Source organism: Taudactylus pleione, unplaced genomic scaffold (genome assembly GCF_031769625.1).
Source record: "Taudactylus pleione unplaced genomic scaffold, aTauple2 ptg002997l, whole genome shotgun sequence".
In the NCBI taxonomy this organism is placed as follows: Eukaryota; Metazoa; Chordata; class Amphibia; order Anura; family Myobatrachidae; genus Taudactylus; species Taudactylus pleione.
The window spans coordinates 25,714-94,020 of record NW_028287362.1 but is presented as its reverse complement, the minus strand read 5'-3'; the positions used below and the strand labels follow the sequence as shown (position 1 = coordinate 94,020).

Genomic DNA, 68,307 nt, shown 5'->3' with positions numbered 1-68,307 from the left:
GTAATTGTGTTACCAGGTAATAGGTGACATGGTGTATATACAGGTAATAGGTGACATGGTGTATATATATGTAATTGTGATACCAGGTAATAGGTGACATGGTGTATATATATGTAATTGTGTTACCAGGTAATAGGTGACATGGTGTATATACAGGTAATAGGTGACATGGTGTATATACATGTAATTGTGTTACCAGGTAATAGGTGACATGGTGTATATACATGTAATTGTGTTACCAGGTAATAGGTGACATGGTGTATATACATGTAATTGTGTTACCAGGTAATAGGTGACATGGTGTATATACATGTAATTGTGTTACCAGGTAATAGGTGACATGGTGTATATACATGTAATTGTGTTACCAGGTAATAGGTGACATGGTGTATATACAGGTAATAGGTGACATGGTGTATATACATGTAATTGTGATACCAGGTAATAGGTGACATGGTGTATATATATATGTAATTGTGTTACCAGGTAATAGGTGACATGGTGCATATACATGTAATTGTGATACCAGGTAATAGGTGACACGGTGTATATACAGGTAATAGGTGACATGGTGTATATACATGTAATTGTGATACCAGGTAATAGGTGACATGGTGTATATACAGGTAATAGGTGACACGGTGTATATACAGGTAACAGGTGACATGGTGTATATACAGGTAATAGGTGACATGGTGTATATACAAGTAATTGTGTTACCAGGTAATAGGTGACACAGTGTATATACAGGTAATAGGTGACATGGTGTATATACATGTAATTGTGTTACCAGGTAATAGGTGACACGGTGTATATACAGGTAACAGGTGACATGGTGTATATACAGGTAATAGGTGACATGGTGTATATACAGGTAATAGGTGACATGGTGTATATACATGTAATTGTGTTACCAGGTAATAGGTGACACGGTGTATATACAGGTAATAGGTGACATGGTGTATATACATGTAATTGTGTTACCAGGTAATAGGTGACATGGTGTATATACATGTAATTGTGTTACCAGGTAATAGGTGACATGGTGTATATACATGTAATTGTGTTACCAGGTAATAGGTGACATGGTGTATATACATGTAATTGTGATACCAGGTAATAGGTGACATGGTGTATATACAGGTAATAGGTGACATGGTGTATATACATGTAATTGTGTTACCAGGTAATAGGTGACATGGTGTATATACAGGTAATAGGTGACATGGTGTATATACATGTAATTGTGTTACCAGGTAATAGGTGACATGGTGTATATACAGGTAATAGGTGACATGGTGTATATACATGTAATTGTGTTACCAGGTAATAGGTGACATGGTGTATATACAGGTAATAGGTGACATGGTGTATATACAGGTAATAGGTGACATGGTGTATATACATGTAATTGTGTTACCAGGTAATAGGTGACATGGTGTATATACATGTAATTGTGATACCAGGTAATAGGTGACATGGTGTATATACAGGTAATAGGTGACACGGTGTATATACAGGTAACAGGTGACATGGTGTATATACAGGTAATAGGTGACATGGTGTATATACAAGTAATTGTGTTACCAGGTAATAGGTGACACAGTGTATATACAGGTAATTGTGTTACCAGGTAATAGGTGACATGGTGTATATACAAGTAATTGTGTTACCAGGTAATAGGTGACATGGTGTATATACATGTAATTGTGTTACCAGGTAATAGGTGACATGGTGTATATACATGTAATTGTGTTACCAGGTAATAGGTGACACGGTGTATATACAGGTAATAGGTGACATGGTGTATATACATGTAATTGTGTTACCAGGTAATAGGTGACACGGTGTATATACATGTAATTGTGTTACCAGGTAATAGGTGACATGGTGTATATACATGTAATTGTGTTACCAGGTAATAGGTGACATGGTGTATATACAGGTAATAGGTGACATGGTGTATATACATGTAATTGTGTTACCAGGTAATAGGTGACATGGTGTATATACAGGTAATAGGTGACATGGTGTATATACATGTAATTGTGTTACCAGGTAATAGGTGACATGGTGTATATACAGGTAATAGGTGACATGGTGTATATACATGTAATTGTGTTACCAGGTAATAGGTGACATGGTGTATATACAGGTAATAGGTGACATGGTGTATATACAGGTAATAGGTGACATGGTGTATATACATGTAATTGTGTTACCAGGTAATAGGTGACACGGTGTATATACAGGTAATAGGTGACATGGTGTATATACAGGTAATAGGTGACATGGTGTATATACATGTAATTGTGTTACCAGGTAATAGGTGACATGGTGTATATACAGGTAATAGGTGACACGGTGTATATACAGGTAATAGGTGACATGGTGTATATACATGTAATTGTGTTACCAGGTAATAGGTGACACGGTGTATATACAGGTAATAGGTGACATGGTGTATATACAGGTAATAGGTGACATGGTGTATATACATGTAATTGTGATACCAGGTAATAGGTGACATGGTGTATATACAGGTAATAGGTGACACGGTGTATATACAGGTAACAGGTGACATGGTGTATATACAGGTAATAGGTGACATGGTGTATATACATGTAATTGTGTTACCAGTTAATAGGTGACATGGTGTATATACAGGGAATTGTGTTACCAGGTAATAGGTGACACGGTGTATATACAGGTAATTGTGTTACCAGGTAATAGGTGACATGGTGTATATACAGGTAATAGGTGACATGGTGTATATACATGTAATTGTGTTACCAGGTAATAGGTGACACGGTGTATATACAGGTAACAGGTGACATGGTGTATATACAGGTAATAGGTGACATGGTGTATATACATGTAATTGTGTTACCAGGTAATAGGTGACATGGTGTATATACATGTAATTGTGTTACCAGGTAATAGGTGACATGGTGTATATACAGGTAATAGGTGACATGGTGTATATACATGTAATTGTGTTACCAGGTAATAGGTGACATGGTGTATATACATGTAATTGTGATACCAGGTAATAGGTGACATGGTGTATATACAGGTAATAGGTGACACGGTGTATATACAGGTAACAGGTGACATGGTGTATATACAGGTAATAGGTGACATGGTGTATATACAAGAAATTGTGTTACCAGGTAATAGGTGACACAGTGTATATACAGGTAATTGTGTTACCAGGTAATAGGTGACATGGTGTATATACAAGTAATTGTGTTACCAGGTAATAGGTGACATGGTGTATATACATGTAATTGTGTTACCAGGTAATAGGTGACATGGTGTATATACATGTAATTGTGTTACCAGGTAATAGGTGACATGGTGTATATACATGTAATTGTGTTACCAGGTAATAGGTGACATGGTGTATATACATGTAATTGTGTTACCAGGTAATAGGTGACATGGTGTATATACATGTAATTGTGTTACCAGGTAATAGGTGACATGGTGTATATACATGTAATTGTGTTACCAGGTAATAGGTGACATGGTGTATATACATGTAATTGTGATACCAGGTAATAGGTGACATGGTGTATATACAGGTAATAGGTGACACGGTGTATATACAGGTAACAGGTGACATGGTGTATATACAGGTAATAGGTGACATGGTGTATATACAAGTAATTGTGTTACCAGGTAATAGGTGACACAGTGTATATACAGGTAATTGTGTTACCAGGTAATAGGTGACATGGTGTATATACAAGTAATTGTGTTACCAGGTAATAGGTGACATGGTGTATATACATGTAATTGTGTTACCAGGTAATAGGTGACATGGTGTATATACATGTAATTGTGTTACCAGGTAATAGGTGACACGGTGTATATACAGGTAATAGGTGACATGGTGTATATACATGTAATTGTGTTACCAGGTAATAGGTGACATGGTGTATATACATGTAATTGTGTTACCAGGTAATAGGTGACATGGTGTATATACATGTAATTGTGTTACCAGGTAATAGGTGACATGGTGTATATACATGTAATTGTGTTACCAGGTAATAGGTGACATGGTGTATATACATGTAATTGTGTTACCAGGTAATAGGTGACATGGTGTATATACATGTAATTGTGATACCAGGTAATAGGTGACATGGTGTATATACAGGTAATAGGTGACACGGTGTATATACAGGTAACAGGTGACATGGTGTATATACAGGTAATAGGTGACATGGTGTATATACAAGTAATTGTGTTACCAGGTAATAGGTGACACAGTGTATATACAGGTAATTGTGTTACCAGGTAATAGGTGACATGGTGTATATACAAGTAATTGTGTTACCAGGTAATAGGTGACATGGTGTATATACATGTAATTGTGTTACCAGGTAATAGGTGACATGGTGTATATACATGTAATTGTGTTACCAGGTAATAGGTGACATGGTGTATATACATGTAATTGTGTTACCAGGTAATAGGTGACATGGTGTATATACATGTAATTGTGTTACCAGGTAATAGGTGACATGGTGTATATACATGTAATTGTGTTACCAGGTAATAGGTGACATGGTGTATATACATGTAATTGTGTTACCAGGTAATAGGTGACATGGTGTATATACATGTAATTGTGTTACCAGGTAATAGGTGACACGGTGTATATACAGGTAATAGGTGACATGGTGTATATACATGTAATTGTGTTACCAGGTAATAGGTGACATGGTGTATATACAGGTAATAGGTGACATGGTGTATATACATGTAATTGTGTTACCAGGTAATAGGTGACATGGTGTATATACAGGTAATAGGTGACATGGTGTATATACAAGTAATTGTGTTACCAGGTAATAGGTGACATGGTGTATATACAGGTAATAGGTGACATGGTGTATATACAGGTAATAGGTGACACGGTGTATATACATGTAATTGTGTTACCAGGTAATAGGTGACATGGTGTATATACATGTAATTGTGTTACCAGGTAATAGGTGACATGGTGTATATACATGTAATTGTGTTACCAGGTAATAGGTGACATGGTGTATATACAGGTAATAGGTGACATGGTGTATATACATGTAATTGTGATACCAGGTAATAGGTGACATGGTGTATATATATGTAATTGTGTTACCAGGTAATAGGTGACATGGTGTATATACATGTAATTGTGATACCAGGTAATAGGTGACACGGTGTATATACAGGTAATAGGTGACATGGTGTATATACATGTAATTGTGATACCAGGTAACAGGTGACGTGGTGTATATACAGGTAATAGGTGACATGGTGTATATACAAGTAATTGTGTTACCAGGTAATAGGTGACACAGTGTATATACAGGTAATAGGTGACATGGTGTATATACATGTAATTGTGTTACCAGGTAATAGGTGACACGGTGTATATACAGGTAACAGGTGACATGGTGTATATACAGGTAATAGGTGACATGGTGTATATACATGTAATTGTGTTACCAGGTAATAGGTGACATGGTGTATATACATGTAATTGTGTTACCAGGTAATAGGTGACATGGTGTATATACAGGTAATAGGTGACATGGTGTATATACATGTAATTGTGTTACCAGGTAATAGGTGACATGGTGTATATACATGTAATTGTGTTACCAGGTAATAGGTGACATGGTGTATATACATGTAATTGTGTTACCAGGTAATAGGTGACATGGTGTATATACATGTAATTGTGTTACCAGGTAATAGGTGACATGGTGTATAGACATGTAATTGTGTTAACAGGTAATAGGTGACACGGTGTATATACAGGTAATAGGTGACATGGTGTATATACATGTAATTGTGTTACCAGGTAATAGGTGACATGGTGTATATACAGGTAATAGGTGACATGGTGTATATACATGTAATTGTGTTACAAGGTAATAGGTGACATGGTGTATATACAGGTAATAGGTGACATGGTGTATATACATGTAATTGTGTTACCAGGTAATAGGTGACATGGTGTATATACATGTAATTGTGTTACCAGGTAATAGGTGACATGGTGTATATACATGTAATTGTGATACCAGGTAATAGGTGACACGGTGTATATACAGGTAATAGGTGACATGGTGTATATATATGTAATTGTGTTACCAGGTAATAGGTGACATGGTGTATATACATGTAATTGTGATACCAGGTAATAGGTGACACGGTGTATATACAGGTAATAGGTGACATGGTGTATATACATGTAATTGTGATACCAGGTAATAGGTGACATGGTGTATATACAGGTAATAGGTGACACGGTGTATATACAGGTAATAGGTGACATGGTGTATATACATGTAATTGTGTTACCAGGTAATAGGTGACATGGTGTATATACAGGTAATAGGTGACATGGTGTATATATATGTAATTGTGTTACCAGGTAATAGGTGACATGGTGTATATACATGTAATTGTGATACCAGGTAATAGGTGACACGGTGTATATACATGTAATTGTGATACCAGGTAATAGGTGACACGGTGTATATACAGGTAATAGGTGACATGGTGTATATACATGTAATTGTGATACCAGGTAATAGGTGACATGGTGTATATACAGGTAATAGGTGACACGGTGTATATACAGGTAATAGGTGACATGGTGTATATACAGGTAATTGTGTTACCAGGTAATAGGTGACATGGTGTATATACAGGTAATAGGTGACATGGTGTATATACAGGTAATAGGTGACATGGTGTATATACATGTAATTGTGTTACCAGGTAATAGGTGACATGGTGTATATACATGTAATTGTGTTACCAGGTAATAGGTGACATGGTGTATATACATGTAATTGTGATACCAGGTAATAGGTGACACGGTGTATATACAGGTAATAGGTGACATGGTGTATATATATGTAATTGTGTTACCAGGTAATAGGTGACATGGTGTATATACATGTAATTGTGATACCAGGTAATAGGTGACATGGTGTATATACAGGTAATAGGTGACATGGTGTATATACATGTAATTGTGATACCAGGTAATAGGTGACATGGTGTATATACAGGTAATAGGTGACACGGTGTATATACAGGTAATAGGTGACATGGTGTATATACATGTAATTGTGTTACCAGGTAATAGGTGACATGGTGTATATACAGGTAATAGGTGACATGGTGTATATATATGTAATTGTGTTACCAGGTAATAGGTGACATGGTGTATATACATGTAATTGTGATACCAGGTAATAGGTGACACGGTGTATATACAGGTAATAGGTGACATGGTGTATATACATGTAATTGTGATACCAGGTAATAGGTGACATGGTGTATATACAGGTAATTGTGATACCAGGTAATAGGTGACACGGTGTATATACAGGTAATAGGTGACATGGTGTATATACATGTAATTGTGATACCAGGTAATAGGTGACATGGTGTATATACAGGTAATAGGTGACACGGTGTATATACAGGTAATAGGTGACATGGTGTATATACATGTAATTGTGTTACCAGGTAATAGGTGACATGGTGTATATACAGGTAATAGGTGACATGGTGTATATACAGGTAATTGTGTTACCAGGTAATAGGTGACATGGTGTATATACAGGTAATAGGTGACATGGTGTATATATATGTAATTGTGTTACCAGGTAATAGGTGACATGGTGTATATACATGTAATTGTGATACCAGGTAATAGGTGACACGGTGTATATACAGGTAATAGGTGACATGGTGTATATACATGTAATTGTGATACCAGGTAATAGGTGACACGGTGTATATACAGGTAATAGGTGACATGGTGTATATACAGGTAATAGGTGACACGGTGTATATACATGTAATTGTGATACCAGGTAATAGGTGACATGGTGTATATATATGTAATTGTGTTACCAGGTAATAGGTGACATGGTGTATATACAGGTAATAGGTGACATGGTGTATATACATGTAATTGTGTTACCAGGTAATAGGTGACATGGTGTATATACATGTAATTGTGTTACCAGGTAATAGGTGACATGGTGTATATACATGTAATTGTGTTACCAGGTAATAGGTGACATGGTGTATATACATGTAATTGTGTTACCAGGTAATAGGTGACATGGTGTATATACATGTAATTGTGTTACCAGGTAATAGGTGACATGGTGTATATACATGTAATTGTGTTACCAGGTAATAGGTGACATGGTGTATATACATGTAATTGTGTTACCAGGTAATAGGTGACATGGTGTATATACAGGTAATAGGTGACATGGTGTATATACATGTAATTGTGTTACCAGGTAATAGGTGACATGGTGTATATACAGGTAATAGGTGACATGGTGTATATACAGGTAATAGGTGACATGGTGTATATACAGGTAATAGGTGACATGGTGTATATACATGTAATTGTGTTACCAGGTAATAGGTGACATGGTGTATATACAGGTAATAGGTGACATGGTGTATATACATGTAATTGTGTTACCAGGTAATAGGTGACATGGTGTATATACATGTAATTGTGTTACCAGGTAATAGGTGACATGGTGTATATACATGTAATTGTGTTACCAGGTAATAGGTGACATGGTGTATATACATGTAATTGTGATACCAGGTAATAGGTGACACGGTGTATATACAGGTAATAGGTGACATGGTGTATATATATGTAATTGTGTTACCAGGTAATAGGTGACATGGTGTATATACATGTAATTGTGATACCAGGTAATAGGTGACACGGTGTATATACAGGTAATAGGTGACATGGTGTATATACATGTAATTGTGATACCAGGTAATAGGTGACATGGTGTATATACAGGTAATAGGTGACACGGTGTATATACAGGTAATAGGTGACATGGTGTATATACATGTAATTGTGTTACCAGGTAATAGGTGACATGGTGTATATACAGGTAATAGGTGACATGGTGTATATATATGTAATTGTGTTACCAGGTAATAGGTGACATGGTGTATATACATGTAATTGTGATACCAGGTAATAGGTGACACGGTGTATATACAGGTAATAGGTGACATGGTGTATATACATGTAATTGTGATACCAGGTAATAGGTGACATGGTGTATATACAGGTAATAGGTGACACGGTGTATATACAGGTAATAGGTGACATGGTGTATATACAGGTAATTGTGTTACCAGGTAATAGGTGACATGGTGTATATACAGGTAATAGGTGACATGGTGTATATACAGGTAATAGGTGACATGGTGTATATACATGTAATTGTGTTACCAGGTAATAGGTGACATGGTGTATATACATGTAATTGTGTTACCAGGTAATAGGTGACATGGTGTATATACATGTAATTGTGATACCAGGTAATAGGTGACACGGTGTATATACAGGTAATAGGTGACATGGTGTATATACATGTAATTGTGATACCAGGTAATAGGTGACACGGTGTATATACAGGTAATAGGTGACATGGTGTATATACATGTAATTGTGATACCAGGTAATAGGTGACATGGTGTATATACAGGTAATAGGTGACACGGTGTATATACAGGTAATAGGTGACATGGTGTATATATATGTAATTGTGTTACCAGGTAATAGGTGACATGGTGTATATACAGGTAATAGGTGACATGGTGTATATACATGTAATTGTGTTACCAGGTAATAGGTGACATGGTGTATATACAGGTAATAGGTGACATGGTGTATATACAGGTAATAGGTGACATGGTGTATATACATGTAATTGTGTTACCAGGTAATAGGTGACATGGTGTATATACATCTAATTGTGATACCAGGTAATAGGTGACACGGTGTATATACAGGTAATTGTGATACCAGGTAATAGGTGACATGGTGTATATACAGGTAATAGGTGACACGGTGTATATACAGGTAATAGGTGACATGGTGTATATACAGGTAATAGGTGACATGGTGTATATACATGTAATTGTGATACCAGGTAATAGGTGACATGGTGTATATACAGGTAATAGGTGACATGGTGTATATACATGTAATTGTGATACCAGGTAATAGGTGACATGGTGTATATATATGTAATTGTGTTACCAGGTAATAGGTGACATGGTGTATATACAGGTAATAGGTGACATGGTGTATATACATGTAATTGTGTTACCAGGTAATAGGTGACATGGTGTATATACATGTAATTGTGTTACCAGGTAATAGGTGACATGGTGTATATACATGTAATTGTGTTACCAGGTAATAGGTGACATGGTGTATATACATGTAATTGTGTTACCAGGTAATAGGTGACATGGTGTATATACATGTAATTGTGTTACCAGGTAATAGGTGACATGGTGTATATACAGGTAATAGGTGACATGGTGTATATACATGTAATTGTGATACCAGGTAATAGGTGACATGGTGTATATACATGTAATTGTGTTACCAGGTAATAGGTGACATGGTGTATATACAGGTAATAGGTGACATGGTGTATATACATGTAATTGTGATACCAGGTAATAGGTGACATGGTGTATATATATGTAATTGTGTTACCAGGTAATAGGTGACATGGTGTATATACAAGTAATTGTGTTACCAGGTAATAGGTGACATGGTGTATATACAGGTAATAGGTGACACGGTGTATATACAGGTAATAGGTGACATGGTGTATATACATGTAATTGTGTTACCTGTATATACACCATGTCACCTATTACCTGGTAACACAATTACATGTATATACACCATGTCACCTATTACCTGTATATACACCATGTCACCTATTACCTGGTAATAGGTGACATGGTGTATATACATGTAATTGTGTTACCAGGTAATAGGTGACATGGTGTATATACAGGTAATAGGTGACATGGTGTATATACATGTAATTGTGTTACCAGGTAATAGGTGACATGGTGTATATACAGGTAATAGGTGACATGGTGTATATATATGTAATTGTGATACCAGGTAATAGGTGACATGGTGTATATATATGTAATTGTGTTACCAGGTAATAGGTGACATGGTGTATATACAGGTAATAGGTGACATGGTGTATATACATGTAATTGTGTTACCAGGTAATAGGTGACATGGTGTATATACATGTAATTGTGTTACCAGGTAATAGGTGACATGGTGTATATACATGTAATTGTGTTACCAGGTAATAGGTGACATGGTGTATATACATGTAATTGTGTTACCAGGTAATAGGTGACATGGTGTATATACATGTAATTGTGTTACCAGGTAATAGGTGACATGGTGTATATACAGGTAATAGGTGACATGGTGTATATACATGTAATTGTGATACCAGGTAATAGGTGACATGGTGTATATATATATGTAATTGTGTTACCAGGTAATAGGTGACATGGTGCATATACATGTAATTGTGATACCAGGTAATAGGTGACACGGTGTATATACAGGTAATAGGTGACATGGTGTATATACATGTAATTGTGATACCAGGTAATAGGTGACATGGTGTATATACAGGTAATAGGTGACACGGTGTATATACAGGTAACAGGTGACATGGTGTATATACAGGTAATAGGTGACATGGTGTATATACAAGTAATTGTGTTACCAGGTAATAGGTGACACAGTGTATATACAGGTAATAGGTGACATGGTGTATATACATGTAATTGTGTTACCAGGTAATAGGTGACACGGTGTATATACAGGTAACAGGTGACATGGTGTATATACAGGTAATAGGTGACATGGTGTATATACAGGTAATAGGTGACATGGTGTATATACATGTAATTGTGTTACCAGGTAATAGGTGACACGGTGTATATACAGGTAATAGGTGACATGGTGTATATACATGTAATTGTGTTACCAGGTAATAGGTGACATGGTGTATATACATGTAATTGTGTTACCAGGTAATAGGTGACATGGTGTATATACATGTAATTGTGTTACCAGGTAATAGGTGACATGGTGTATATACATGTAATTGTGATACCAGGTAATAGGTGACATGGTGTATATACAGGTAATAGGTGACATGGTGTATATACATGTAATTGTGTTACCAGGTAATAGGTGACATGGTGTATATACAGGTAATAGGTGACATGGTGTATATACATGTAATTGTGTTACCAGGTAATAGGTGACATGGTGTATATACAGGTAATAGGTGACATGGTGTATATACATGTAATTGTGTTACCAGGTAATAGGTGACATGGTGTATATACAGGTAATAGGTGACATGGTGTATATACAGGTAATAGGTGACATGGTGTATATACATGTAATTGTGTTACCAGGTAATAGGTGACATGGTGTATATACATGTAATTGTGATACCAGGTAATAGGTGACATGGTGTATATACAGGTAATAGGTGACACGGTGTATATACAGGTAACAGGTGACATGGTGTATATACAGGTAATAGGTGACATGGTGTATATACAAGTAATTGTGTTACCAGGTAATAGGTGACACAGTGTATATACAGGTAATTGTGTTACCAGGTAATAGGTGACATGGTGTATATACAAGTAATTGTGTTACCAGGTAATAGGTGACATGGTGTATATACATGTAATTGTGTTACCAGGTAATAGGTGACATGGTGTATATACATGTAATTGTGTTACCAGGTAATAGGTGACACGGTGTATATACAGGTAATAGGTGACATGGTGTATATACATGTAATTGTGTTACCAGGTAATAGGTGACACGGTGTATATACATGTAATTGTGTTACCAGGTAATAGGTGACATGGTGTATATACATGTAATTGTGTTACCAGGTAATAGGTGACATGGTGTATATACAGGTAATAGGTGACATGGTGTATATACATGTAATTGTGTTACCAGGTAATAGGTGACATGGTGTATATACAGGTAATAGGTGACATGGTGTATATACATGTAATTGTGTTACCAGGTAATAGGTGACATGGTGTATATACAGGTAATAGGTGACATGGTGTATATACATGTAATTGTGTTACCAGGTAATAGGTGACATGGTGTATATACAGGTAATAGGTGACATGGTGTATATACAGGTAATAGGTGACATGGTGTATATACATGTAATTGTGTTACCAGGTAATAGGTGACACGGTGTATATACAGGTAATAGGTGACATGGTGTATATACAGGTAATAGGTGACATGGTGTATATACATGTAATTGTGTTACCAGGTAATAGGTGACATGGTGTATATACAGGTAATAGGTGACACGGTGTATATACAGGTAATAGGTGACATGGTGTATATACATGTAATTGTGTTACCAGGTAATAGGTGACACGGTGTATATACAGGTAATAGGTGACATGGTGTATATACAGGTAATAGGTGACATGGTGTATATACATGTAATTGTGATACCAGGTAATAGGTGACATGGTGTATATACAGGTAATAGGTGACACGGTGTATATACAGGTAACAGGTGACATGGTGTATATACAGGTAATAGGTGACATGGTGTATATACATGTAATTGTGTTACCAGTTAATAGGTGACATGGTGTATATACAGGGAATTGTGTTACCAGGTAATAGGTGACACGGTGTATATACAGGTAATTGTGTTACCAGGTAATAGGTGACATGGTGTATATACAGGTAATAGGTGACATGGTGTATATACATGTAATTGTGTTACCAGGTAATAGGTGACACGGTGTATATACAGGTAACAGGTGACATGGTGTATATACAGGTAATAGGTGACATGGTGTATATACATGTAATTGTGTTACCAGGTAATAGGTGACATGGTGTATATACATGTAATTGTGTTACCAGGTAATAGGTGACATGGTGTATATACAGGTAATAGGTGACATGGTGTATATACATGTAATTGTGTTACCAGGTAATAGGTGACATGGTGTATATACATGTAATTGTGATACCAGGTAATAGGTGACATGGTGTATATACAGGTAATAGGTGACACGGTGTATATACAGGTAACAGGTGACATGGTGTATATACAGGTAATAGGTGACATGGTGTATATACAAGTAATTGTGTTACCAGGTAATAGGTGACACAGTGTATATACAGGTAATTGTGTTACCAGGTAATAGGTGACATGGTGTATATACAAGTAATTGTGTTACCAGGTAATAGGTGACATGGTGTATATACATGTAATTGTGTTACCAGGTAATAGGTGACATGGTGTATATACATGTAATTGTGTTACCAGGTAATAGGTGACATGGTGTATATACATGTAATTGTGTTACCAGGTAATAGGTGACATGGTGTATATACATGTAATTGTGTTACCAGGTAATAGGTGACATGGTGTATATACATGTAATTGTGTTACCAGGTAATAGGTGACATGGTGTATATACATGTAATTGTGTTACCAGGTAATAGGTGACATGGTGTATATACATGTAATTGTGATACCAGGTAATAGGTGACATGGTGTATATACAGGTAATAGGTGACACGGTGTATATACAGGTAACAGGTGACATGGTGTATATACAGGTAATAGGTGACATGGTGTATATACAAGTAATTGTGTTACCAGGTAATAGGTGACACAGTGTATATACAGGTAATTGTGTTACCAGGTAATAGGTGACATGGTGTATATACAAGTAATTGTGTTACCAGGTAATAGGTGACATGGTGTATATACATGTAATTGTGTTACCAGGTAATAGGTGACATGGTGTATATACATGTAATTGTGTTACCAGGTAATAGGTGACACGGTGTATATACAGGTAATAGGTGACATGGTGTATATACATGTAATTGTGTTACCAGGTAATAGGTGACATGGTGTATATACATGTAATTGTGTTACCAGGTAATAGGTGACATGGTGTATATACATGTAATTGTGTTACCAGGTAATAGGTGACATGGTGTATATACATGTAATTGTGTTACCAGGTAATAGGTGACATGGTGTATATACATGTAATTGTGTTACCAGGTAATAGGTGACATGGTGTATATACATGTAATTGTGATACCAGGTAATAGGTGACATGGTGTATATACAGGTAATAGGTGACACGGTGTATATACAGGTAACAGGTGACATGGTGTATATACAGGTAATAGGTGACATGGTGTATATACAAGTAATTGTGTTACCAGGTAATAGGTGACACAGTGTATATACAGGTAATTGTGTTACCAGGTAATAGGTGACATGGTGTATATACAAGTAATTGTGTTACCAGGTAATAGGTGACATGGTGTATATACATGTAATTGTGTTACCAGGTAATAGGTGACATGGTGTATATACATGTAATTGTGTTACCAGGTAATAGGTGACATGGTGTATATACATGTAATTGTGTTACCAGGTAATAGGTGACATGGTGTATATACATGTAATTGTGTTACCAGGTAATAGGTGACATGGTGTATATACATGTAATTGTGTTACCAGGTAATAGGTGACATGGTGTATATACATGTAATTGTGTTACCAGGTAATAGGTGACATGGTGTATATACATGTAATTGTGTTACCAGGTAATAGGTGACACGGTGTATATACAGGTAATAGGTGACATGGTGTATATACATGTAATTGTGTTACCAGGTAATAGGTGACATGGTGTATATACAGGTAATAGGTGACATGGTGTATATACATGTAATTGTGTTACCAGGTAATAGGTGACATGGTGTATATACAGGTAATAGGTGACATGGTGTATATACAAGTAATTGTGTTACCAGGTAATAGGTGACATGGTGTATATACAGGTAATAGGTGACATGGTGTATATACAGGTAATAGGTGACACGGTGTATATACATGTAATTGTGTTACCAGGTAATAGGTGACATGGTGTATATACATGTAATTGTGTTACCAGGTAATAGGTGACATGGTGTATATACATGTAATTGTGTTACCAGGTAATAGGTGACATGGTGTATATACAGGTAATAGGTGACATGGTGTATATACATGTAATTGTGATACCAGGTAATAGGTGACATGGTGTATATATATGTAATTGTGTTACCAGGTAATAGGTGACATGGTGTATATACATGTAATTGTGATACCAGGTAATAGGTGACACGGTGTATATACAGGTAATAGGTGACATGGTGTATATACATGTAATTGTGATACCAGGTAACAGGTGACGTGGTGTATATACAGGTAATAGGTGACATGGTGTATATACAAGTAATTGTGTTACCAGGTAATAGGTGACACAGTGTATATACAGGTAATAGGTGACATGGTGTATATACATGTAATTGTGTTACCAGGTAATAGGTGACACGGTGTATATACAGGTAACAGGTGACATGGTGTATATACAGGTAATAGGTGACATGGTGTATATACATGTAATTGTGTTACCAGGTAATAGGTGACATGGTGTATATACATGTAATTGTGTTACCAGGTAATAGGTGACATGGTGTATATACAGGTAATAGGTGACATGGTGTATATACATGTAATTGTGTTACCAGGTAATAGGTGACATGGTGTATATACATGTAATTGTGTTACCAGGTAATAGGTGACATGGTGTATATACATGTAATTGTGTTACCAGGTAATAGGTGACATGGTGTATATACATGTAATTGTGTTACCAGGTAATAGGTGACATGGTGTATAGACATGTAATTGTGTTAACAGGTAATAGGTGACACGGTGTATATACAGGTAATAGGTGACATGGTGTATATACATGTAATTGTGTTACCAGGTAATAGGTGACATGGTGTATATACAGGTAATAGGTGACATGGTGTATATACATGTAATTGTGTTACCAGGTAATAGGTGACATGGTGTATATACAGGTAATAGGTGACATGGTGTATATACATGTAATTGTGTTACCAGGTAATAGGTGACACGGTGTATATACATGTAATTGTGTTACCAGGTAATAGTTGACATGGTGTATATACATGTAATTGTGTTACCAGGTAATAGGTGACATGGTGTATATACATGTAATTGTGTTACCAGGTAATAGGTGACATGGTGTATATACATGTAATTGTGTTACCAGGTAATAGGTGACATGGTGTATATACATGTAATTGTGTTACCAGGTAATAGGTGACATGGTGTATATACATGTAATTGTGTTACCAGGTAATAGGTGACATGGTGTATATACAGGTAATAGGTGACATGGTGTATATACATGTAATTGTGTTACCAGGTAATAGGTGACATGGTGTATATACATGTAATTGTGTTACCAGGTAATAGGTGACATGGTGTATATACAGGTAATAGGTGACATGGTGTATATACATGTAATTGTGTTACCAGGTAATAGGTGACATGGTGTATATACATGTAATTGTGTTACCAGGTAATAGGTGACATGGGGTATATACAGGTAATAGGTGACATGGTGTATATACATGTATGTCAGGGTTCAGCCTAGGGTTCTCTCTCCTCCATGCCGGCTTCCCCTGACTTCCTTGTGGTCAGACGGCTGGTGCAGTGATGGGCGAGATGCTGAGTATTCTGCCTTAGGTACTTTCTGTGGACTTCTATGAAACAGTCAGAGATCCGCACTAATAGTGATTACAGTAGATGGATGGGGCAGGCGGCTATCTATGAAACAGTCAGAGATCCGCACTAATAGTGATGACAGGATGGGGCAGGCAGCTATCTATGAAACAGTCAGAGATCCGCACTAATAGTGATGACAGAAGGATGGGGCAGTCGGCTCTCTATGAAACAGGCTGAGATCCGCACTAATAGTGATGACAGCAGAAAGATAGGGCAGGCGGCTCTCTATGAAACAGGGTGGAGATCCGCACTAATAGTGATGACAGAAGGATGGGGCAGGCGGCTATCTATGAAACAGCCAGAGATCCGCACTAATAGTCATGACAGTAGAAAGATGAAACAGTCGGAGATCCGCACTAATAGTGATGACAGTAGAAGGATGGGGCAGTTGGCTAGCTATGAAACAGGTGGAGATCAGCACTGATAGTGATGACAGTAGAAAGATGAAATAGGCTGAGATCCGCACTAATAGTGATGACAGCAGAAGGATGGGGCAGTTGGCTAGCTATGAAACAGGTGGAGATCCGCACTGATAGTGATGACAGTAGAAAGATGAAATAGGCTGAGATCCGCACTAATAGTGATGACAGCAGAAGGATGGGGCAGTTGGCTAGCTATGAAACAGTCGGAGATCCGCACTAATAGTGATGACAGTAGAAGGATGGGGCAGGCGGCTATCTATGAAACAGTCGGAGATCCGCACTAATAGTGATGACAGTAGAAGGATGGGGCAGGCGACTATCTATGAAACAGTCAGAGATCTGCGCTAATAGTGATGACAGCAGAAGGATGGGGCAGTTGGCTAGCTATGAAACAGGTGGAGATCCGCACTGATAGTGATGACAGTAGAAAGATGAAATAGGCTGAGATCTGCGCTAATAGTGATGACAGTAGAAGGATGGAGCAGACGGCTCTCTATGAAACAGTCGGAGATCCGCACTAATAGTGATGACAGCAGAAGGATGGAGCAGACGGCTCTCTATGAAACAGTCGGAGATCCGCACTAATAGTGATGACAGCAGAAGGATGGAGCAGACGGCTATCTATGAAACAGTGAGAGATCCGCACTAATAGTGATGACAGCAGAAGGATGGGGCAGGCGACCATCTATGAAACAGGCAGAGATCTTCACTGATAGTGATGACAACAGAAGGATGGGGCAGGCAGCTATCTATGAAACAGTCAGAGATCTGCGCTAATAGTGATGACAGTAGAAGGATGGAGCAGACGGCTCTCTATGAAACAGTCGGAGATCCGCACTAATAGTGATGACAGCAGAAGGATGGGGCAGACGGCTATCTATGAAACAGTCAGAGATCTGCACTAATAGCCACCTGCCCCATCCTTCTACTGTCATCACTATTAGTGCAGATCTCTGACTGTTTCATAGATAGCCGTCTGCCCCATTCTTCCGCACTAATAGTGATGACAGCAGAAGGATGGGGCAGGCGGCCATCTATGAAACAGGCAGAGATCTTCACTGATAGTGATGACAACAGAAGGATGGGGCAGGCCTCTATCTATGAAATGGGCGGAGATCCGCACAAATAGTGATGACAACAGAAGGATGGGGCAGGCGGCTATCTATGAAACAGTCGCAGATCCGCACTGATAGTAATGACATTAGAAGGATGGGGCAGGCGGCTATCTATGAAACAGGCGGAGATCCGCACTGATAGTGATGACAGAAGGATGGGGCAGGCAGCTATCTATGAAACAGGAGGAGATCCGCACTAATAGTGATGACAGCAGATCTCCTCCTGTTTCATAGATAGCTGCCTGCCCCATCCTTCTGTCATCACTATTAGTGCGGATCTCTGACTGTTTCATAGATAGCCGCCTGCCCCATCCTTCTAATGTCATTACTATCAGTGCGGATCTGCGACTGTTTCATAGATAGCCGCCTGCCCCATCCTTCTGTTGTCATCACTATTTGTGCGGATCTCCGCCCATTTCATAGATAGAGGCCTGCCCCATCCTTCTGTTGTCATCACTATCAGTGAAGATCTCTGCCTGTTTCATAGATGGCCGCCTGCCCCATCCTTCTGCTGTCATCACTATTAGTGCGGATCTCCGACTGTTTTATAGAGAGCCGTCTGCTCCATCCTTCTAATGTCATCACTATCAGTGCGGATCTCCGCCTGTTTCATAGCTAGCCAACTGCCCCATCCTTCTGCTGTCATCACTATTAGTGCGGATCTCAGCCTATTTCATCTTTCTACTGTCATCACTATCAGTGCGGATGTCTGCCTGTTTCATAGATGGCCGCCTGCCCCATCCTTCTGCTGTCATCACTATTAGTGCGGATCTGCGCCTGTTTCATAGATATCCGCCTGCCCCAACCTTCTGCTGTCATCACTATCAGTGCGGATCTCCACCCTGTTTCATAGATAGCCGCCTGCCCTATCTTTCTGCTGTCATCACTATTAGTGCGGATCTCCGCCTGTTTCATAGCTAGCCAACTGCCCCATCCTTCTGCTGTCATCACTATTAGTGCGGATTTCAGCCTGTTTCATAGCTAGCCACCTGCCCCATCCTTCTACTGTCATCACTATTAGTGCAGATCTCTGACTGTTTCATAGATAGCCCCCTGCCCCATCCTTCTACTGTCATCACTATCTATGAAACAGTCAGAGATCTGCACTAATAGTGATGACAGCAGAAGGATGGGGCAGGCGGCTATCTATGAAACAGGCGGAGGTCCGCATTTATTTTTCAGCAGAACTGCATACAACTCTCAAACCGGCACCAATATATCAATTGCCCATGTCACATAGGTTCCTCTGTGCACAGTCACACTGCTGGTTCCAGGCTTGCAGTCCGGCACGTGGCAGGGAAATAGGACATCAGCATGGCGAGTGCCCATACTGTACCGGGTTTCATACCAGGATGTGACTTTTTAGTTCTGGGCCCTATAATTGACTTTACAATATAATAAACCACTAGCTTATATTAGAGTTATATTGTATCCATTATATTGGGAATAATGGGATTTTGGTACTTACCGGTAAATCCTTTTCTCTGATTCCACAGGGGACACTGGAGGTGCTTACGCTGGGGTATAGAGGCGTGGATAGCTGGAGCTGGCACTAATTAATTCAAAAGTGTGAAGCTCCTCCCCCTCTATTCCCCACCAGCCCTCAGTTTAGAAAATGAAGGCCGAGAGGAGATGGAGAATAGGAGTGAAAAGGAGAAATATCTCACAACAAAACCATACAACATGCGGAACTAACAGGCAGGCGAAGAGCGCTGAGGTGGGCGTCCAGTGTCCCCTGTGGAATCAGAGAAAAGGATTTACCGGTAAGTACCAAAATCCCATTTTCTCTTTCATCCACTAGGGGACACTGGAGGTGCTTACGCTGGGGATGTCCCAAAGTTTTCCCTACGGGCGGGAGCGCTCTGAGGAAACCTGCAGAACAAGGCGGCCAAAACTTGATGCTGAAGCCGCAAACGTATCAAATCTGTAAAACTTCACAAACGTTTGAACAGAAGACCAAGTGGTCTCTCAGCACAATTACAAGGTGGAGGCAACTCTACCGGCCGCCCGCGACACACCCACAGAACGTGTGGAAGGAGCCGAAAAAGACCAAGGAGGCCGACTCATTGTTGACATAAGCCTGACGGATAGTCAGTATAAACCAACGAGCCAACATCTGTTTTGGAAGCTGGCCAAGCCCTCCGAACGGCATCATAGAGGACAGAAAGAGCCTCCGGTCTGCGGAGGAACGCCGTCCAAGAAACAAATGTGAAAAGCTCGAGCAACCACCAGGGCAGAAGGAACACCTGAATCCTCTACGAAAGAAGGCACCACAATAGGTTGGTTTATGTGGAAAGCCAACACCACCTTAGGAAGGAAAGCGGCTACTGTCCTGAGTTCCGCCCCACCCTCATGAAACACAAGGTAAGGAAGCTTATAGGACAGAACCCCCAATTCCGATGCTGTGTGCCGAAGCCCAAAGTGAGGAGGAGTACCGTCTTCCAAGACAAAACTTAATATCAACCTCCTCCAAGGGTTCAAACATGGAAGACTGAAAAGACCAGAGTACCAAGATCAAATAGGGTGCTATTGGAGGCACAAAAGGAGGCTGCACACGCAAGACCCCTGAAGGAACGTCTGCACACAGGAATGAGAACCAATTTTCCTTGAAAGAAAATGGAAAGAGCAGAAACCTGCCCTTTTAGAGTTCCAAGGTGAAGGCCAGAATCTAATCCCGTCTGGAGAAGAAACAAAAACAGGGATAATTGATAAGTCCTAGATGGAAGGCCCCGACCGGAACACCATGAAATATAAGATCGCCAGATGCTATGATAATGCGCAGCCGAAACAGGCTTTCTGGCGCAAAGCATGGTGGGAATAATAGAGTCTGGGATGCCTCTGCGTCTTAAAATATCGGTCTCAAGAGCCACCCCATCAACACAGCTGTACTAAGTTGGGGTGTGCGAAAAGACCCTGCAACAGAAGGTCCGGGTGAAGAGGAAGGGGCCACAGCTCGTCTGCCAAGAGGGACCGAAGGTCCAAAAACCAACTACACCAAGGCCATTTCGTAGCCACGAGAATGAGTGAGGCCGACTCGTGTTTTATTCTTAGTATACGAGGAAGAAGTGTAATCGGAGGAAACCGGTAACGAAATTGTAAGCCCACGGCACTGTCAGAGCGTTGACCACCTCCGCATGCGGATCCAGAGTCCGTGACACGTATATTGGGAGCTGATGATTTAATCGAGACGCTATAAGATCCGCCCGAGAATGACCCCCAGCACCATACTAGAGCCTGAAACACGTCTAGGTGAAGCTTCCATCCCCCGGGATGGATATCCTGATGACTCAGGTAATCTGCTTCCCAGTTGTCTACTCTCGGGAAGAAAACTGCCGACAGGATCGCCGACTGACTCTCATCCCACCTGATAATCTGCGTTACTTCTCGCATGGCCATGCAACTACGAGTCCCGCCCAGGTGGTTGATGTTTGCAATGGCTGTCACATTGTCTGACTGAACTCTTACCAGAAGAGACGTCAGAACTGTGTTGCTTCTATGAGAGCATTGGAAAATGCTCTGAGTTCCAACACCTTTATGGGTTACCGTTGTTCCAGAGGAGGCCAACGACCCTGAAATTGATAGTCGAGGACCACTGCTAAGAGATTGCCGGATTGCGTTCACCAGAGGAGAGCTACCCTGGTAGCCGGGTTCAAACGGATCAGTCGATTCGAATTATAGTGCCTCAAAGGCAGCTATCATCTTCCCCAAAAGACGCCAAGAAGCATGGACACCTTCTTTGGTCTAAGAATGAACTGAACTAGCAACCGGATATCCCGGGCTCTGTCTTCCGGAAGGAAAATCCTCTGTGATGCCGTATCCAGAATTACCCCAGAAACAGAAGTCTCTGGGATTGGAATGAGATTTGTCCAACCGTGCTGTGATTAGAGTATGATACAGTAAGTCAGTGAGGTTTGGTCCAAGAGAAGGAATTCTGATGGAGCTTTGATTAATAGGTCGTCCAAATAAGGAATTATGTTCAGTCCTGATGACCGCAGATGAGCAATCATAACTGACATAATCTTGGTGAAAATGCGTGGAACAGAGGATAATCCGAATGGCAAGGCCCGAAACTGAGTGATTTGCAATATGGCAAAGCGCAGGAAGGCCCGATGGGGTTCCCAAATTGGAACATGAAGATAGGCATCTTTGATATCCAGGGATATCAGGAACTCTGTTGGTTCTAAGCTTGCTTTGACAGACTGAAGAGACTCCATTTTAAAACATCACATTTTCAGGTACCGGTTTAAGGACTTGAAGTTTAAGATGGGTCTGACCGAACCATCTGGTTTGGGCACTACAAAAAAGGTTTGAGTAAAACCCCATCTTGATTCACTGGAACCAGAACTATCACAGCCGATACTATTAGAGACTGGCCAGTCTCTTGTAGAACCTTCCGTAGGTATTTGCAGACTCATAGTGACGAACTGAGCTGGAAGGGAGAATTCAAAGTTTATTTGGTACCTCAGGGAAAGCATTTTGCGAATCCATGGGTCTGAAGAGGTTTGGTTTCAAACTTGTTGAAAATTCTATAAGAGAGCTCCCACCGCAGGAGACCCCAGGTGGGACGGAAGACCGTCATGCCACCTGTTACTCAGCTGGCATCGGTTCCCATCTACGTGCAACTGTATGTAGTAGACCTCTGTCACCCCTTGTCTGAGTGGGAGCACCTCGGGATCTACCACGAAAGGTCTGTGGCGCACTAAAGGACTGAAACGAGCGTCCTCTGTAAGTTCACCTGGGAACCAGAGCCGTTGAAGGGAGGAAGGAAGACTTACCCCCAGTGGCCCAAGATATCCATCTAATGCCGGCCCAAAAAGCATGTCACCAGTGCGCATTCTGCGTCGGCCTGCCAAGAACGCAACCAGGTAACATCGGCCTGCCCAGACTCTGCGGCCAGAAATAGCATAAGCGGATATTGAACTGACTGATATACTTGGATGCTTCTCCTAGATAAACTGCAGACTCACGGATGTGTTCTGCTAGTAGATCCAAACCCGAAATTAACTGATCAGTCCAGCAAACCACAGCCTGGTTAACCCAGGCGGTAATAAGCGAAGGTCTAAACTGAGCCCCTGCTGCAGTATAAATACACCTTAGCTTTGACTCCAACATGATCAGAAGGGTCCTTCAGCAATGTAGCCCCCCATACTGGAAGTGTAGCCTTTTTTGAGAGACGGGAAACAGACGCATCAACAGGGTAGGGGGTTTCCCACTTTTCCATCATAGATGACGGAAAATAGCTGGACGGGAGCCCACGAGGAATTTTGGAACCTCTTATCCTGATGTTTCCAGGCCACTGAAAACTGCTGTTGAAGTTGTTTTGAGAACGAGAAAACTGACGACCTTTTTGGTGGTTCAGTGAATAACTCACACTCCTGGGAAGCAGGAACAATAACCTCAGGTACATTAAGGACCCGCCTGCCGCCAGAATTAGAGGTTCCACCCCCGTGGAGGTAGATCCTAAGTTTTGACCGACATCATTCAAAACTTCCTGTAATTCACCTTCCTTGGTATCATGTGCGAGGAGTACCTCTTACGAATCCTCTGATTGGAGGAGTTATAAGAGGACGCCTCTGAGTAGGAAGTGAAGGGAATAGTAGCACGTGGTACCCATTTTAAGTCTACAGCACCTGGTATCCCCAGGCGGTCTCCCATCCAAGTACTAACCAGACCTGACCCTGCTTAGCTTCCAAGATCAGACGAGATCGGGCGTGTTCAGGGTGGTGTGGCCATAGGCTAACCTGTACCAGGCTGCCTAGAGACTTGGTTAACCCTGCCACCCAGGGGGGATGAGACTTACGAGCCTCCTTAATTCTGTCATAACACCTACCATGTCAGCAGCCCATGGAGGGGTGGGTGAGTTAGTAATGTCCATAACTAAACAAGCATCACCTAATGTGGAGCCCATAAAATGTGGCTTGGTCTTTTTGTTGCTACACTTGGAACAAACAAACATCTTTTGAGAAGCCTTAGACATTTATACATCAGCCACACAGACAGTGCAGAAATAAGGACACAGTATACTTGTACAGATGCAGACAGTATACAGACAGAAGGCTGATTAAGAGAGAAGACAGCCTCCCATAGCAATACATTCCCTGCTCTTTACTACATGCACCCCAGTAGCACTCACAGCCCTCTTTGTGAAGGATCCTGGAGCAAGAGAACCAGCCTTCTGTTACATATGCTGCAGACCTCCTGAACCAGGGAGAGGTGCAGTTATTCATTGAAGAAAACGGCAGGTACGTTGTTTTACACAGCTGTCTGCCGCGTGTAGAGGAGAGAGAGCGTGCGCTGGCTAGGCTCCGCCCCCTTCTACATGCCCTAAGGGCTCCCATTATGGCTGCTATTAGCGGCATTACCTTCCCCCTCCGCACTACACTGTCGGCATAAGCGGGGAATTAGAGCCGGGAGCCGCGCGGAAGCGCTATTCTAATAACAGACACAGCTTATTAAGCTGTGTCAGCGCCGGGCAGCGTGTAGGGGGCCGGGGGATGCGCAGCTGTTACTCACTACGTGTCCCTGAAGTCTCTCTCTCCATGCAGCAAAGCCTTCTCTTCTGTAGCTTCATGCTGTGTGAAGGCTTGCTGGGGCGATAAGGAGCTGTCAGGTGCTTTTAGAATAAGCCCTGTGCACTCATTCCTGATTTTTATTTTCATATTAAATAACCAGGGCGCCCAGTACCCGGACCCCACCTTTGATATAGGTGGCGAAGGGTACCTGTAGTGTAAAAGATGCATAAAAAATAAATAAATAAAAATGAAATGTATTGCTGGAGCACAGCCTGTAGTGACCAGCTCCTAGGGCACATTTTCTAAACTGAGGGCTGGTGGGGAATAGAGGGGGAGGAGCTTCACACTTTTGAATTAATTAGTGCCAGCTCCAGCTATCCACGCCTCCATACCCCAGCGTAAGCACCTCCAGTGTCCCCTAGTGGATGAAAGAGAAATGTTGTTTATTTGGTTATGTGTTCAATGTGTGTAATTATAAATAGGCATAATTCTAGGCCAGAGGGTTCTGTAATTTGGGTACAGAAGTCTAATGTGGTCTGTCTACTGTCTGTATAATCAGATCTGATTTGGGTGAGCACGTTAGGAAAACTAGTAACTAGGTTGTGTGATTAGGATGAGCTTTAGGATAACTAGTAACCAGGTTGTGTGAATATGGTGAACACGTTAGGATAACTAGTAGGTGAGCATGTTAGGGTAGGTTGTGTGATTAGGGTGAGCACGTTAGCATAACTAGTAACCAGGTTGTGTGACTAGGGTGAGCACATTAGGATAACTAGTAGGTGAGCACGATAGGGTAACCAGGTTGTGTGATTTATGGGAGCATGTTAAGATAACTAGTAACCAGGTTGTGTGATTTGGGGATGCATGTTAGGGTAACCAGGTTGTGTGATTAGGGTGAGCACTTTAGGATAACTAGTAACCTGGTTATCTCTGAAGTTGCAGGTAATCTGATTACATACAGCCCATGGTTTGCAGAACCCAGACATCTTGTCTACCCCACCTCACCAGCCTCTGTGTCACCCTGACCGGCTTGTGCTGTGAATACACAGGGTGTTACTGGGGTGTTGGACTTCTGCAGCGCAGACCCTAAGCATTATGGTGCCGCCAGTAGGGAGAATTGGGCGCTGTGTGAGCCGGTATCCCAGGCCAGGCCATACAGGACTACAGCCGGCATCTAACAGCATGGAGAAATCATATACTATTGTGATGTTGGATACCCTCCTGGCTGATATTTGGTAAGGTTATATTGTACTATGCGTATATTTACAATAAAAGGTATATATGCCTGAATGATCAGAGAACTCGTATCCTCAAAAATAGGGGCAAGCAGAGGGGTCACTCAGTCCCAATTTATCCCTGTTAAGGCTGTGAGGTGTTAGGGAAGAGCCCGGCCATACGTCAGGAGACAGTAGCAAGTGAACACTAAAAGACTATGAGACCAGATAACCCCATGCCTCATCCATAGGCTCAGTGAGCTGCTCAGATACAGGACTGTCTGCCCAACTTCCGGTGAATATTAAACACTGGAGTTTTCTTACTATGAGCTGGTTCATTATCCTGAATGCCTAGGACTGATTAAACCGCCCTCACCAAAGAAGGGACATTCACTATAGATGGTTGGTCCTCCTTCTCCCGAGCTAGACCCTGGAGAGGAACCCTGCCCATCATCTGATTCCTCTGATGATGTGTCTGAATCCATATGTTGGGCAGACTGATAAAAAGATAACTTGCGCTTAGACGCCTTAGTAACTACCGGTCTGCTATCAACATTAGATGGTGCCATACTCTGACTAGAATGACCATCAACATCCAGGAAGGATGCATAGGAGGTATAAACTATAAACATGGCATGCTGTGTACACCCCATCCAAGGAGGCATCGTAGGAGCAGCCATACGATCCACAAACTGCTTCATTACCTGGGACAAGGATGACACCCAAGATGGCTCTTGTCCAGGGACAGGTAACCCAGACTGGTGAGGTAGTTCTTTAAAAAAGACAACACACTAACCATCCTTTACATCCTGAGGGGACACATAGGCCATACATCAGTGATTCCCAACCTCGGTCCTCAAGGCACACTAACAGTCCTGGTTAAATCAAAATAACTGAGGTACTAATTAAGTCACTTATGCTCAAGTATGGCTATCCCTAAAAACCTGGACTGTTGGTGTGCCTTGAAGACCATGGTTGGGAACCCCTGCCATTCATGATTTACATGAAACCAGCACAGGCTGCTCCCCCTCTCGTATCCTTTTATCTTCTTACATGTTCAATAAGGTAATAATGTAATGTTATGTCACAGCCTTCACAAAATCTTAAAGAAAACATCAACCCCAAGAGGATGGAGAGAAAACAATGATAGTTAAAAAAGTGACAGACAGAAATAACAAGAGATATGCTAAGAACTTACCTTTGTTATCTCTGTTTCTACGAAGTCCATAGGGTCCACAGGGTTGACCTTGGGGTATAGCTGGATCTGGATCCATGGGCACCACACAGCCAGGTTCATCAGGGCGGGCGCCCTGTGGACCCTATGGACTTCGTAGAAACAGAGATAACAAAGGTAAATTCTTACCATATCTCTTGTTTTCTACTTCAGGGTCCATAGGGGGTCCACAGGGTTGACTTGGGGATGTCCCAAAGCAGTTCAACTAAGGGCGGGGATGCTCCTGTGCAGAAAGGAGAACCCGGTGCCCCGAAGGATGCATCCTGAGAGGCAAAGGTGTCAAACGCATAAAACCTCAAAAACATCTGAATGGAAGACCAGGTGGCCACCTTATCTAGCTGAACAGCAGAGGCGCCACGTCTAGCAGCCCAAGAACCAGGTGGCCACCTTACATAGCTGAACAGCAGAGGCGCCATGTCTAGCAGACCACAGAACGAGCGGAATGAGCCTTAACAGAGGCTGGCACAGGTAAACCCTCCTGTGCATAAGCCTCACAAATAACAGAACAAAGCCAACAGGCTAACGTTTGTTTGTTGGCAGGCCAACCCCTCCTGTGAAAACCAAAGAGGACAAACAATGAATCAGACTTCCTAACGGAAGCAGTCCGGGCCACATAAATTCTGAGAGCACGGACTACATCTAAGGAAGCCTCACCAGCTGAAAGATCAGGTGACTGAAAAGCTGGCACAAGTTCCTGATTGATGACACCCTCCTGCCAGGAAAAAAACAAACAGTCTTAAACATTAACCACTTGAGTTCCACTGACTCAAGAGGTTCAAAAGTAGGATCCTGCAGGACCCAAAGAACCACCGCCAAGTCTCAAGGAGCCTCAGGAGGCACGAAGGGAGGCTGGATTCGGAGAACACTTTGTGGTTCCAACGAAGGATCGCTACACTGCCAGATGTTTACACTTTTTTCCACAGACAGCGCGGACACATGAACCTTCAGGGAGGCAAGACGTAAACTTAGGTCCAAACCTGATTGCAGAAATTCCAAGATTATAAAAATTCGGAACACCTGAGGATCAGTTTCTGGACTCACACCACTGAAAGTGCGTCACACCCAGTGGTAAATCAGTGTGGAAGCAGGCTTGCTTGCCCTGAGCATGGTACTAATAACCGAACCCAAGAAACCCCAAGACCTTAAGACGGCTGTCTCAAGAGCCACGCCGTCAAAGACAGCCGACCCAGATCTGGGTAAAGGCAGGGACCTTGAGACAATAGGTCCTGACCCTGAGGCAGAAGGTACGGAGTGTCGATGGAGAGGCTCCTCAGATCAGAGTACCAAGGACTTCTGGGCCACGTTGGATCCACCAGCACGAACGTGCCGCCGTCCTGCTAGAATTTCTGCAGGACCCGAGGCAACAGGGATATCGGAGGAAACAGATATGCCAGTTGAAACTTCCATTTCACCGACAGTGCATCTACCAGACATGCGCCTGTGTCTCTTGTCCTTGACCCGTAAACGGGCAACTTGTGATTGTGACGGGAGGCCATCAAGTCCAGCTCCGGCAGCCTCCATCTGTCCACGAGTAGCTGAAACACCTCTGGATCAAGCGACCATTCCCCGGGATGCACGTCGTGATGGCTGAGGAAGTCTGCCTCCCAATTGAGGACTCCGGGGATAAAGACCGCCGAGATTTACCCAAGCAAGGATGCGAGACACCTCCAACATCGCAGCCCAACTGCGAGTTCCTCCCTGGTGGTTGATGTACGCCACCGTGGTGGCATTGTTGGACTGAACCTGAACCGCCCTTCCTTGAAGAGCGGTGCTGGATGACTGCAGGGCCCTGTACACCGCCCGCAGTTCCAGGATGTTGATGGGGAGAAGTGCTTCTTCCGCAGTCCAATGTCCCTGAGGTGACAAAGAGCCTGTCACTGCCCCCCAACCCCGGAGATTGGCATCTGTTGTGATCAGGACCCAGTCTGGGATCCAAAAGGGGCGCCCCTCGACCAGATGAGCTGTCTGAAGCCACCAAGCCAAAGACTGCCACCAGCATCTGAGAGCGGATCCGATGATGTAACCCGTTCCATTCTGATAGAATCAGCCCCTGCAGGGGCCAGGAATGGAACTGGGCAAATTCCACCATGTCGAATGCAGACACCATGTACCCCAGAACTCTCATTGCCGAATGGACCGACAGGCGGCAACTGCTCAGGCAACTTGTGTATCCGCAGCTGTAGGGAGGAGACCTTCTCCGGAGTCAGGAAGATCCTTTCCTGACGAGAATCCAGCAGGGCTCCCAAATGAACCATCCGCTGTGATGGAATCAGGGGGAACTTTCTCCAATTTAGCAACCACCCGTGCACTTGCAGACAAGCGATCGTCAGGTGGTGATGTTGAAGCAGTACCTCCGGAGAGCTCGCCATCTGGCTCCGAAGATGTGCGACCATTATCGCCATCACTTTGGTGAATACCCTTGATGCCGTGGAGAGGCCAAAGGGTAGCGCCCGAAACAGATAGTGATGCTGTAGGATAGCGAACCTCAGATACCGCTGGTGCGAAGGTGCTATCGGAACATGGAGATAGGCGTACTGGATATCCAGGGAGACCATGTAATCCCCAGGTTCCATCCTGAATTTGGGAACTCTGAGGAATTTGTTCAGAGACTTCAAATTGAGGATAGGGCGATGAGAACCATTTGGTTTCTGCACCAGAAACAGAGTAGAGTAGTACCCTGTCCCTCGTTGTGATTGAGGACTCTATAGCTTCCTGAATCTGCAAAGCTTTGGTTTTGTCCTGAGAAGGACTCGTGCAGAAAAACTGGTGTGGCGGTCTGTGCCGAAAAGACAGGGCATACCCCTGGGAGACCACTTCTCGAACCCAGGCATCCGTGGTGGTATTGTGCCAGCACTGGGCAAATTGAAGAAGACGGCCTCCCCCACTCTGGGGTCCCCCAGAGGGAGGCCCATCCCATCAGGCAGAAGGCTTATCTTCCTGCTTGGAAGAAGGGCACCTGGCACTCCAGGCCTGCTTCTTGGGCTTAGAGGCGGTCTTGGTCACTGACTGCCTCGGGAAGGACTGACCTTTGGCCTTACAGCTGAACCCGAAAGGACCGAAAAGCGGAGCTCCTCACCTTAGAAGGTGCTGAAGCCGAAGGGAGGAAGGCTGACTTGAATTTAGCCAGAGTATCCACTATTTTGTCCAAGTCTGGACCAAATAGCAACTCCCCATTAAAAGGTAAGGCCTCCAGGCCCTTTTTAGAGTCTCCAGGACCGCAGCCTCAAGCACCGACGAGCAGACACAGCTGCAGCTGAAACCCTAGAGGTCAGCAGGCTGGCATCTAACGATGCTTCCCCAATATAGGAAGCCACATCTCTCATCTGTCCTATTCACACTCTCTGGATATCCGGAGCATCGTCTGGAAAAGTATCCTCTAAAGCGTTGGCCGAGCTCTCAACAGCTTTAGCCATCCAAGAGATGGCCATGGACGGACGGGCCACTGCCCCAGAGAGAGTAGATAGTCTTTAAACAAGTCTCCACTTTCCTGTCCGTGGGATCCTTCAGAGAAGAGATAGACAAGGGCAATGTAGCGCTTTTAATTAAGCGGGTGACATGGGAATCCACCACTTTCTGGGCCATGGCATCCGAGTCAGTGTCCTCATGTACTTCTCCGTCATCTGAAGACACGTCCGTGTCCGTTAACTGCGCAACCAGTGAAGCCGTAACGGGGCGCTTGGACGCCTTTGAGGGCATGTCACTTTGTAACATCGACTGAAAAGCAGAAGACGAGGCCGCCAGACTGTGAACAGAGCTGGAGAGTACATCCACCCAGGGTGGAGGAACCGCATGATAAGGCACCATGGACTTCTGCACCACTGAGACTGTACGTACACAGGCAACCCCGAATAAGGAACCAAGGGAATGGGGGATGGTAGGCTGGGGCAACACCCTAATAGGGACTGCAGCGATTGATGCCAGCACCTGCGAAAACATTGCCCAAGGAGGATCCTGCGACATAGGGGTTTAGAGGGGCCAGGCACCAGTTGGCACCACCCGCACAGACCATCCTGCGATAAATCCTCCCCATCAACCCCTGGCGAACAGCGTCCGCAAAAAAACAACACAGGAGCCTCGGAGAGCTCAATTTCCTCATCAGACATGACACAATAAATTTGTAATAAATATGTATCACCGAGAAGAGGTGAGGCGTGTAACACCTGCGCACTCCCAAGTATGCAACCCAAACAGCCCACAATCTGGTACTGAGTAGCACACCGCAGTATGTGACGGACCCCACAAATACGTAGATCTATGTAAGTGAGGTACACCGAAAAAACGCCCCTCCCCCACGCACCTGCGGGCTGTAGGACAAGGAAAGGGATAGGTAAAAAGCTGACAGTAAGTAGAAAAAGCACAGACAGCAGCACTAGTAATAGTCACATACCATGCAGAGAAGTTATACTCACTGCACCTTCCGCTACAATCACCTCCCAGATTCAGTGTCTGGGAGGGCTATAGCGCTGCGAACACCGTCCTTGATCGGGGGAGAGGTACGCAGGGGGACCGGTCCACGCACCGCCCGGGAGATCTGCGTTGCCACTGAGAAGATGGCCGCCGGAGAGCTCTGAGGAGTGGCGGCCGTAGGAGCAGCTCAGCAACGCCAGCACGCATGAGAAGGCGCGCTGGGCTGAGGGGAGGAGCCGCTAAACCAGGGAAGGCTGCCTCCCCTGGCTAGTGATTAACCCCAGGGACGCTGGTTCCCCTCCAGCAATTATTCAACACTACAAGCGCCGCCGGTCTGTCCCGTGATGCGCTGCCCGCGGCTTACCTGTCCCCGTGACTCCAGTAGCAGTCTGTGGGAGGTCCCGGAGCCCTGCTAATACTGACTCCGGGGTCCCGCTGGCATCCCCAGAGCAGTACTGGCGTCGCAGCGCCAGCGGGGTTGTTGGAGCGGCAGGGTGGACGTCCAGATGGACAGTCTGATGCTGCCGCTTTGAAGAGTAATAATAAATAAATAAAATCTTCTTTCTTTAAAAATAAAAATAAGCGTAGGGGTTGCTTATGCAGCCCCACTGCGTCAGGGTGACCCGTTTAGTTGGTGCCCGACTCCGGCTGGGCACCAACTAAAACTGAGGTGCCTGTGGCTCGGGGTATAGAGGAGGATGGACCCAAGTGCATCCTGGGAGCAGCAAAGCTTTAACTGCGTGGTGCCCGTAGATCCAGATACAGCTATACCCCAAGGTCAACCCTGTGGACCCCTATGGACCCTGAAGTAGAAAAAAAGACAGTACAATACAGCAGCTGGCACAGTCACACACAGTGCACATGTAATATATTTACAATCGTCTCTAACACCAGGAATGGTAGGATACAGAGCACGATGGGCCCGATTCAGACCCGGACGCTAAGCCGTAGACGCACGCTATTGCTGCATATGCAGCAAAATACGCATACGTGAACCAATCACGGTGCCTGGGAATTGTGCGCTCGTAGTACACAGACTGGACGCTGCTATGAGTGACAGATTGTTCCATGAGTGGGTGGTAACAGTAGAAGGTGCTTGTGAACGGGGGAGTGGTGCTGTGAAAGCAGGTGTGTTTGGGCGTCAAAACGGCGTTTTATGGGTGTGTATAATTAGCATGGAGGAGTCATTGTATACGTCACTTGGTTGTATATCAGCTTGCAGTGATCGCAGTGCTTGCGGCGGGGTAGGGCCTACCTCAAGCGCTGCGTGCAGCCTCTATGGCTCTCGATGTTACTGATTAATCAGACACTTCCTGGAGATGTGTTAAGTAAGAAAAGTGGGTGTCGTTACACTGGCGTGCGCTCACTCTGCCGTCATTCTCTAAGACATAGAGGGCGTCCTTACACCAGAGAGTGCGATCGCAGAATTTGCATACCCAGCCCTTTTTGGCTATGAGAGAGCGCAGCTTAGCATCTGGGTCTGAATCGACCCCTATATACCTTAACCAAGGGAGAAGTATACAGGGAGACTGACCCAAACCCTCCTGAGACCAACAGTTACCGCAGTGCACTGGTAGAGGTGGTAGCATCTCAAACACACATGGAGGGTAGGCGGAGCATCCCACACGCAAAACCCTGCGTAAGGACTGTGTTGGGGGAGGAGTGCCTACCTCCTCTAACGTGCATCAACCAGTCGGGTACGCTGTCCTCATGGCAGATGTGTCGGCTGCCGATCCCCTGCGTCAAATGATAAGGCCCCGGCGGTCTAGTGAGGATGCGGACGCTCCCGGGCCCTGAATGCAGCGGTTTCCAGTATGTCTCCATAAGCAAGGACTGACGAGCGTGATTCTTCGTAAGCGAGAAATCGCCTTACCCGACATCTCTGTGCGTCCAGGTCCCAGCATCGCAGCTAGCAAGCGGAGGTAGATGGAGTCGCAATACATGCGTCTTAATTCAGACGCTCAGTCCTACCAACTCAAAAACATTGAATAAAAGCTTAGGACTGCCTGAGTAGTCCCATTACAAAGAGGCATCTTAAGCCTGCTGCACCAAACGAACAACTGAATGCCTGTGACTAGGGGCGGGGTATATATGGAGGAGGACCCGAGGCATTCTGGGAGCTATAGCTTTAACCGTTTGGTCCCTGGATCACTCCAACCATAATACCCTCATGGTATCCCTATGGACCCTGAATTTTGCTACTTCCCAATAAATCCCTTTCTCCGATTCCATAGGGGACACTGGGGAGCATAGAAAGTGGGGTATAGACGGTGCTGAGAGAGAGCTGGCACTTTAAATTTTAAGAAGTGTGACTAGCTCCTCCCCCTCTATACCATCCCCAAGCCTCAGTCTTAGAAAGCTGTGCACGAGGGGAGCTGAGAAAAAACAAACGGAAGAGGAGGAGGCGAAGCAAGTACACAGAACATAGGAAAAGGTTGAAAAGCAGAAAAACCACCAGAGACAACCAGTGTCCAACAGACAACAGAAAAAGACCCCAATCCTGGCAGGAAGGACCAGCGCAGGGTGGGCGTCCAGTGTCCCCTATGGAATCGGAGAAAGGGATTTATCGGTAAGTACCAAAATCCTGTTTTCTCCTTCATCCACTAGGGGACACTGGAGAGCACAGACAGTGGGGACGTCCCGGAGCTCCCATTACGGGCGGGAAAGCGCTGAGAACCCTGCAAAACAGACCGGCCATACTGCAGTGCAGTTGCCGCAAACCTGTGAAAACTATCAAAAAGAATACAGGAATATCAGCCAGACCAAGAAGCCGCTTGGTAAAGTAACTTCAAGGAAAAAACTCTGAACAGGTGCCCACGAGGAACCTACAGAGTGAGTGGCGTTGCAATAGAAAAATCGGAGGCTCCCTAGAAGAAGCCATAGAAACACGACTGATAGTGAGACAAATCCAGTGGGCCAGTGACCGTTTTGAAGCTGGCCAACCAGGACAAACAGCAAACTAAACAAACAGAGTTTGCTTTACACATGGCTGCAGTACCCCATAAAAAAAACGAACAAGCACTAGCAACATCCAAGTATCCGGACTAAGGAGAGTGTCATGGAAGAAACCTGTACCACAATAGGTTGTTGATGTGGAGAGCCAAAAAATCTTTGGAAAGAAAATCCATTCCTGTATGGAGCTGCGCTCTATCCTCATAAAATATCAAGTATGGAAGCCGACCGGATAGAGCTACCAGATCAGACAACCTCCTGGTTGATGCCAGCGTGAGAAGAATTTCTCAATACCCTGAAAGGTATTTGAACTCCACCAACTACCAGAAAAAAAATTGAACAGAGGAAACTGTAGGAAAGAAAGTACAAGATCCAAATAACAAGAGCCGCAGGGGGAACAAAAGTGATTGCAACCGAATCACACCCTGTAGAAAAATCTGAACCTCCGTTATTCCAGACTCACTTCTTCTGGAAGAAAAACAAAATAAAACCAACTGAGCTGAAATATGAACCTTCAGCGAACCCACAGATCGGCTGAGAAACGAGCCTGCAGAAAAAGCAGAAATCTGGCTAGGTTGAATTCTGTAGGAGGAGCCCCTCCATATTCATAGCATGAAACATAAGTATTCCAATTACGGAAGTAACGTTTAGAAGTACCTTCCTTCCTAGCTCCTAGTATAGTAGGGCTTACCCTGGATGGGATCCCTGTACTTCTGAAAATGGCCCTATTAAGAGCCCCTCTATCAAACGCTACTCAGTGTGGATAGGCCAAAGGAACCCAAAGTAAGAGAACTTCTCCCAGAGGTATAGGCCACGGATCGTCGATCAACAGAGGCTGAAGGATGAATTACCAAGATCTGCGAGGGCAATCCAGAGTAACCAAGAGAACCTTGGACTGCTCCCTAGTGTAGAAATCGAGGGAGGAAATGGAGGAAACAGATAGACAAATCTTTAACAGTCAAGGTGTTGACAATGCCTCCACTGTCACTACCTCTGGGTCTCTTGTCATTGAGCAGAAGATAAAATCATTTGATGAGTTTGTCTGGATATCATGAGGTCAACCTAGGGAAGACCCCCATTGGTGATAAATAAAAGACCTGCTGGTGTAGTGTCCATTCCCCTGGATCCATGTCCTATCAGCTGAGTTCAGTTTCTCAATTTTCTACAACTGTGATGAAGATTGCCAACACAGCCACTGCAAGCCTTTCTGCCCAGATTAGAATGCGGCTTACTTCTTTACAATCTCCAGACGTCTAGATCCGCCCTGATTAATGTACGCCACTGTCGTGGCATTGTCCAACTGGACCCTGACTGCATGGCTCCGCAACCAGTGATCTGCTGTCTGAATAGCGTAGAAAACTACCCGCAATTCCAATATGTTTATCAGTAGACCCGCTTCCAGTGGTACCCAGCGGTCTTGGAAGTGCTGTTACTGAAAAACACCACTTCACCTCCTCTCAGACTCATGTCTGTGGTAAGAAAAATCCCATCCCCCATTCCTATTATCTTACCCTCCAGTAGGAATATCGAATTCAACCACTAGAAGAGGGTATCTGAGTTGAGAGACTTAACTTTACCCGATGGTGAAGGAAAAGATAGGATCCTGTTCACTGAGAGAGAAGGACTAGCTGAAAAAAAATCCTGGAGAGAAATCAACATAAGGAAAAAAAACCTCTAGTGCCTTGACCATCTTCTCCAGGAGTCGAGTGCAAACATGCAGCAGTACCAGATGATGTCAAAAGCCCGTCCTCACCATGTCCTGGATGGAAATTTCTTGATGAAGGAACACTCTGGCATCAGGTGTCCATTTGCATCATTGCAGATGAGACCTGGAAAAATACAGAAACCACCCGTGACGATAAGTCGTGTAACATTGTGCAGTAATTAGACCCTGTAATGGGCCTTCAGGAAAAGATCGTCTATAATAGTGATCCAGTTTCTGAAGGAGAGTCGTTATGTCTGTGGTGAGGCGGCCGTACAGGAGATAAAAATAGTCTTTGATATCCATAGATATCGAGATTCGCCATTCTCTGGTCCCTATCTGAAGGGACTCTATGTTGAACTTGAACAGCCTTAGGACTAAAATGAGAGTAGGTTTGACCTATCTAGGAACCTGGATCATCACTCTAGTGGATAGAAGCTAGTGTGTAGTTTGCTGTAAAACGATACTTCTGTCGTTGGAAACTGGCAAACCTGTGTAAACAAGTAGAGGAGGAGACTAAAGAGTTAAGCTTGAATTCTCGAGTGAAGAAATCCCGGACCCAATCGTCGGTACAATATTCCGTTCATACTACTCTGAAGTCCTGAAAACTCTCTTCTCCTCTGGGAACCTTATTAGGACTCTACTCCAACCTCCGGAACCACAGGGAGTTAATGAACCTGTGAACAACCCGGAGCACTAAAGGACTGAAACGAGGATTCTGCATAAGAACTTCTAGGGGGAGGTAGAGGAATATAAGAGGATCTACCCCCATCCATGTCCTTCATGTAGATTACAATAACAAGACGCAATATCACACTTGCAGCTGTACATACTTCAAACTCCTGTACGATGTCTATAAAAGACAAGTCTGAAACAGCTGCCAAAGTGTATATGCACGAAAAAGATAAAAACCGCCAGAAGATCTGAAAGTTATTTATCCGGATGTTCCCTAGTTGACAACAGAACCTAATCCGGCTTTATTGAAACTGGAGATGCAATAGCATGTCTGTTATTTCTTGACAAAGAAAACTGTGGGGTAGGTCTATAGCAGGGGTGGGGAACCTTTTTTTCTGCTGAGGGCAATTTTGATATCTATAACATTATTCACGGGCCTGGTGCAGGCCACGCCCCATCCGTGTAAAGTCACATGGGGGCTAGGCACAATCGCCAGTGATTACAGCAATGCCCGGATCATCCTGAAAATGCTCTGGGGAACTGCAAGGGCAGCGGTGTGATCTGAAACGTCCTAAGAATGCTCCAGGTGGCGCTGCTGCATAGATTCTGGCTGCAGGGGACCATTGTAGGCACCCTACTAGGCAGATGAGGCTAGCATAGAGAGGGCCAGACCAAATGATTACGAGGGCCTTATACGGCCCCCGGGCCTGAGGTTCCCCATCCCTGGTCTATAGCTTCCTGTATCTGCTATACCTGGCGGACTGCAGAAAATATTCTCAGAATCCCATACTGAGATTCGGCTCCTCTATATATAAGGCAATGTATTTACCCCTGCAACGCCAGGGTCTGACGCTGATCAGTGGTACGGGAAAGGGCTCTGCTCGATGTATATTATGCTGACTGCATAAGCTGCCTAACGGCAGCACAATTACAACTTATCCCGTGAAACCTGCAGCACCGAAGACGGCGAATCCGACATCCCTGAAGTTCATTTGCAATTTGTACAGGGAGAACACACAAACTCCACCCAGCCAGAGCCGCAGCGGGTTATCGAACCCCAGGGCTACGACAAGCACAATAGGGAGTTTGTAATGCAAAATATTGCCGGTATGTAGAGACACCTTAGATCCTCATGACACATACAGACCCCATACACACAACAGTAATGAAACAGTATAATGAAAGAGGTCAACAGAAGAAACTGGTATACAGACAGGAGAGAGCCACACACCTGCCCTAATAGTGCTCCTAGCAGTGCCAGAAAACACTAGGTATAGGAGGTAAGTAATCACATATACAGAGACAGGAGAGACACACACCTGCCCTAATAGCGCTCCTAGCAGTGCCAGAAAACACTAGGTATAGGAGGTAAGTAATCAAATATACAGAGACAGGAGAGAGCCACACCTGCTCTAATAGTGCTCCTACCAGTGCCAGAAAACACTAGGTATAGGAGGTAAGTAATCACATATACAGAGAGACAGGAGAGACACACACCTGCCCTAATAGTGCTCCTAGCAGTGCCAGAAAACACTAGGTATAGGAGGTAAGTAATCAAATATACAGAGACAGGAGAGAGCCACACCTGCTCTAATAGTGCTCCTACCAGTGCCAGAAAACACTAGGTATAGGAGGTAAGTAATCACATATACAGAGGCAGGAGAGACACACCTGCCCTAATAGTGCTCCTAGGAGTGCCAGAAAACACTAGGTATAGGAGGTAAGTAATCACATATACAGAGACAGGAGAGCCACACCTGCCCTAATAGTGCTCCTAGCAGTGCCAGATAACACTAGGTATAGGAGGTAAGTAATCAGATATACAGAGACAGGAGAGAGCCACACCTGCCCTAATAGTGCTCCTAGCAGTGCCAGAAAACACTAGGTATAGGAGGTAAGTAATCACATATACAGAGACAGGAGAGAGCCACACCTGCCCTAATAGTGCTCCTAGCAGTGCCAGAATACACTAGGCATAGGAGGTAAGTAATCACATATACAGAGAGACAGGAGAGAGCCACACCTGCCCTAATAGTGCTCCTAGCAGTGCCAGATAACACTAGGTATAGGAGGTAAGTAATCAGATATACAGAGACAGGAGAGAGCCACACCTGCCCTAATAGTGCTCCTAGCAGTGCCAGAAAACACTAGGTATAGGAGGTAAGTAATCACATATACAGAGAGACAGGAGAGAGCCACACCTGCCCTAATAGTGCTCCTAGCAGTGCCAGAATACACTAGGCATAGGAGGTAAGTAATCACATATACAGAGAGACAGGAGAGAGCCACACCTGCCCTAATAGTGCTCCTAGCAGTGCCAGAATACACTAGGTATAGGAGGTAAGTAATCACATATACAGAGACAGGAGAGACACACACCTGCCCTAATAGTGCTCCTAGCAGTGCCAGAAAACACTAGGTATAGGAGGTAAGTAATCACATATACAGAGACAGGAGAGACACACACCTGCCCTAATAGCGCTCCTAGCAGTGCCAGAAAACACTAGGTATAGGAGGTAAGTAATCACATATACAGAGAGACAGGAGAGAGCCACACCTGCCCTAATAGTGCTCCTAGCAGTGCCAGAAAACACTAGGTATAGGAGGTAAGTAATCACATATACAGAGAGACAGGAGAGAGCCACACCTGCCCTAATAGTGCTCCTAGCAGTGCCAGAATACACTAGGTATAGGAGGTAAGTAATCACATATACAGAGAGACAGGAGAGAGCCACACCTGCCCTAATAGTGCTCCTAGCAGTGCCAGAAAACACTAGGTATAGGAGGTAAGTAATCACATATAGAGAGACAGGAGAGAGCCACACCTGCCCTAATAGCGCTCCTAGCAGTGCCAGAAAACACTAGGTATAGGAGGTAAGTAATCACATATACAGAGACAGGAGAGAGCCACACCTGCCCTAATAGTGCTCCTAGCAGTGCCAGAAAACACTAGGTATAGGAGGTAAGTAATCACATATACAGAGACAGGAGAGAGCCACACCTGCCCTAATAGCGCTCCTAGCAGTGCCAGAATACACTAGGTATAGGAGGTAAGTAATCACATATACAGAGAGACAGGAGAGAGCCACACCTGCCCTAATAGTGCTCCTAGCAGTGCCAGAAAACACTAGGTATAGGAGGTAAGTAATCACATATACAGAGACAGGAGAGAGCCACACCTGCCCTAATAGTGCTCCTAGCAGTGCCAGAAAACACTAGGTATAGGAGGTAAGTAATCACATATACAGAGAGGCAGGAGAGAGCCACACCTGCCCTAATAGTGCTCCTAGCAGTGCCAGAAAACACTAGGCATAGGAGGTAAGTAATCACATATACAGAGACAGGAGAGACACACCTGCCCTAATAGTGCTCCTAGCAGTGCCAGAAAAACAAGAGATATGGTAAGAACTTACCTTTGTTATCTCTGTTTCTACGAAGTCCATAGGGTCCACAGGGTTGACCTTGGGGGTATAGCTGGATCTGGATCCACGGGCAGCACGCAGTTAAAGCTTTGCTGCTCCCAGGATGCACTTGGGTCCGTCCTCCTCTATACCCCGCCCCGGCCACAGGCACCTCAGTTGGTAAGCAGCTAAGGCCGGAGGAGGAGACTAAACAGAGAGAAGGAAGACTGGAACACACAAGAAACCATACTCACAGAAATGGGAGACGGAAAACCGGTGACCAGCCACAGAGCCCATTTGAAGCCAGGTGCGTCAGGGCGGGCGCCCTGTGGACCCTATGGACTTCGTAGAAACAGAGATAACAAAGGTAAGTTCTTACCATATCTCTTGTTTTCTACTTCAGGGTCCATAGGGGGTCCACAGGGTTGACCTTGGGGATGTCCCAAAGCAGTTCAACTAAGGGCGGGGACGCTCCTGTGCTGAAAGGAGTACCCGGCGCCCAAAGGATGCATCCTGAGAGGCGAAGGTGTCAAACGCATAAAACCTCAAAAACGTCTGAATTGAAGACCAAGTAGCCGCCTTACACAGCTGAACAGCGGAGGCGCCACGTCTAGCAGCCCAAGAGGGACCCACAGAACGAGTGGAATGAGCCTTAACAGAGGCTGGCACAGGTAAACCCTCCTGCGCATAAGCCTCACAAATAACTGAACGAAGCCAACGGGCTAACGTTTGCTTGTTGGCAGGCCAACCCCTCTTGTGAAAACCGAAGAGGACAAACAAAGAATCCGACTTCCTAACCGAAGCAGTCCGGTCCACATAGATTCTAAGTGCCCGGACCACATCCAAGGAAGCCTCACCAGCAGAAAGATCAGGTGACTGAAAAGCTGGCACAACAAGTTCCTGATTAATGTGGAACTTTGAAACCACTTTGGGCAAAAACTCAGGACGCGTGCGGAGCACTGCCCTGTCCTGGTGAAAAATCAGAAAAGGAGGGCGACAGGAAAGCGCCCCCAATTCTGAAACCCTCCTGGCCGAAGCAATTGCCAGGAGAAAAATGGTCTTAAACGTCAGCCACTTGAGCTCCACCGACTCAAGCGGCTGAAAAGGAGGACCATGCAAGACCCTCAGTACCACCGTCAAGTCCCACGGAGCCACCGGAGGCACGAAGGGAGGCTGGATCCTGAGAACACCTTGGAAAAAGGTGTAAACATCTGGCAGTGTAGCAATCCGTCGCTGAAACCACACGGACAAAGCAGACACATGAACCTTCAGAGAGGCCAGGCGTAAGCAGAGGTCCAAACCCGATTGAAGAAATTCCAAGATTCTGGAAACCCGGAACACCTGCGGATCATAGTTTCTGGATTCACACCACTGAAAATAAGTGCGCCACACCCTGTGGTAAATCCGCGCGGAGGCAGGCTTGCGTGCCCTAAGCATGGTACCAATCACTGAACTGGAGAAACCCTTAGACCTCAAGACGGCTGTCTCAAGAGCCACGCCGTCAAAGACAGCCGACCCAGATCCGGGTAAAGGCAGGGCCCCTGAGACAACAGGTCCCGACGCTGAGGAAGAAGGTACGGAGCGTCGATGGAGAGGCACCTCAGATCGGAGTACCAAGGACGTCTGGGCCACGCCGGAGCCACCAGCACGAGCGTGCCGCCGTCCTGCTTGAATTTCCGCAGAACCCGAGGAAGTAAGGATATCGGAGGAAACAGATACGCCAGGTGAAACGTCCATGTCACCGACAGCGCGTCCACCAGACTTGCACCTGCGTCTCTTGTCCTTGACCCGTAAACGGGCAACTTGTGATTGTGACGGGAGGCCATCAAGTCCAGCTCCGGCAGCCCCCACCTGTCCACGAGTAGCTGAAACACCTCTGGGTGAAGCGACCATTCCCCGGGATGCACATCGTGACGGCTGAGGAAGTCCGCCTCCCAATTGAGGACTCCGGGAATGAAGACTGCCGAGATCGCTGGAACGTGACACTCCGCCCAAGCAAGAATGCGAGACACCTCCGACATTGCTGCCCGACTGCGAGTTCCCCCTTGGTAGTTGATGTACGCCACCGTGGTAGCGTTGTCGGACTGCACCTGAACCGCCCTTCCGTGAAGAGCGGGGCCGGACGACTGCAGGGCCCTGTACACAGCCCGCAGTTCCAGGATGTTGATGGGGAGAAGTGCTTCTTCCGCGGACCAACGACCCTGAAGCGATAATGAGCCGGTCACTGCCCCCCAACCCCGAAGACTGGCATCCATCGTGAGCAGGACCCAGTCCGGGATCCAAAAGGGGCGCCCCTCGACCAGATGCACCGTCTGAAGCCACCAAGCCAAAGACTGCCGAACCTCCGCGGACAACACCAGCATCTGAGAGCGGATCCGGTGAGGTAACCCGTTCCATTCCGATAGAATCAGCGCCTGCAGGGGCCGGGAATGGAACTGGGCAAATTCCACCATGTCGAATGTCGACACCATGGACCTCAGAACTCTCATAGCTGAATGGACCGACAGGCGGCAACTGCTCAGGCAACTGTGTATCCGCAGCTGCAGGGAGGAGACCTTCTCTGGAGTCAGGAAAATCCGCTGCTGACGAGAATCCAGCAGGGCTCCCAAATGAACCATCCGCTGTGATGGAATCAGGGAGGACTTCTTCCAGTTTATCAACCACCCGTGTGCTTGAAGACAAGCAATGGTCAGGTGGAGATGTCGAAGCACCTCCGGGGAGCTCGCCAGCAGCAGAAGATCGTCCAGGTACGGCAACAGACGTAGACCCTGACCCCGAAGGTGGGCAGCTATAACCGCCATCACCTTGGTGAACACCCTCGGAGCCGTGGAAAGGCCAAAAGGCAACGCCCGAAATTGGTAGTGATGGTTCAGGATAGCAAACCTCAGATACCGCTGATGTGCCGGTGCTATGGGCACATGGAGATAGGCGTCCTGGATATCGAGGGAGACCATATAATCCCCGGGTTCCATCGCCAGAATGATGGAACGTAACGTTTCCATCCTGAACCTGGGAACTCTGAGGTATCTGTTCAGAGACTTCAAATTCAGGATAGGGCGATGAGAACCATTGGGTTTCTGTACCAGAAACAGAGTAGAATAGTACCCCGTCCCGCGCTGAGACTGCGGAACGGGAACAATGACCCCTGCTTGTAGCAAGGATTCTATAGCTACCTGAATCTGACCAGCTTTGGTCTTGTCCAGAGAAGGACTCGTACAGAAAAACTGGTGGGGCGGCCTGAACCGAAAAGACAGGGCGTACCCCTGAGAGACTACTTCTCGAACCCAGGCATCCGTGGTGGTATTGTGCCAACACTGGGCGAATTGGAGAAGTCGGCCTCCCACTCTGGGGTCCCCCAGAGAGAGGCCCGTCCCATCAGGCAGCAGGCTTATCCTCCTGCTTGGAAGAAGGGCGTCGAGCACTCCATGCTTGCTTCTTGGGCTTGGGTGCGGCCTTGGTCGCCGAATGTCTCGGGAAGGACTGGCCCTTGGCCTTACCCTGAACCCGAAAGGACCGAAAGGCAGAGCTCCTCACTTTAGCCGGCGCAGAGGCCGAAGGGAGAAAAGCCGACTTGGACTTAGCCAAAGTATCCACTATTCTGTCCAAATCCGGACCAAATAGTAAATCACCATTAAAAGGCAAGGCCTCCAGACCCTTTTTTGAATCTGCATCAGCCCTCCAGGACCTCAGCCACAGGGAGCGCCGAGCAGATACCGCTGCAGCCGACACCCTAGAAGTGAGCAGGCTGGCATCCAAAGACGCTTCCCCAATATAGGAAGCTGCATCCCGCATCTGTCCCACTAACGCTCTCTGGATTTCCGGAGCCTCATCAGGAAAGGTATCCTCCAAGGCATTGGCCCATGCCTCAATGGCTTTAGCCACCCAGGAGATAGCCATGGACGGGCGAGCCACCGCCCCGGAAAGAGAATAAATGGACTTTAAACAAGTCTCCACCTTCCTGTCCGTGGGATCCTTCAAAGAGGAGATAGACGGCAATGGCAACGTCGCGCTTTTGATCAAGCGGGTAACGTGGGAATCCACCGCCGGCGGAGTTTCCCATTTCCTGCAATGAGCTTCAGGAAAAGGATAGTTCGCCGCCAACCTCTTCTGTGGATGGAACCTCTTACTAGGTAATTGCCAGGCCGCCGCCATATGATCCGATAATTGATCAGACAGGGGGAACACAGTTGAGGTCACCTTGGCCTTTTTAAAATTAGGAAACTTCGACCTAGGAGCCGGCGCATCATCCTCAACATGTAGGATAGCCCGCACCGCCCTAACTAAGGCTGGAACATTAATGGAGGACTTAGCTTCCACCTCCTGCCCCATGACATCAGAGTCAGAGTCCTCATGGATTTCTCCATCATCTGAGGACACTTCCGAGTCCGACAACTGCGCAGCTAGTGAACTCACAACCGGACGTTTAGACACCCTTGGTGGCACATCACCTTGCAACATGGACTGAAACGCCGAGGATGAAGCTGCCAGACTCTGTACGGAGCTGGATAGAACATCCACCCAAGGCGGAGGCTGCAAAGGCACTACAGACTGACACGTCCCTGGGGAAGACTGCACATACACAGGCAGTCCCGAGTAAGGACCCACAGTCTGGGCCCTGGGGGAAGACCGCAACATTTGTGGAACCCTCGGGGAATGGGGGATGGTGGGCTGCGGTAACGCCCTAGAAGGGACCGCTGATGGGACCGATAACCGGTCCGCAATAGACGCCAGCACCTGTGAAAACATCGCCCAAGGAGGGTCCTGTGATACAGGGGGGTTGGAGGGGCCCGGTACCAGCTGGCACCGCCCGCACAGACCATCCTGAGATAAGTCCTCCCCATCAACTCCAGCAGCACAGCGTCTGCAGGAAAATAGCACAGGAGCCACAGAGCGCTCAGTCTCCTCATCAGACATGATACCGTAAATCACAAGAAACAGGTATCACCAGAGGAATTACGGTTTTAACACCCGCGCACTCACCAGTATGCGACACAACAGCCCAGATATGGTACTGTGTAGCACACAACAGTATGTGACTGACCCCACAAATACGTGTTTTATATAAGTGAGGGTCTCAGAAAAACGCCCTTCCCCCACACACCTGCCGGGCCGTAGGAGAAGGAAAGGGATAGGTATAAGCTGACAGTAAAGGAGAATAAGTCACAGACAGGCAGCACTAGCAATAGTCACATACAATGCAGAAAAGTTATACTCACTGCACCTTCCGCTACAATCAACCGCCCAGATTCAGTGTCTGGGAGGGCTATAGCGCTGTGTACACTGTCCTTTAGCAGGGGAGAGGTACACAGGGGGACCGGTCCACTTGATACCGCCTGGGAGTCTGCTATGTGCCAGTAAAGATGGCCGCCGGAGACCTCAGAGGAGGAGTGGCCGAGAGATAAGAGCAGCTCAGCGACGCCAGACTCCTAGTTGAAAGGCGCGCTGAGCTGAGGGGAGGAGCCGCTAGACAGGGAAGGCTGCCTCCCCTGGCTAGCAATTAACCCCCGGGTTGCCGGTCCCGCTACCAGCCTGATACCCTGGTGGTCTAGCGGACACGCGGGGTATTCCTCAATTGAGGGGGAGCCCGCCGCCGCCGCTAGCGCCTCCGGTCTGTCCCCAGAGACCGGAGGCTCCTGACTGCATTGAAGTATCCGCGGGCCGCCGCACGCGGCGACCCGCGGCTTACCTGATCCCCGTCGCGTCCGGCAGCAGTCAAGGGAGTCCCCAGAGCCCGGCTAGTACAGGCTCTGGGGTCCCGCCGCGATCCCCAGAGCTGTACTGGCGTCGCGGCGCCAGCGGGGAGAAGGAGCGGCAGCGTGGACGTCCTAAAGGACAGTCTGATGCTGCCGCTCTAACAGTGTAAAAAAAGAAGAAAAAAATAAAAAATTTCTCTTTTAAAATAAAGCTTAGGGGCTGCTCCTGCAGCCCTACTGCGACAGGGTGACCCGACTCCGGCCGGGCACCAACTAAAACTGAGGTGCCTGTGGCCGGGGCGGGGTATAGAGGAGGACGGACCCAAGTGCATCCTGGGAGCAGCAAAGCTTTAACTGCGTGGTGCCCGTGGATCCAGATCCAGCTATACCCCCAAGGTCAACCCTGTGGACCCCCTATGGACCCTGAAGTAGAAACACTAGGTATAGGAGGTAAGTAATCACATATACAGAGAGACAGGAGAGACACACACCTGCCCTAATAGTGCTCCTAGCAGTGCCAGAATACACTAGGCATAGGAGGTAAGTAATCACATATACAGAGACAGGAGAGACACACCTGCCCTAATAGCGCTCCTAGCAGTGCCAGAAAACACTAGGTATAGGAGGTAAGTAATCACATATACAGAGAGACAGGAGAGAGCCACACCTGCCCTAATAGTGCTCCTAGCAGTGCCAGAAAACACTAGGTATAGGAGGTAAGTAATCACATATACAGAGACAGGAGAGAGCCACACCTGCCCTAATAGTGCTCCTAGCAGTGCCAGAATACACTAGGTATAGGAGGTAAGTAATCACATATACAGAGACAGGAGAGAGCCACACCTGCCCTAATAGTGCTCCTAGCAGTGCCAGAATACACTAGGTATAGGAGGTAAGTAATCACATATACAGAGACAGGAGAGAGCCATACCTGCCCTAATAGCGCTCCTAGCAGTGCCAGAATACACTAGGTATAGGAGGTAAGTAATCACATATACAGAGAGACAGGAGAGAGCCACACCTGCCCTAATAGTGCTCCTAGCAGTGCCAGAATACACTAGGCATAGGAGGTAAGTAATCACATATACAGAGACAGGAGAGACACACCTGCCCTAATAGTGCTCCTAGCAGTGCCAGAAAAACAAGAGATATGGTAAGAACTTACCTTTGTTATCTCTGTTTCTACGAAGTCCATAGGGTCCACAGGGTTGACCTTGGGAGTATAGCTGGATCTGGATCCACGGGCAGCACGCAGTTAAAGCTTTGCTGCTCCCAGGATGCACTTGGGTCCGTCCTCCTCTATACCCCGCCCCGGCCACAGGCACCTCAGTTGGTAAGCAGCTAAGGCCGGAGGAGGAGACTAAACAGAGAGAAGGAAGACTGGAACACACAAGAAACCATACTCACAGAAATGGGAGACGGAAAACCGGTGACCAGCCACACAGCCCATTTGAAGCCAGGTGCATCAGGGCGGGCGCCCTGTGGACCCTATGGACTTCGTAGAAACAGAGATAACAAAGGTAAGTTCTTACCATATCTCTTGTTTTCTACTTCAGGGTCCATAGGGGGTCCACAGGGTTGACCTTGGGGATGTCCCAAAGCAGTTCAACTAAGGGCGGGGACGCTCCTGTGCTGAAAGGAGTACCCGGCGCCCGAAGGATGCATCCTGAGAGGCGAAGGTGTCAAACGCATAGAACCTCAAAAACGTCTGAATTGAAGACCAAGTAGCCGCCTTACACAGCTGAACAGCGGAGGCGCCACGTCTAGCAGCCCAAGAGGGACCCACAGAACGAGTGGAATGAGCCTTAACAGAGGCTGGCACAGGTAAACCCTCCTGCGCATAAGCCTCACAAATAACTGAACGAAGCCAACGGGCTAACGTTTGCTTGTTGGCAGGCCAACCCCTCTTGTGAAAACCGAAGAGGACAAACAAAGAATCCGACTTCCTAACCGAAGCAGTCCGGTCCACATAGATTCTAAGTGCCCGGACCACATCCAAGGAAGCCTCACCAGCAGAAAGATCAGGTGACTGAAAAGCTGGCACAACAAGTTCCTGATTAATGTGGAACTTTGAAACCACTTTGGGCAAAAACTCAGGACGCGTGCGGAGCACTGCCCTGTCCTGGTGAAAAATCAGAAAAGGAGGGCGACAGGAAAGCGCCCCCAATTCTGAAACCCTCCTGGCCGAAGCAATTGCCAGGAGAAAAATGGTCTTAAACGTCAGCCACTTGAGCTCCACCGACTCAAGCGGCTGAAAAGGAGGACCATGCAAGACCCTCAGTACCACCGTCAAGTCCCACGGAGCCACCGGAGGCACGAAGGGAGGCTGGATCCTGAGAACACCTTGGAAAAAGGTGTAAACATCTGGCAGTGTAGCAATCCGTCGCTGAAACCACACGGACAAAGCAGACACATGAACCTTCAGAGAGGCCAGGCGTAAGCCGAGGTCCAAACCCGATTGAAGAAATTCCAAGATTCTGGAAACCCGGAACACCTGCGGATCATAGTTTCTGGATTCACACCACTGAAAATAAGTGCGCCACACCCTGTGGTAAATCGGCGCGGAGGCAGGCTGGCGTGCCCTAAGCATGGTACCAATCACTGAACTGGAGAAACCCCTAGACCTCAAGACGGCTGTCTCAAGAGCCACGCCGTCAAAGACAGCCGACCCAGATCCGGGTAAAGGCAGGGCCCCTGAGACAACAGGTCCCGACGCTGAGGAAGAAGGTACGGAGCGTCGATGGAGAGGCACCTCAGATCGGAGTACTAAGGACGTCTGGGCCACGCCGGAGCCACCAGCACGAGCGTGCCGCCGTCCTGCTTGAATTTCCGCAGAACCCGAGGAAGTAAGGATATCGGAGGAAACAGATACGCCAGGTGAAACGTCCATGTCACCGACAGCGCGTCCACCAGACTTGCACCTGCGTCTCTTGTCCTTGACCCGTAAACGGGCAACTTGTGATTGTGACGGGAGGCCATCAAGTCCAGCTCCGGCAGCCCCCACCTGTCCACGAGTAGCTGAAACACCTCTGGGTGAAGCGACCATTCCCCGGGATGCACATCGTGACGGCTGAGGAAGTCCGTCTCCCAATTGAGGACTCCGGGAATGAAGACTGCCGAGATCGCTGGAACGTGACACTCCGCCCAAGCAAGAATGCGAGACACCTCCGACATTGCTGCCCGACTGCGAGTTCCCCCTTGGTGGTTGATGTACGCCACCGTGGTAGCGTTGTCGGACTGCACCTGAACCGCCCTTCCGTGAAGAGCGGGGCCGGACGACTGCAGGGCCCTGTACACAACCCGCAGTTCCAGGATGTTGATGGGGAGAAGTGCTTCTTCCGCGGACCAACGACCCTGAAGCGATAATGAGCCGGTCACTGCCCCCCAACCCCGAAGACTGGCAAACGTCGTGAGCAGGACCCAGTCCGGGATCCAAAAGGGGCGCCCCTCGACCAGATGCACCGTCTGAAGCCACCAAGCCAAAGACTGCCGAACCTCCGCGGACAACACCAGCATCTGAGAGCGGATCCGGTGAGGTAACCCGTTCCATTCCGATAGAATCAGCGCCTGCAGGGGCCGGGAATGGAACTGGGCAAATTCCACCATGTCGAATGTCAACACCATGGACCCCAGAACTCTCATAGCTGAATGGACCGACAGGCGGCAACTGCTCAGGCAACTGTGTATCCGCAGCTGCAGGGAGGAGACCTTCTCTGGAGTCAGGAAAATCCGCTGCTGACGAGAATCCAGCAGGGCTCCCAAATGAACCATCTGCTGTGATGGAATCAGGGAGGACTTCTTCCAGTTTATCAACCACCCGTGTGCTTGAAGACAAGCAATGGTCAGGTGGAGATGTCGAAGCACCTCCGGGGAGCTCGCCAGCAGCAGAAGATCGTCCAGGTACGGCAACAGACGTAGACCCTGACCCCGAAGGTGGGCAGCTATAACCGCCATCACCTTGGTGAACACCCTCGGAGCCGTGGAAAGGCCAAAAGGCAACACCCGAAATTGGTAGTGATGGTTCAGGATAGCAAACCTCAGATACCGCTGATGTGCCGGTGCTATGGGCACATGGAGATAGGCGTCCTGGATATCGAGGGAGACCATATAATCCCCGGGTTCCATCGCCAGAATGATGGAACGTAACGTTTCCATCCTGAACCTGGGAACTCTGAGGTATCTGTTCAGAGACTTCAAATTCAGGATAGGGCGATGAGAACCATTGGGTTTCTGTACCAGAAACAGAGTAGAATAGTACCCCGTCCCGCGCTGAGACTGCGGAACGGGAACAATGACCCCTGCTTGTAGCAAGGATTCTATAGCTACCTGAATCTGACCAGCTTTGGTCTTGTCCAGAGAAGGACTCGTACAGAAAAACTGGTGGGGCGGCCTGAACCGAAAAGACAGGGCGTACCCCTGAGAGACTACTTCTCGAACCCAGGCATCCGTGGTGGTATTGTGCCAACACTGGGCGAATTGGAGAAGTCGGCCTCCCACTCTGGGGTCCCCCAGAGAGAGGCCCGTCCCATCAGGCAGCAGGCTTATCCTCCTGCTTGGAAGAAGGGCGTCGAGCACTCCATGCTTGCTTCTTGGGCTTGGGTGCGGCCTTGGTCGCCGAATGTCTCGGGAAGGACTGGCCCTTGGCCTTACCCTGAACCCGAAAGGACCGAAAGGCAGAGCTCCTCACTTTAGCCGGCGCAGAGGCCGAAGGGAGAAAAGCCGACTTGGACTTAGCCAAAGTATCCACTATTCTGTCCAAATCCGGACCAAATAGTAAATCACCATTAAAAGGCAAGGCCTCCAGACCCTTTTTTGAATCTGCATCAGCCCTCCAGGACCTCAGCCACAGGGAGCGCCGAGCAGATACCGCTGCAGCCGACACCCTAGAAGTGAGCAGGCTGGCATCCAAAGACGCTTCCCCAATATAGGAAGCTGCATCCCGCATCTGTCCCACTAACGCTCTCTGGATTTCCGGAGCCTCATCAGGAAAGGTATCCTCCAAGGCATTGGCCCATGCCTCAATGGCTTTAGCCACCCAGGAGATAGCCATGGACGGGCGAGCCACCGCCCCGGAAAGAGAATAAATGGACTTTAAACAAGTCTCCACCTTCCTGTCCGTGGGATCCTTCAAAGAGGAGATAGACGGCAATGGCAACGTCGCGCTTTTGATCAAGCGGGTAACGTGGGAATCCACCGCCGGCGGAGTTTCCCATTTCCTGCAATGAGCTTCAGGAAAAGGATAGTTCGCCGCCAACCTCTTCTGTGGATGGAACCTCTTACTAGGTAATTGCCAGGCCGCCGCCATATGATCCGATAATTGATCAGACAGGGGGAACACAGTTGAGGTCACCTTGGCCTTTTTAAAATTAGGAAACTTCGACCTAGGAGCCGGCGCATCATCCTCAACATGTAGGATAGCCCGCACCGCCCTAACTAAGGCTGGAACATTAATGGAGGACTTAGCTTCCACCTCCTGCCCCATGACATCAGAGTCAGAGTCCTCATGGATTTCTCCATCATCTGAGGACACTTCCGAGTCCGACAACTGCGCAGCTAGTGAACTCACAACCGGACGTTTAGACACCCTTGGTGGCACATCACCTTGCAACATGGACTGAAACGCCGAAGATGAAGCCGCCAGACTCTGTACGGAGCTGGATAGAACATCCACCCAAGGCGGAGGCTGCAAAGGCACTACAGACTGACACGTCCCTGGGGAAGACTGCACATACACAGGCAGTCCCGAGTAAGGACCCACAGTCTGGGCCCCGGGGGAAGACCGCAACATTTGTGGAACCCTCGGGGAATGGGGGATGGTGGGCTGCGGTAACGCCCTAGAAGGGACCGCTGATGGGACCGATAACCGGTCCGCAATAGACGCCAGCACCTGTGAAAACATCGCCCAAGGAGGGTCCTGTGATACAGGGGGGTTGGAGGGGCCCGGTACCAGCTGGCACCGCCCGCACAGACCATCCTGAGATAAGTCCTCCCCATCAACTCCAGCAGCACAGCGTCTGCAGGAAAATAGCACAGGAGCCACAGAGCGCTCAGTCTCCTCATCAGACATGATACCGTAAATCACAAGAAACAGGTATCACCAGAGGAATTACGGTTTTAACACCCGCGCACTCACCAGTATGCGACACAACAGCCCAGATATGGTACTGTGTAGCACACAACAGTATGTGACTGACCCCACAAATACGTGTTTTATATAAGTGAGGGTCTCAGAAAAACGCCCTTCCCCCACACACCTGCCGGGCCGTAGGAGAAGGAAAGGGATAGGTATAAGCTGACAGTAAAGGAGAATAAGTCACAGACAGGCAGCACTAGCAATAGCCACATACAATGCAGAAAAGTTATACTCACTGCACCTTCCGCTACAATCAACCGCCCAGATTCAGTGTCTGGGAGGGCTATAGCGCTGTGTACACTGTCCTTTAGCAGGAGAGAGGTACACAGGGGGACCGGTCCACTTGATACCGCCTGGGAGTCTGCGATGTGCCAGTAAAGATGGCCGCCGGAGACCTCAGAGGAGGAGTGGCCGAGAGATAAGAACAGCTCAGCGACGCCAGACTCCTAGTTGAAAGGCGCGCTGAGCTGAGGGGAGGAGCCGCTAGACAGGGAAGGCTGCCTCCCCTGGCTAGCAATTAACCCCCGGGTTGCCGGTCCCGCTACCAGCCTGATACCCTTGGTGGTCTAGCGGACACGCGGGGTATTCCTCAATTGAGGGGGAGCCCGCCGCCGCCGCTAGCGCCTCCGGTCTGTCCCCAGAGACCGGAGGCTCCTGACTGCATTGAAGTATCCGCGGGCCGCCGCACGCGGCGACCCGCGGCTTACCTGATCCCCGTCGCGTCCGGCAGCAGTCAAGGGAGTCCCCAGAGCCCGGCTAGTACAGGCTCTGGGGTCCCGCCGCGATCCCCAGAGCTGTACTGGCGTCGCGGCGCCAGCGGGGAGAAGGAGCGGCAGCGTGGACGTCCTAAAGGACAGTATGATGCTGCCGCTCTAACAGTGTAAAAAAAGAAGAAAAAAATAAAAAATTTCTCTTTTAAAATAAAGCTTAGGGGCTGCTCCTGCAGCCCCACTGCGACAGGGTGACCCGACTCCGGCCGGGCACCAACTAAAACTGAGGTGCCTGTGGCCGGGGCGGGGTATAGAGGAGGACGGACCCAAGTGCATCCTGGGAGCAGCAAAGCTTTAACTGCGTGGTGCCCGTGGATCCAGATCCAGCTATACCCCCAAGGTCAACCCTGTGGACCCCCTATGGACCCTGAAGTAGAAACACTAGATATAGGAGGTAAGTAATCACATATACAGAGAGGCAGGAGAGAGCCAGACTAGCCCTAATAGTGTTCCTAGCAGTGCCAGAATACACTAGGTATAGGAGGTAAGTAATCACATATACAGAGACAGGAGAGACACACACCTGCCCTAATAGTGGTCCTAGCAGTGCCAGAATACACTAGGTATAGGAGGTAAGTAATCACATATACAGAGACAGGAGAGAGCCAGACAAGCCCTAATAGTGCTCCTAGCAGTGCCAGAAAACACTAGGTATAGGAGGTAAGTAATCACATATACAGAGACAGGAGAGCCACACCTGCCCTAATAGTGCTCCTAGCAGTGCCAGAATACACTAGGTATAGGAGGTAAGTAATCACATATACAGAGACAGGAGAGACACACACCTGCCCTAATAGTGCTCCTAGCAGTGCCAGAATACACTAGGTATAGGAGGTAAGTAATCACATATACAGAGACAGGAGAGACACACACCTGCCCTAATAGTGCTCCTAGCAGTGCCAGAATACACTAGGTATAGGAGGTAAGTAATCACATATACAGAGACAGGAGAGACACACCTGCCCTAATAGTGCTCCTAGCAGTGCCAGAAAACACTAGGTATAGGAGGTAAGTAATCACATATACAGAGACAGGAGAGACACACACCTGCCCTAATAGCGCTCCTAGCAGTGCCAGAATACACTAGGTATAGGAGGTAAGTAATCACATATACAGAGACAGGAGAGAGCCACACCTGCCCTAATAGTGCTCCTAGCAGTGCCAGAATACACTAGGTATAGGAGGTAAGTAATCACATATACAGAGAGACAGGAGAGACACACACCTGCCCTAATAGTGCTCCTAGCAGTGCCAGAAAACACTAGGTATAGGAGGTAAGTAATCACATATACAGAGACAGGAGAGACACACCTGCCCTAATAGTGCTCCTAGCAGTGCCAGAAAACACTAGGTATAGGAGGTAAGTAATCACATATACAGAGACAGGAGAGACACACCTGCCCTAATAGTGCTCCTAGGAGTGCCAGAAAACACTAGGTATAGGAGGTAAGTAATCACATATACAGAGACAGGAGAGAGCCACACCTGCCCTAATAGTGCTCCTAGCAGTGCCAGAAAACACTAGGTATAGGAGGTAAGTAATCACATATACAGAGAGACAGGAGAGAGCCACACCTGCCCTAATAGTGCTCCTAGCAGTGCCAGAAAACACTAGGTATAGGAGGTAAGTAATCACATATACAGAGACAGGAGAGAGCCACACCTACCCTAATAGTGCTCCTAGCAGTGCCAGAATACACTAGGTATAGGAGGTAAGTAATCACATATACAGAGAGACAGGAGAGACACACTAGCCCTAATAGTGCTCCTAGCAGTGCCAGAAAACACTAGGTATAGGAGGTAAGTAATCACATATACAGAGAGGCAGGAGAGAGCCATACCTGCCCTAATAGCGCTCCTAGCAGTGCCAGAAAACACTAGGTATAGGAGGTAAGAAATCACATATACAGAGAGACAGGAGAGACACACCTGCCCTAATAGTGCTCCTAGCAGTGCCAGAATACACTAGGCATAGGAGGTAAGTAATCACATATATAGAGAGACAGGAGAGAGCCACACTAGCCCTAATAGTGCTCCTAGCAGTGCCAGAAAACACTAGGTATAGGAGGTAAGTAATCACATATACAGAGACAGGAGAGAGACACACTAGCCCTAATAGTGCTCCTAGCAGTGCCAGAATACACTAGGTATAGGAGGTAAGTAATCACATATACAGAGAGACAGGAGTGCCAGAAAACACTAGGTATAGGAGGTAAGTAATCACATATACAGAGACAGGAGAGAGCCACACCTGCCCTAATAGTGCTCCTATCAGTGCCAGAAAACACTAGGTATAGGAGGTAAGTAATCACATTTACAGAGACAGGAGAGAGCCACACCTGCCCTAATAGTGCTCCTATCAGTACCAGAAAACACTAGGTATAGGAGTTAAGTGATCACATATACAGAGAGACAGGAGAGAGCCAGACTAGCCCTAATAGTGCTCCTAGCAGTGCCAGAATACACTAGGTATAGGAGGTAAGTAATCACAGATACAGAGAGACAGGAGAGACACACCTGCCCTAATAGCGCTCCTAGCAGTGCCAGAATACACTAGGTATAGGAGGTAAGTAATCACAGATACAGAGAGACAGGAGAGACACACCTGCCCTAATAGCGCTCCTAGCAGTGCCAGAAAACACTAGGTATAGGAGTTAAGTAATCACATATACAGAGGCAGGAGAGACACACCTGCCCTAATAGTGCTCCTAGCAGTGCCAGAAAACACTAGGTATAGGAGGTAAGTAATCACATATACAGAGAGACAGGAGAGCCACACACTAGCCCTAATAGTGCTCCTAGCAGTGCCAGAATACACTAGGTATAGGAGGTAAGTAATCACATATACAGAGACAGGAGAGACACACACCTGCCCTAATAGCGCTCCTAGCAGTGCCAGAAAACACTAGGCATAGGAGGTAAGTAATCACATATACAGAGAGACAGGAGAGAGCCATACCTGCCCTAATAGTGCTCCTAGCAGTGCCAGAAAACACTAGGTATAGGAGGTAAGTAATCACATATACAGAGACAGGGGAGAGCCACACCTGCCCTAATAGTGCTCCTATCAGTACCAGAAAACACTAGGTATAGGAGTTAAGTAATCACATATACAGAGAGACAGGAGAGAGCCAGACTAGTCCTAATAGTGCTCCTAGCAGTGCCAGAATACACTAGGTATAGGAGGTAAGTAATCACATATACAGAGGCAGGAGAGACACACCTGCCCTAATAGTGCTCCTAGCAGTGCCAGAAAACACTAGGTATAGGAGGTAAGTAATCACATATACAGAGACAGGAGAGAGACACACTAGCCCTAATAGTGCTCCTAGCAGTGCCAGAATACACTAGGTATAGGAGGTAAGTAATCACATATACAGAGAGACAGGAGTGCCAGAAAACACTAGGTATAGGAGGTAAGTAATCACATATACAGAGACAGGAGAGAGCCACACCTGCCCTAATAGTGCTCCTATCAGTGCCAGAAAACACTAGGTATAGGAGGTAAGTAATCACATTTACAGAGACAGGAGAGAGCCACACCTGCCCTAATAGTGCTCCTATCAGTACCAGAAAACACTAGGTATAGGAGTTAAGTGATCACATATACAGAGAGACAGGAGAGAGCCAGACTAGCCCTAATAGTGCTCCTAGCAGTGCCAGAATACACTAGGCATAGGAGGTAAGTAATCACAGATACAGAGAGACAGGAGAGACACACCTGCCCTAATAGCGCTCCTAGCAGTGCCAGAATACACTAGGTATAGGAGGTAAGTAATCACAGATACAGAGAGACAGGAGAGACACACCTGCCCTAATAGCGCTCCTAGCAGTGCCAGAAAACACTAGGTATAGGAGTTAAGTAATCACATATACAGAGGCAGGAGAGACACACCTGCCCTAATAGTGCTCCTAGCAGTGCCAGAAAACACTAGGTATAGGAGGTAAGTAATCACATATACAGAGAGACAGGAGAGCCACACACTAGCCCTAATAGTGCTCCTAGCAGTGCCAGAATACACTAGGTATAGGAGGTAAGTAATCACATATACAGAGACAGGAGAGACACACACCTGCCCTAATAGCGCTCCTAGCAGTGCCAGAAAACACTAGGCATAGGAGGTAAGTAATCACATATACAGAGAGACAGGAGAGAGCCATACCTGCCCTAATAGTGCTCCTAGCAGTGCCAGAAAACACTAGGTATAGGAGGTAAGTAATCACATATACAGAGACAGGGGAGAGCCACACCTGCCCTAATAGTGCTCCTATCAGTACCAGAAAACACTAGGTATAGGAGTTAAGTAATCACATATACAGAGAGACAGGAGAGAGCCAGACTAGTCCTAATAGTGCTCCTAGCAGTGCCAGAATACACTAGGTATAGGAGGTAAGTAATCACATATACAGAGGCAGGAGAGACACACCTGCCCTTATAGTGCTCCTAGCAGTGCCAGAAAACACTAGGTATAGGAGGTAAGTAATCACATATAGAGAGACAGGAGAGACACACACCTGCCCTAATAGCGCTCCTAGCAGTGCCAGAAAACACTAGGTATAGGAGGTAAGTAATCACATATACAGAGACAGGGGAGAGCCACACCTGCCCTAATAGTGCTCATAGCAGTGCCAGAAAACACTAGGTATAGGAGGTAAGTAATCACATATACAGAGACAGGAGAGAGCCACACCTGCCCTAATAGTGCTCCTAGCAGTGCCAGAAAACACTAGGTATAGGAGGTAAGTAATCACATATACAGAGACAGGAGAGAGCCACACCTGCCCTAATAGTGCTCCTAGCAGTGCCACAATACACTAGGTATAGGAGGTAAGTAATCACATATACAGAGAGGCAGGAGAGAGCCACACCTGCCCTAATAGTGCTCCTAGCAGTGCCAGAAAACACTAGGTATAGGAGGTAAGTAATCACATATACAGAGACAGGAGAGAGCCACACCTGCCCTAATAGCGCTCCTAGCAGTGCCAGAAAACACTAGGTATAGGAGGTAAGTAATCACATATACAGACAGGAGAGAGCCACACCTGCCCTAATAGTGCTCCTAGCAGTGCCAGAATACACAAGGTATAGGAGGTAAGTAATCACATATACAGAGACAGGAGAGACACACCTGCCCTAATAGTGCTCCTACCAGTGCCAGATAACACTAGGTATAGGAGGTAAGTAATCACATATACAGAAACAGGAGAGACACACCTGCCCTAATAGTGCTCCTAGCAGTGCCAGAAAACACTAGGTATAGGAGGTAAGTAATCACATATACAGAGAGACAGGAGAGAGCCACACCTGCCCTAATAGCGCTCCTAGCAGTGCCAGAATACACTAGGTATAGGAGGTAAGTAATCACATATACAGAGACAGGAGAGAGCCACACCTGCCCTAATAGTGCTCCTAGCAGTGCCAGAAAACACTAGGTATAGGAGGTAAGTAATCACATATACAGAGAGACAGGAGAGCCACACCTGCCCTAATAGTGCTCCTAGCAGTGCCAGAAAACACTAGGTATAGGAGGTAAGTAATCACATATACAGAGACAGGAGAGACACACTAGCCCTAATAGTGCTCCTAGCAGTGCCAGAAAACACTAGGTATAGGAGGTAAGTAATCACATATACAGAGAGGCAGGAGAGAGCCATACCTGCCCTAATAGTGCTCCTAGCAGTGCCAGATAACACTAGGTATAGGAGGTAAGTAATCACATATACAGAGACAGGAGAGAGCCACACCTGCCCTAATAGTGCTCCCAGCAGTGCCAGAAAACACTAGGTATAGGAGGTAAGTAATCACATATACAGAGAGACAGGAGAGCCACACCTGCCCTAATAGTGCTCCTAGCAGTGCCAGAAAACACTAGGTATAGGAGGTAAGTAATCACATATACAGACAGGAGAGAGCCACACCTGCCCTAATAGTGCTCCTAGCAGTGCCAGAATACACTAGGTATAGGAGGTAAGTAATCACATATACAGAGACAGGAGAGACACACACCTGCCCTAATAGTGCTCCTAGCAGTGCCAGAAAACACTAGGCATAGGAGGTAAGTAATCACAGATACAGAGAGGCAGGAGAGAGACACACCTGCCCTAATAGTGCTCCTAGCAGTGCCAGAAAACACTAGGTATAGGAGGTAAGTAATCACATATACAGAGAGACAGGAGAGAGCCACACCTGCCCTAATAGCGCTCCTAGCAATGCCAGAAAACACTAGGTATAGGAGGTAAGTAATCACATACACAGAGAGGAAGGAGAGACACACCTGCCCTAATAGCGCTCCTAGCAGTGCCAGAAAACACTAGGTATAGGAGGTAAGTAATCACATATACAGAGACAGGAGAGAGCCACACCTGCTCTAATAGTGCTCCTAGCAGTGCCAGAAAACACTAGGTATAGAAGGTAAGTAATCACATATACAGAGAGACAGGAGAGACACACCTGCCCTAATAGTGCTCCTAGCAGTGCCAGAAAACACTAGGTATAGGAGGTAAGTAATCACATATACAGAGACAGGAGAGACACACCAGCCCTAATAGTGCTCCTAGCAGTGCCAGAAAACACTAGGTATAGGAGGTAAGTAATCACATATACAGAGAGACAGGAGAGAGACACACCTGCCCTAATAGTGCTCCTAGCAGTGCCAGAAAACACTAGGTATAGGAGGTAAGTAATCACATATACAGAGAGACAGGAGAGACACACCTGCCCTAATAGTGCTCCTAGCAGTGCCAGAATACACTAGGTATAGGAGGTAAGTAATCACATATACAGAGACAGGAGAGACACACCTGCCCTAATAGTGCTCCTAGCAGTGCCAGAAAACACTAGGTATAGGAGGTAAGTAATCACATATACAGAGACAGGAGAGACACACCTGCCCTAATAGTGCTCCTAGCAGTGCCAGAAAACACTAGGTATAGGAGGTAAGTAATCACATATACAGAGACTGGAGAGACACACCTGCCCTAATAGTGCTCCTAGTAGTGCCAGAAAACACTAGGCATAGGAGGTAAGTAATCACATATACAGAGACAGGAGAGAGACACCTGCCCTAATAGTGCTCCTAGCAGTACCAGAAAACACTAGGCATAGGAGGTAAGTAATCACATATACAGAGAGACAGGAGAGAGCCACACCTGCCCTAATAGTGCTCCTAGTAGTGCCAGAAAACACTAGGCATAGGAGGTAAGTAATCACATATACAGAGACAGGAGAGACACACACCTGCCCTAATAGTGCTCCTAGCAGTGCCAGAATACACTAGGTATAGGAGGTAAGTAATCACATATACAGAGACAGGAGAGATACACCTGCCCTAATAGCGCTCCTAGCAGTGCCAGAAAACACTAGGTATAGGAGGTTAGTAATCACATATACAGAGACAGGAGAGAGCCACACCTGCCCTAATAGTGCTCCTAGCAGTGCCAGAAAACACTAGGTATAGGAGGTAAGTAATCACATATACAGAGAGACAGGAGAGAGCCACACCTGCCCTAATAGTGCTCCTAGCAGTGCCAGAAAACACTAGGTATAGGAGGTAAGTAATCACATATACAGAGAGACAGGAGAGCCACACCTGCCCTAATAGTGCTCCTAGCAGTGCCAGAAAACACTAGGTATAGGAGGTAAGTAATCAAATATACAGAGACAGGAGAGAGCCACACCTGCCCTAATAGTGCTCCTAGCAGTGCCAGAATACACTAGGTATAGGAGGTAAGTAATCACATATACAAAGACAGGAGAGAGCCACACCTGCCCTAATAGTGCTCCTATCAGTACCAGAATACACTAGGCATAGGAGGTAAGTAATCAAATATACAGAGACAGGAGAGACACACACCTGCCCTAATAGTGCTCCTAGCAGTGCCAGAATACACTAGGTATAGGAGGTAAGTAATCACATATACAGAGACAGGAGAGAGCCACACCTGCCCTAATAGCGCTCCTAGCAGTGCCAGAAAACACTAGGTATAGGAGGTAAGTAATCACATATACAGAGACAGGAGAGAGCCATACCTGCCCTAATAGTGCTACTAGCAGTGCCAGAAAACACTAGGCATAGGTGGTAAGTAATCACATATACAGAGACAGGAGAGCCACACCTGCTCTAAATAGTGCTCCTAGCAGTGCCAGAATACACTAGGTATAGGAGGTAAGTAATCACATATACAGAGACAGGAGAGAGCCACACCTGCCCTAATAGTGCTCCTAGCAGTGCCAGAAAACACTAGGTATAGGAGGTAAGTAATCACATATACAGAGACAGGAGAGAGCCACACCTGTCCTAATAGTGCTCCTAGCAGTGCCAGAATACACTAGGCATAGGAGGTAAGTAATCACATATACAGAGAGGCAGGAGAGACACACACCTGCCCTAATAGTGCTCCTAGCAGTGCCAGAAAACACTACGTATAGGAGGTAAGTAATCACATATACAGAGACAGGAGAGAGCCACACCTGCCCTAATAGTGCTCCTAGCAGTGCCAGAAAACACTAGGTATAGGAGGTAAGTAATCACATATACAGAGACAGGAGAGAGCCAAACCTGCCCTAATAGCGCTCTTAGCAGTGCCAGAAAACACTAGGTATATGAGGTAAGTAATCACATATACAGAGAGACAGGAGAGCCACACCTGCCCTAATAGTGCTCCTAGCAGTGCCAGAAAACACTAGGTATAGGAGGTAAGTAATCACATATACAGACAGGAGAGAGCCACACCTGCCCTAATTGTGCTCCTAGCAGTGCCAGAATACACAAGGTATAGGAGGTAAGTAATCACATATACAGAGACAGGAGAGACACACCTGCCCTAATAGTGCTCCTAGCAGTGCCAGAATACACTAGGCATAGGAGGTAAGTAATCACATATACAGAGACAGGAGAGACACACCTGCCCTAATAGTGCTCCTAGCAGTGCCAGAAAACACTAGGTATAGGAGGTAAGTAATCACATATACAAAGACAGGAGAGAGCCACACCTGCCCTAATAGTGCTCCTATCAGTACCAGAATACACTAGGCATAGGAGATAAGTAATCACATATACAGAGAGGCAGGAGAGCCACACCTGCCCTAATAGTGCTCCTAGCAGTGCCAGATAACACTAGGTATAGGAGGTAAGTAATCACATATACAGAGACAGGAGAGAGACACACCTGCCCTAATAGTGCTCCTAGCAGTGCCAGAAAACACTAGGTATAGGAGGTAAGTAATCACATATACAGAGACAGGAGAGACACACACCTGCCCTAATAGTGCTCCTAGCAGTGCCAGAATACACTAGGTATAGGAGGTAAGTAATCACATATACAGAGACAGGAGAGAGCCATACCTGCCCTAATAGTGCTCCTAGCAGTGCCAGAAAACACTAGGTATAGGAGGTAAGTAATCACATATACAGAGAGACAGGAGAGAGCCACACCTGCCCTAATAGTGCTCCTAGCAGTGCCAGAAAACACTAGGTATAGGAGGAAAGTAATTACATATACAGAGAGACAGGAGAGCCACAAGTGCCCTAATAGCGCTCCTAGCAGTGCCAGAAAACACTAGGTATAGGAGGTAAGTAATCACATATACAGAGAGGCAGGAGAGACACACCTGCCCTAATAGTGCTCCTAGCAGTGCCAGAAAACACTAGGTATAGGAGGTAAGTAATCACATATACAGAGAGACAGGAGAGACACACCTGCCCTAATAGCGCTCCTAGCAGTGCCAGAAAACACTAGGCATAGGAGGTAAGTAATCACAGATACAGAGAGGCAGGAGAGAGACACACCTGCACTAATAGTGCTCCTAGCAGTGCCAGAAAACACTAGGTATAGGAGGTAAGTAATCCCATATACAGAGAGGCAGGAGAGAGACACACTAGCCCTAATAGTGCTCCTAGCAGTGCCAGAAAACACTAGGTATAGGAGGTAAGTAATCACATATACAGAGAGACAGGAGAGAGCCACACCTGCCCTAATAGTGCTCCTAGCAGTGCCAGAAAACACTAGGTATAGGAGGTAAGTAATCACATATACAGAGACAGGAGAGACACACACCTGCCCTAATAGTGCTCCTAGCAGTGCCAGAAAACACTAGGTATAGGAGGTAAGTAATCACATACACAGAGACAGGAGAGAGCCACACCTGCCCTAATAGTGCTCCTAGCAGTGCCAGAAAACACTAGGTATAGGAGGTAAGTAATCACATATACAGAGAGACAGGAGAGAGCCACACCTGCCCTAATAGTGCTCCTAGCAGAGCCAGAAAACACTAGGTATAGGAGGTAAGTAATCACATACACAGAGACAGGAGAGAGCCACACCTGCCCTAATAGTGCTCCTAGCAGTGCCAGAAAACACTAGGCATAGGAGGTAAGTAATCACATATATAGAGAGACAGGAGAGAGCCACACTAGCCCTAATAGCGCTCCTAGCAGTGCCAGAAAACACTAGGTATAGGAGGTAAGTAATCACATATACAGAGACAGGAGAGAGCCACACCTGCCCTAATAGTGCTCCTAGCAGTGCCAGAAAACACTAGGTATAGGAGGTAAGTAATCACATATACAGAGACAGGAGAGAGCCACACCTGCCCTAATAGTGCTCCTAGCAGTGCCAGAATACACTAGGTATAGGAGGTAAGTAATCACATATACAGAGAGACAGGAGAGACACACTAGCCCTAATAGTGCTCCTAGCAGTGCCAGAATACACTAGGTATAGGAGGTAAGTAATCACATATACAGAGACAGGAGAGAGCCACACCTGCCCTAATAGTGCTCCTAGCAGTGCCAGAATACACTAGGTATAGGAGGTAAGTAATCACATATACAGAGACAGGAGAGACACACCTGCCCTAATAGCACTCCTAGCAGTGCCAGAAAACACTAGGCATAGGAGGTAAGTAATCACATATACAGAGACAGGAGAGACACACCTGCCCTAATAGTGCTCCTAGCAGTGCCAGAAAACACTAGGTATAGGAGGTAAGTAATCACATATACAGAGACAGGAGAGAGCCACACCTGCCCTAATAGCGCTCCTAGCAGTGCCAGAAAACACTAGGTATAGGAGGTAAGTAATCACATATACAGATACAGGAGAGCCACACCTGCCCTAATAGCGCTCCTAGCAGTGCCAGAATACACTAGGTATAGGAGGTAAGTAATCACATATACAGAGACAGGAGAGACACACCTGCCCTAATAGCGCTCCTAGCAGTGCCAGAAAACACTAGGCATAGGAGGTAAGTAATCACATATACAGAGAGGAGAGACACACACCTGCCCTAATAGTGCTCCTACCAGTGCCAGAATACACTAGGTATAGGAGGTAAGTAATCACATATACAGAGACAGGAGAGCCACACCTGCCCTAATAGCGCTCCTAGCAGTGCCAGAAAACACTAGGTATAGGAGGTAAGTAATTACATATACAGAGACAGGAGAGACACACCTGCCCTAATAGCGCTCCTAGCAGTGCCAGAAAACACTAGGTATAGGAGGTAAGTAATCACATATACAGAGACTGGAGAGACACACCTGCCCTAATAGTGCTCCTAGCAGTGCCAGAAAACACTAGGCATAGGAGGTAAGTAATCACATATACAGAGACAGGAGAGACACACCTGCCCTAATAGTGCTCCTAGCAGTGCCAGAAAACACTAGGTATAGGAGGTAAGTAATCACATATACAGAGACTGGAGAGACACACCTGCCCTAATAGTGCTCCTAGCAGTGCCAGAAAACACTAGGTTTAGGAGGTAAGTAATTACATATACAGAGACAGGAGAGACACACCTGCCCTAATAGCGCTCCTAGCAATGCCAGAAAACACTAGGTATAGGAGGTAAGTAATCACATACACAGAGAGGCAGGAGAGACACACCTGCCCTAATAGCGCTCCTAGCAGTGCCAGAAAACACTAGGTATAGGAGGTAAGTAATCACATATACAGAGAGGCAGGAGAGAGCCACACCTGCTCTAATAGTGCTCCTAGCAGTGCCAGAAAACACTAGGTATAGAAGGTAAGTAATCACATATACAGAGAGACAGGAGAGACACACCTGCCCTAATAGTGCTCCTAGCAGTGCCAGAAAACACTAGGTATAGGAGGTAAGTAATCACATATACAGAGACAGGAGAGACACACCTGCCCTAATAGTGCTCCTAGCAGTGCCAGAAAACACTAGGTATAGGAGGTAAGTAATCACATATACAGAGAGACAGGAGAGAGACACACCTGCCCTAATAGTGCTCCTAGCAGTGCCAGAAAACACTAGGTATAGGAGGTAAGTAATCACATATACAGAGACAGGAGAGACACACCTGCCCTAATAGTGCTCCTAGCAGTGCCAGAAAACACTAGGTATAGGAGGTAAGTAATCACATATACAGAGACTGGAGAGACACACCTGCCCTAATAGTGCTCCTAGTAGTGCCAGAAAACACTAGGCATAGGAGGTAAGTAATCACATATACAGAGACAGGAGAGAGACACCTGCCCTAATAGTGCTCCTAGTAGTGCCAGAAAACACTAGGTATAGGAGGTTAGTAATCACATATACAGAGACAGGAGAGAGCCACACCTGCCCTAATAGCGCTCCTAGCAGTGCCAGAAAACACTAGGTATAGGAGGTAAGTAATCACATATACAGAGAGACAGGAGAGAGCCACACCTGCCCTAATAGTGCTCCTAGCAGTGCCAGAAAACACTAGGTATAGGAGGTAAGTAATCACATATACAGAGAGACAGGAGAGCCACACCTGCCCTAATAGTGCTCCTAGCAGTGCCAGAAAACACTAGGTATAGGAGGTAAGTAATCAAATATACAGAGACAGGAGAGAGCCACACCTGCCCTAATAGTGCTCCTAGCAGTGCCAGAATACACTAGGTATAGGAGGTAAGTAATCACATATACAAAGACAGGAGAGAGCCACACCTGCCCTAATAGTGCTCCTATCAGTACCAGAATACACTAGGCATAGGAGGTAAGTAATCAAATATACAGAGACAGGAGAGACACACACCTGCCCTAATAGTGCTCCTAGCAGTGCCAGAATACACTAGGTATAGGAGGTAAGTAATCACATATACAGAGACAGGAGAGAGCCACACCTGCCCTAATAGCGCTCCTAGCAGTGCCAGAAAACACTAGGTATAGGAGGTAAGTAATCACATATACAGAGACAGGAGAGAGCCACACCTGCCCTAATAGTGCTCCTAGCAGTGCCAGAAAACACTAGGCATAGGTGGTAAGTAATCACATATACAGAGACAGGAGAGCCACACCTGCTCTAAATAGTGCTCCTAGCAGTGCCAGAATACACTAGGTATAGGAGGTAAGTAATCACATATACAGAGACAGGAGAGAGCCATACCTGCCCTAATAGTGCTACTAGCAGTGCCAGAAAACACTAGGCATAGGTGGTAAGTAATCACATATACAGAGACAGGAGAGCCACACCTGCTCTAAATAGTGCTCCTAGCAGTGCCAGAATACACTAGGTATAGGAGGTAAGTAATCACATATACAGAGACAGGAGAGAGCCACACCTGCCCTAATAGTGCTCCTAGCAGTGCCAGAAAACACTAGGTATAGGAGGTAAGTAATCACATATACAGAGACAGGAGAGAGCCACACCTGTCCTAATAGTGCTCCTAGCAGTGCCAGAATACACTAGGCATAGGAGGTAAGTAATCACATATACAGAGAGGCAGGAGAGACACACACCTGCCCTAATAGTGCTCCTAGCAGTGCCAGAAAACACTAGGTATAGGAGGTAAGTAATCACATATACAGAGACAGGAGAGAGCCACACCTGCCCTAATAGTGCTCCTAGCAGTGCCAGAAAACACTAGGTATAGGAGGTAAGTAATCACATATACAGAGACAGGAGAGAGCCAAACCTGCCCTAATAGCGCTCTTAGCAGTGCCAGAAAACACTAGGTATATGAGGTAAGTAATCACATATACAGAGAGACAGGAGAGCCACACCTGCCCTAATAGTGCTCCTAGCAGTGCCAGAAAACACTAGGTATAGGAGGTAAGTAATCACATATACAGACAGGAGAGAGCCACACCTGCCCTAATTGTGCTCCTAGCAGTGCCAGAATACACAAGGTATAGGAGGTAAGTAATCACATATACAGAGACAGGAGAGACACACCTGCCCTAATAGTGCTCCTAGCAGTGCCAGAATACACTAGGCATAGGAGGTAAGTAATCACATATACAGAGACAGGAGAGACACACCTGCCCTAATAGTGCTCCTAGCAGTGCCAGAAAACACTAGGTATAGGAGGTAAGTAATCACATATACAAAGACAGGAGAGAGCCACACCTGCCCTAATAGTGCTCCTATCAGTACCAGAATACACTAGGCATAGGAGATAAGTAATCACATATACAGAGAGGCAGGAGAGCCACACCTGCCCTAATAGTGCTCCTA

At 46.2% G+C, this 68,307-nt stretch overlaps 1 pseudogene; it reads right to left on the bottom strand.

The window, feature by feature from the left end:
- Positions 1-24,782: 24,782 nt before the first annotated feature.
- LOC148431049 (5S ribosomal RNA) lies at positions 24,783-24,901 on the bottom strand (annotated as a pseudogene).
- Between the last annotated feature and the right edge of the window lie 43,406 nt (positions 24,902-68,307).